This window comes from Suricata suricatta, chromosome X (assembly GCF_006229205.1).
Source record: "Suricata suricatta isolate VVHF042 chromosome X, meerkat_22Aug2017_6uvM2_HiC, whole genome shotgun sequence".
Taxonomy (NCBI): domain Eukaryota; kingdom Metazoa; phylum Chordata; class Mammalia; order Carnivora; family Herpestidae; genus Suricata; species Suricata suricatta.
The window spans coordinates 93,498,014-93,570,102 of record NC_043717.1 but is presented as its reverse complement, the minus strand read 5'-3'; the positions used below and the strand labels follow the sequence as shown (position 1 = coordinate 93,570,102).

Here is a 72,089-nt window from a genome sequence, read left to right as displayed (position 1 = left end):
CTCTTTTTAACAAAGGACACAAAGGTCCTGTGTGTCCTTTCTCTCACTCAGTGACCCCCTACACCCACACTACATTTCACTTACATCCCCTCATCTGAACCTTGAAAACATTATGTTGGATGAAATAACCTAGACACAAAAGGCCCCATATTATGTGATGCCATTTATATGAAATATCTATCATAGGCGAATTTACAGAGATGGAAAGTAGATTAGAGTTTACTAGGGCTGATGTGAGGGGGCAACATGATATTATTGTTCAATGGGTACAAAGGTTCTGTTTGGGGTCAGTTAAGGTATGCTTTTTGTTGTTTTTTTAACTTATTGGATAGAGGTTTTATGTCTACCCTTCCAAATTATAAAAAAAAAAAACAGGTGAGTGGAAATCTTCTGAATTAAAAAAAAATTACATTGCTTTTACTTTGTGTGTGGTACTTATTGCACTCTGTAAGAGCACACACGGACTTTTATCAGGGTCTGCTGGGCCTTGAGGTCCAATTCTTTCCTTTGCAATTTCTCATATATATGTGTGTGTGTGTGTGTGTGTGTGTGTGTGTGTGTGTGTGTGTGTAATTTATTGTCAATTTAGCTAACATACAGTATGTAAAGTGTGCTCTTGGTTTTGGAGGTAGATTCCTGTGATTCATCGCTTACATACAACACCCAGTGCTCATCCCAACAAGTGCCCTCCTCAATGCCCATCACCCATTTTCCCTTTCCCCCACCCCTCACATCAACCCTTAGTTTGTTCTCTGTAAGAAACATCAGTAAAGAACAAAGCTTTTGTCTATTGTCTAGGTCCTTCACCATGAACTAGATGGAACTGTTTTCTGGAAACCCACAGAGGTTTCCATCCTTGACTGCCTCACTGATATGCCAGGACTGATCTGAGTAAGCCTTGTAGTAAGTTGTGGTAAGTGAGCTGGGCTCACTTTCTAGTTTTCAAGGATGCTAAGGATCCAGAAATTCTGTCTGACTTAGGATAATGTTTTCTGGTCCCAAATTAGTAATTGGAACATGTCTTTCTACAGGGAATATTGTATCTCCATGGAGAAGACTGATATTCATTCCCTGATATGAGACTTTGAATCTTTGGAAACATTTCCTACATTGTTAAATGGGATTGAATATAGTTTTTTCAAGTCCTGTTCACATGAATTCCTATGGGGTCAAGGAAAGGCTGTTCCCTTGGTTAGTAAAAGCCCAGGGCAGAAGAAGTTAGGTTTTCCTCTGTTCTTTTCTTTTTTTAAGTTTATTTATTTATTAATTTATTTTTTGTGAGAGAGAAAGAGTGAGAGCATGCCAGTGTGAGTGGGGGAGGGGCAAAGAGTGAGGCAGAAAGAGAATCCCAAGCAGACTCCACGTTCGGTGTGCTGCCAAATGCAGGACTCAATCTCACAAACTGTGAGATCATGACCTGAGCCAAAATCAAGAGTTGGATGCTTAACTGATTGAATGGCCAGGTGCCCCTAGATTTTGTTCTTAATACCATTCAGTTGAGGATTAGAGTAAGTTCCTAAGGGTACTTCCAGTTCTGACAGCCCATGCTTTAATTAAAAGTGAGTGTATCTGCTACCTACCTTTGCTCACACATCAAAGACTTAATCCATGGCCTACAGTCTGCACATTATCTACAGCCCCTGACATTATTGATCTTCCTTCTCCTCGAAACTCTCTTATTTTGGAAACCTCATGATATTGGCCTAATTTCTTCTCTCTTCATACTTTCAAATTCTGAAATCTTATCCTTCCAAGACTTTCTGTTAATTGCTTCGATGACAAAGATGTTCAAATCCGTAGCTGTAGTCCAACTCTTTCTTTTGGGCTGTAGTTGCTTGTCGTTTACTTCCTGATACACATGTTCATCTAGGTATCCCAAAGATGCCTCAAACTGACCTCACCATTGTCCCTCTGTGCCCCACCCCAACTTCTTCTTTTTTGTGTGTGCTTTAATCGATGGGTGATTCTATTTTATTCCACCCAATTTTATTTGAAATCTCAGCATTATCTTTCGCTCACATCTTCCATTCCACAATCAATAGTAAATTTCAGGAGATTCCCTCTCTCCATTGCTCCTTGTACTTGTATCCTTCTCTGCACCTTCTCTACAACAATGCCTGCTTGATTCAGGCTCATGTTACCATTTGCTTTGTCTGTTACAATAGCCTCACTGTATTTCCTCTTCCTCTATTGCAAATTCCATATTTTTGCTGCTCTAGTCTTCAGATCCCATCCGTCCTCTGCTCAAAAGTTGCACCACTATTGCTGTAGTGGCATTCAGAATACATTACTGCTCTGCACAAAAGCCTTTACTTACTCCCCTTTGACCAGCAAATTAAATACAGACTCTTTGCTCCAACTGATCCAAATCCTTCCCCAAATGACAGCCTCACCTTCCACTGCCTCCCGACTTGGACCTTAAACAACAGTCCAACAAAACAACTCATTCTGCTCACTTCCATCTCCATGCTTTTGCCCTTACTCTCCCCTCTATCCAAAATGCCCTTCCTACAACATATCTACCCCAACAAAATCCAGCCCATGTTTCAAACCAATCTCAATCATCCACTTGTCCATTGAGGTTTTTCTTGATCCCTTAACCATATATGTCCTTTGCTTCTTTCGACTCCTCGGGTCTTTGTTTGTGTAGAAAACATTGTACTTTTAGTTGAGACCATGACTTGTTGCATGATAGCAGGCGTCCTCTTATTCATTAACAGGAAAACTGCAATATTATGCTGGGCACACAGTCATCTGAAATAAAGACTACATTTCCTAGCTTCCCTTGCAGATATATTTGGCCCATTTGGCCAATGGGATACAAGTGAAAGTGACACATGCAACTTCTGGGCGGGGTCCTTAAAGGTAAAAAGATTAAAGGGCATGCCATTCTTCTTCCCTTCTCTTTCCTACTGCTCAAAACAGGAAATTGTGGCTGGAGCTCTGTCATCTTGGACCATAAGATAACTCTGAGAATGGATGCTATGCATGGCAGAGTGACAAGTAGGAACTTGAACTCCAGCTTCTAGGGTTTGGGTTACCATCTCTATGATGATGACTTTCCATTCGGTATAACTAGCCCAGACTTCTGCCTTGCATGCCAGTCTTTTATTTCTCACTTCCTGATTTACATTTCCATCCACAACCCCTGTCTCCATGAAACATCATGCCTCAGTCCTAGACTGATGACCTTGGGATTTATTGAACAAGAAAGAGAAATTAATTTCTGTTATTTGAGGATTTTTCTATTGCTCACAACTAAACTTAAACTCAATAAATGCAGTTATTCAGCCTTTCTCTGCCTTGTCTTAAAGACAAGGTCTTCCTAAATCTCTGTTGGACTTTTAGAAATGTGTTGTTCAATGTGTGATATAAGGTGTTTTGAGCCCAAAGGGTTCTCTTTCTAACCTGGCAGAGGATAATTCTACTTGGATGCACCCCTCTAAATGGAGATTGGAACAAATGTATGCTTACTTCCGTATGCCTTCTGGTTTCAAACACAAAAGGCTATTTCTGAAGTCTGTGAAGAGCAGTGTTTTTTGATCATAACTTGGGAGGATGTTATGGTGGATCATTTCATTTCACTCGACAGTAAAGAAGGTGGACTCTGAAGCCCCACTACTTGAGTTTAAATCCGAGCTCTATAACATCCCAGCCACCTGACCTTAGGCAAGCTATTTAACTTCTCCATGCTTCAGTTTCCTCACCTCTCAAATAATGGTAATAACACTGAACACCTTATAAGATTTTTGGGAGAATTAATTGAATTAATATACACACAGTATACGCACGAACACACAGAATGGTGTCTGGAGGATGTAAGTGCTTGTTATTAACAAATATGATTATAAACTTTAGTACCTACTAGGGGTATAATGGTGAACAAAACACATACTTCCCCTGTCCTCATGGATCATACAGTCCAATATGGAGGACAGATGTTGCACCATATTTTAGTAATTTTTAATTGAGAGATGTGATTAGTGCTACAAAGGGGTCTATGAGCATTTAGGAAGGAAATCTACTGTAGTCCAGTTAATCAGGCAAGACCTCTCTGCCACAACAGTGACATTTAAGCAGTGGTATGGAGAATGGCTGAACTGGCCTGGGAAGAGGACTAAGAGAAAGAAGAGGAGTGTGGGAGAACCCACAATGCTGCGGTAGTCTCTGGTAGGTCTAGAGTGCTCAGCCTGGACAACATTCGTAGCAAGAATTGAGGCTGCCTACAGAGAAAGTGTAGGAAAGAACACTGCATGTGTTCCACAACTGAGAGAAAAGGGCCTTGAGGGCCAGGGGAAACAGTACTGGTGGCTTGCCCTTTGGAAACAAATCCTCTAATCCCTGAGGGAAATTGCAAGGCAGAGGGGCACAGGCTGAGGGCAGGGGGTGGGAGTGGGGAAGGTGGCTGCGGGGGCTCTACACTTTGTCAAGGTAGGTTAAAGCATCCAAGAAGATGTTCCACAAGGAAAATTCAAGGCAGGAAATAGTACAAAAGTGGCCAAATGGCCTTTGCAGCTGAATTTTAAAAGAAGGCCCTTGAACACTTGAGAAATCATATTTACTGTACATATGTGAAGGGTTGAGTCAAGAGACCTCAAATGCTCAAATGTATTCCTGGCATGCACAACCTTAAATTAGAGGGGCTAAATAAAGCTGTGGCCTGCCCTTTCTGAAAGTTTGCCAACCACTGATATAGATCATGTGGGACATGGGGCCTCATCAGGGCTGATCTTAGGACAGACTTTGGAACTTGCTTTCTTGCTGAAATGTCTGACATCAGCCCAAATTTTTAGTCATGTATCTTTTTCGCCAAGACATAAAGTCCTAGGGGCCTTGTTTGGGAGAGGGGGAGGGTAAGCTTAGTCCCCAGTAAAGCTATAGGCTTCCTTGTCTAAAGAAGGAATGATTGATTTCTGGCCCCAAGCAGCCTGCCCTAAGTTGTTTTTTCCCTCTGCATGGACCCATCTTCATGGTTTTTAGAGATGCCCTTTGACTTCTGAGCAACATGTGAAGTGTTCTTTTAGTTTGGCATCAGTAAACACTTCAGACCTCCCAGACTGCTCCAAGTCACGCTCCACATCACCTTGTTTGGAAACATCACCATCTGGTGGATTTCAGTGTATCTGCTCTCAAAGACCTGGCTGTGTTCTGCCAATTGAGGGCATCCATTTCTTGCTGAATATTTCAGCTGTATACTGACTTTGGGATTGTTATTGAGGAAGTCAGAGTGGAGGGGCAAATAAGGAAGACTGTACTACACTTCATGCTTCTAAGCCAAAACCTTGGCACACAGTCATTTGGATACATACTGCTTGCTTATCTTTTCTCAGCATCACAATATGCCCCCATGTCCCTTCTCTTAAAGAGTTTCATTGCACCTCCATGAACCTGGATTGCCTTTGAGGGATCACGGGAAATTTTCAAGGAGGGGAAAGGAACTAATTAATGGCTGTCTTTTTTTCCATAGCTGATTGAAATATAATTCCTGGAACCTGATAGGAGGCAAGATGACCTTCCTTCAAACACAGGCATGGCCAATCCTAGGGACCTTGGGCCAAATGACCCCCAGGGAAGCCCAGCTGAGACACATGCTGTGGCATCCATGGTGCTCTTCCTGTTTCTTAGCGAAAGCTTCAGTGAAGTCTCTTCAAGACCGTCTTTCGTTAGTATCAGGGTTAGGAGCACAACCAGGAGTATTCGGTCTTAAAGGAGAGTGTCTGCTCAAGTGAAAACTATCTGGGCTTCGTAGTTAAACCACTCAGAATCAAATCAAATCGCAGCTCTTCCACATATGGGCTGTGTGGATGAAACACAGATGCCTCTCTAAGCAAGCCGTTACCCCTGCTTCCTAGTAGCAAGTAAGTGAAGCTCTCCGAGCTTTAGTTTCCTTATCTGCTAAATGCAGTAATCATACCAGCTACTTTCTTCAGTTGCAATGAAAATTAAATGACAGAGCAAAGTTGCTGTAATTACCCCACACTTGGTAATTTTAAAATACAATATTATAATGTATTTGGGGTTTTGTTGCAGTTTTGACAATAAAAGTGTTTAAATCTTTCTCTTGCTGTCTATGACAAAAGCCTTTACTCAGAACTGATTCATACTTGGAATGACATTCTCTGGGGCGGGGGGGAAGGCATCCCTTTTGCTTCCAACAAAAAAGAGTTTCTAAAGATCTAAAAGACTGTTTAAATTATGGATCTACTTTGCTTCAATTATCTGATTTGTTTAGAGTGGTCTTTCTCAAACTTCATTGTTGTCTAGGCAGCAAGGACCCGTTTTCAACTGAGCTCTCCCTTGGAACCTCAATATATTAAATAAATAAAATTAAAGATGCAGAGGTTGGTGCAAGGGTGGGCAGCAGGGTATAGGAAAAACAGGATTCTGTTTGGTTCCCGCTGGAATATATGCTCTACAACTGCAGATACTTTGTCTGGATTTTTGAATTATGCATCTCCAATGTCTATAACAATCCCTTACATGAACAGGGCTCAACAGATAGTTTTGAAAGAATAATGGGTGGATAGCATATGAGGAGGCTGACACATAATAGGCACCTAAGAAAATCTTAGTGCCTCTTACCTAATGCCCCACAGGAAATTGAGTGACATGTTGGTAGGAGAATAAGAACTCCCAGCTTGTATAAGAAACATGTCCTCCTTTGTCACCCACCTACTTTGTCATCCCTCTTGCTATTCTTTTCCAGAACGGTTGGGTGTATATTGGGAAACTGGCTATGAAGGGAGCAAAAGACACAACATGGCATGACTTTAGTCACATCACTTCTTTCACTTCTTCTCACGAACCTATGGGCAAATGACACAGCCTGAAAAAAATCAGACGGAGCATCTGGTGAAACACAAGCGTGTGCCCCAAATGTGTGCCGCCCTCCTCAATGATAGTCCGTCAGTAAGAACTGAGGCAGCATGCTTAGCTCTGGAGCCAACAAGTTAAATTTGAGATGAGGACAAATAAAGTTAACAGGCAGCCTGATGGAAAACGAACAAATTCAAAGTTTGCAGTCAACAGACTCCAAATTTCAGGCTTACCAGTTATTACTTGGGTGATCTTTGGGTAAGACCTTCCCATCCTCATTTTTTTCATTTGCAAAACAATCTTTATTCCTTATCTGATAAAAATAGTACCTACATGATAGGTTTGTGTGGAAATTAAATGAGCTGATTAGCTGATTAGCAAAGTACCTAACTCATAATGAACACTCAAAAAAAGCTCATTTTCCCAGAAGTCTCTGAACAATCATTCAAAAATAGACTCTTTTAGGTGTGCCAGGGTGGCATCCGACTTCTGCTCAAGTCATGATTCGTCAGTTTGGCCCCTACATCAGGCTCTCTGCTGTCAGCTCAAAGCCTGCCTTGGATCATCTGTGCCCCTCTCTCTCTGCCCCTCCCCTTGCTTGTCCTTTCTCTCTCTATCTCTCAAAAAAAAAAAAGAAAAGAAATGATAAACTATTTTATACAGAAATATCAAAGCAAAGATCAAGGATGGACACTACAGAAATTCAGAGACTTAATCAGGGGAAAATGTCAGAGTTGGGTACTGAAATCATGAATGTATGACCTGAGTTAACACCCCAGTACTGGTATTTGCTGACATTTCTTTTTACTGAATCTCCATTTTCTTATCTATAAAATGGAAATAATAAGAAGAATTCCTGTTTCAGAGGCTGCTGTGAGGGTAAAATGTGATCACATATTCAAACCTTCTGAATAAGGTAAGAGCTTGATATGTGGTAGTTCTAACCATGAATATTTTGGGGATTAAAATGCCTGGAAAGGATGAATGGGCTAGAAAAAGTGACAATTTCTTAGTTCTATGCAGAGGCAGAGACTCAGTCTTGAGAGGTGGTTCCACATGGGTCCTGAGAGTCATTCATATGTAGAATTCATCCTTGAAGAGGAAAACAGAAAGGACAGTCATGGGTGCATCCATGACCTAGCAAGGGTGGTCACTTTCACTTTCTTGAGTTCTGTTGACAACAGTCTGTGAGGTAAGCAACTGGAGGGTTTGGGGCTGGTTTTGCCACCAGACACTGAGATGAATTTCACATGCACATAGCTTATTTAGCAATTATTCCTATAAGAACCGGAAAGAATGGGAAAAACAGGATACAGAAGAAGCCAAATATGGTGCAGTTTTGGAGTAAGCCCCAGCCTTAGCTTTGTCCTTCATGGGACCCCTGGCATGTAAATTACACATCAGAGCTACACTTTTATTCTTCTGCATTAGCCATTGTGTGAGAGAAACGTGATAACCACTACACTATGGAAACGTGCCAGCATTAGCCATTGCGTAAGGACTCCTCTAGGGGGATGTAAAAACTCCCGAGCTTTTCTTATTTTCTGCACTTTTATGGAAAGTAGTTCTAATCACTGAAGGACCATCCTCTTAAAAAGACTTGCAAGTGCTGGCCTTTAATGGCAAAATACATAGAAGCTAAAAAGATGGGTATACGGAAGTAATAAAAACTGAGGGGATTGGTGCATAGGATTGACATACTGACAATGTTCGCTACCAAGTGTGTGTTATTCCTATTTTATAGGTGAGGGAACAGGTTCAGAGAATGTCAAAAGCCACCCTTGTTGGGGCACCTGGGTGGCTCAGTTGGTTGAGCATCTGGCTTCGGCTCAGGTCATGATCTTGCGGTTTGTGCGTTTGGGCCCCACGTGGGGCTCTGTGCTGACAGCCAGCTCAGAGCCTGGAGCCTGTTTTCAGATTCTGTGTCTCCCTCTCTCTCTGACCCTCCCCTGCTAACGCTGTCTCTCTCTCTCTCTCTCAAAAATGAATAAAACATTAAAAAAAATTTTTTAAAGCCGCCCTTGTTGGCAAATCACACTACTGGTATTGCTAATATGTCAATGGTGATTATGTGAGGTTTATTTAATTAAATTCAGGTGACTCAAATTCCTTCTTTGTTTACGTTGTTTAACCTTGAAACAAATTAACATCTTTATATGTTCATAAAAAACGATTTCATGGGAGATATAGGAAATGAATAAATCAATACACTTAAAAAGTTCCTTTCAGGGCGCCTGGGTGGCTCAGTCGGGTAAGCCTCCGACTTCGGCTCAGGTCAGATCTCACATTCATGGGTTCGAGCCCTACGTCAGGCTCTGTGCTGACAGCTAGCTCAGAGCCTGGAGCCTGCTTCCGGTTCTGTGTCTTCTTCTCCCTGCCCCTCCCCATGTCATGCTCTATCTCTCTGTCTCAAAAATAAATAAATAAATTAAAATGTTTAAAAAAAAAAGTTCCTTTCAGCTCTGATATTCTATTAAATCCATTGTAATAACGTGGATTAACATCAAATACTATGGGCATTTTTATAAGGAAATTTGAACAAAGGAAATAAACAGCTAGGAAACAACTAATAACATGACATTAGTAAGTCCTTACCTATAAAAAATTACCCTAAATGTAAGTGGATTAAATTATCCATTAAAAAACTATAGAATGACTGAATGGATTACAAAAAAAAGGACCCAACAATATGCGTCCTACAAGAAACTCACTTCAGCTATAGGGACACACATTGGCTCAAAGTGAAGGGACAGAAAAAGATATTCCATTCAAGTGGAAATAAAAAGAGAACAGGGATGGCTATATTTATGCCAGATAAAATAGACTTCAAGCAATAATCTATGAGACAAAGAAGATCACTATATAATAGCGATATCACTATATAATTGATAAAAGAGTCAATTCATGAAGAAGACATAGCAATTATAAATATATATGCACTCAACCTCAGAGCACTTAAATATATTACGCAAATCCTAACCAATCTGAAGGAAAAAATAGATAACAATGCAATAATAATGGAGGATTTCAATACCTTACTTTTAACAATATTACCTAGGTAGAAAACCAATAAGGAAATGCTTTACTTAAACTATACCCTAGACTAAATGGACTTAAAAGACATACAGGACATTTTATCCAACAGCACAAGTACATTCTTCTCAAGTTCATGTGGAATAATCTCCAGCATAGCAAATTTACAAAGACTGAAATCATAACAAATATCTTTTCCAACCACAACGCTAGGAAACGGAAAATCAGTAACAGAAAGAAAACTGGAAAATACACAAATATGTGGAAATTAAACAACATACTCCTGAACTATCAATGGGTCAAAGAAGAAATCAAAAGAATTTTTAAAATATTTTGAAACAAACAAAAATGGAAACATTACATACCAAAATTTATGGGATGCTATAAAAACACTTCTAAGAGAGAGTTTATAGCAATAAATACCTACATTAAAAAAAGAAAGATCTCAAACAACCTAACTTTACACCTCAAAGAATTAGGAAAATAATAAACTAAGCCCAAATTTAGTAGAATGAAGAAAATGAAGACCATAGCAGAAATATGAAAGAGACCAGAAAAACAATAGAAAAACAATCAATGAAACGTAAAAGTTCTTTTAAAAAATATAAACAAAATTGACAAACATTAGATAGACTAAATAAGAGAGAAAACTCAAAAAAATAAAATCAGAAATAAAAGTGGAGACATTACACAGAAATACAAAGGATCATAGAAGACTACTGAATAATTATACAGCAACAAATAGGATAACCTTGAAAAATGGATAATTCCTAGAAACATCCAACCATCTGAGACGAAATCATGAAGAAATAGAAAATCTGAATGGACCAGTAAGAGTAATGAGATTCAATCAATAATAAAAAAAAATGGCCCAGCAAAACAAAAACCCGGGAGCAGTGGGTTTCCCAGGAAATTTTACCAAACTTAAAAAAACATGTAATCCCAATCCTAAACACTTTTTCAAAACTGAGGAGGAGAGAACAATCCCAAACTCATTTTACAAAGCTAGCATTACCTGATACCAAACTACAGGCTAATATCCCTGATGAATACAGCTGCAAAAAAGCTCAGTAAAGTATTAGCAAGAGGAATTCAACAGCACAATATAAAGATCATACACCATGCACAAATGGAATTTATCTCTGGAATCCAAGGATGATTCGACCTATACAATCAATAATAGAAGGGAATACAATAGATGGAAAAATAATAATTATCTGATCATCTCAATAGATGCAGAAAAAGCATTTGACAAAATAGATCATCCTTTCATGATAAAAACTCTCAATACACTATGTATAGAAGGACCATAACAACATATTAAAGGCCATGTGTGACAAGCCCACAGCTAGCATCATGCTCAACAGTGAATTTTTGAAAGCTTTTCCTTTAAGATCAGGAGGAACAAGACAAGGGGCCCACTCTCAACTCTCCTAGTCAGCACAGTACTGGAAGTCCCAGCCAGAACAATCATGTAAGAAAAAGGAATAAAGTTGGGGCGCCTGGGTGGCTCAGTCAGCTAAGTGTCCAACTTCGGTTCAGGTCATGATCTCACGGTCCATGAGTTCAAGCCCTGCCTCAGGTTCTGTGCTGGCAGCCCAGAGTCTGGAACCTGTTTCAGATTCTGTGTGTGTCTCTCTCTCTCGACCCCTCCCCTGCTCATGCTCTGTCTCTCTCTGTCGCAAAAATAAATAAACCAAAAGAGAAAAAAGAAAAAGGAATAAAGCATCCAAATCACAATGGAAAAAGTAAAATTGTCACTATTTGCAGATGATATGATCTTATATAAAGAAATCCTAGACTCCACCAAAAATCTGTTAAAACTAATCAACAAATTCGGTGAAGTTGTAGCATAAAAAATCAACATACAGAAAACAGAGTTACCTGGGTGACTCAGTCAGTTAAGCAGCCAACTTCAGCTCAGGTCATGATCTCACAGTTTGTGAGTTCAGGCCCTGCGTTGGGCTCTGTGCTGACAGCTCAGAGCCTGGAGCCTGCTTCAGATTCTGTGTCTCGCTCTCTCTCTGCCTCTCCAGTGCTCATGCTCTGTTTCTCTCACTCTTTCAAAAAATAAACATTAAAAAAATTTTAAAAAGAACATTTAATTGGAAAAGATAGCCTCTTCAATGGTGTTGGGAAAATTGCATAATCACATGCACAAGAATGAAATAAACAGACCTTTATCTCACACTGCTTATGAAAATTAACTTTAAATGGATTCAGGAATTAAAGATAAAACTGGAACCATAAAACTCCTAGAAGAAAGCATAGGGTGAAGACTATTTGACAATGGTCTTAGCAATGATATTTTTGCATAGGACACCAAAAGCACAAACAACAAATGCAAAACTAAATAAGTGAGACTACATCAAGCTAAAAAGTTTCTACATAGCAAAAGAAGCAATTTACAAAACAAAGAAGCAACCTATGGAATGGAAGAAAATATTTCTAAATCACATATCCAATAAGGGGTTAATATACAAACCATATAAGGAATTCATACAACTCAATAGCAAAACCTCTCATACGTACACACACACACACACACACACACACACACACACACACACACCAAAATAATTCAATTTAAAAAATGGACAGGGGAATTGAGCAGACATATGTCCAAAGAAGAAATATGAGTGGTCAACAGGTACATGAAAATATGTTTAATATCATTCATCATCAGGGAAATGCACATCAAAACCACAATGAGAAATTATCTGACACTTTTTAGAACAGCTATTACCAAAAAGACAAGAGATGGCAAGTGTTGGCAAAAATGTGGAGAAAAGAGAATGCTGGTGCCCTGCTGGTGGCAATGTAAATTGGTGCAGCCACCATGGAAAATAGTATGGTATCTCCTCAAAAACAGAACTACTGTATTGTCCAGCAATTCTACTTCTGGGTATATATCAAAAGGAAATGAAGTTAAGATCTCAAAGAGACACTGTACCCCCACATTCATTGCAGCATTACCCACAATGGCCATGATATAATGGTGCCAGTCTACAGATGGATGGGTAAAGAAGATGTGGAATATATATACAAAGGAATATTATTTAGCCATGAGAAAGAAGGAAATCTTGTCACTTGCGACAACTTGGATAGACTTGAGGGCTTGATGCTCAGTGAGATAAGCCAAACAAGGACAAATAATGTATGATATTGCTTATATCTAGAATCTAAAAAAGCCAAACTCACAGAAACAGAATAGAATGGTAGTTGCAAGGGACTGGGAGGCAGGTGAAATGGAGAAATGTTGGTCAAAGTATACAAATTTTCAATTAGAAAATGAGTAAGTTCTAGGGGCACCTGGGTGGCCTGGTTGGTTAAATGTCTGACTTCAGCTCAAGTCATGCACTCACAGTTCATGAGTTCGAGCTCCACATCAAGACTCCGCACTGACAGTATGGAACTTGTTTGGGATTCTCTCTTTCCCTGTTTCTCTCTGCCCCTTCTCCCTCAAAATAAATAAATAAACTTAAACATAAAATAAAAATAAATTCCTCAAGAAAAAAGGAAATGAAAAAAATAAAAAGAGAAAAAAGAAAATGAGTAAGTTCTAGAAATCCAATGTACAGCATGGTCATTATAGTTAACAATACTGTATTGTATAATTGAAAGTTAATAGGAGAGTAGATCTTAAATATGCTCATTACAAAAATGAAATGGTTATTACATGAGGTAAAGGATATGTTAACTAACCCTACTGAGGTCATCATTTCACTATATATATATATATATATATATATATATATATAAAGTCATCACGTTGTACACCTTAAACTTACACAATGTTATATGTCAATTATATTTCAACAAAGCTGGGGAAAACTAAGGGACTCTTGGAAAAGAATAATGTTAACCCCAAAGAAATAAGACACAAATGATGAAATGACAGGAACTGTGGCCGTAATTCTGGTCAGAATTCTTTACTTCTATTCCTTAAGTCATGCCTCAGATCACTATTTGGATCTTAGGAAAAAACAGTTGTGTGCGTGGTGCTTTTTATTTTTGGCTTGGGTTTGTTCTATTTATTTCTAAATGATAATGGTAAAAGCTACATTGTATAGTCTTCTATTTCCATCCTAGCTCACAAACCCTGGAATCCACTCTTCAGTCTCCTTTTACTTCTACTCTGGCCTCTTGCCCAGCTCTCCCTCTCCACCTCCCTCTGTGTGGAGGAACTAAGTGAAGACAGACCAGCCAGGCTAATTTTTCCAAGGGTGAGCTCAACTTTGGATTTTTGCTTTAAAGTAGACTATGAAAATTTCCTTTAGGACAGTTTCCTGTTTTGGATCACAGTCTATTAGTAACATGTTGCCAGTAATAACCGAAGGAATAAAGTCTAGGTGGAAAAAGAGAGGAAAAGAGAGAACTCCTTTTTCTTTTACCACTTTAAGATTCAGCAAAGAGTGACTTATTCATATTTATTTCCTTAATATTCACCTATCGATAAAACATTTGCTGAGTGCCAACTGTGTGCACTTATGCACGACCTTATGGATTAGAACTGTCACCTTGCTTTATAGGTTAGGAAACTGAGGCACAGAAAGCTGATGTTATCTACCTCAGGTCACATTGCTGGTTAAGATTTAAAATAAATTCTTTGATCACCAGAACTACTGTTTTTTCCACCAGCCTTGCAGCTGCCTCCCCACTTGGAGTTGTTGTGGAGACTGTACTGTGAGCCGTCAAAATATTAGCAAAAGTATGCACTTTTGTCCATCAGATGCCAGCATTTGATTGGTCTAATTTTTCCAGTCTATTTACTTAGTGACATAGAATAAGTTCAATACAGACAAAGGATGGTGTTTTGGGCTTCTTGACCAATCAAGTTTACATGTATTTTTTTAAGGTTAAAAGAAAGAGAGAGAGAGAGAGAGAGAGAGAGAGAATCACTCACACGTGCAAGTTGAGGAGGGGCAGAGAGAGGGAGAGAGAATCCCAACAGGCTCCTCGCTGTCAGTGCAGAGCTCGACTCCCGGCTCAATCTTACGAACCAAGAGATCATGACCTGAGCCGAGATCATGAGTCAGATGCTTAACTGACTGAGCCACTCAAGAACTCCATAAATGTATCAAAAATCAGTGTTTTACTGAATGAGGAAACAATGGGATCATTCTCACTAAACTCAGGAGAAAGAAAAGGATGCCCACAGTTGCCACTAGGATTTCACCTTTCATTGGAGTTATTAGACAATCCAATTAGCTAAAAGAAAGAAATTAGCATTATATGAATTGGAAAGGAAGAGATAAACCATTTCTATTCACATGTAATATAATTGTCTCATATCCAAAAACTTAAGAATCAAATGAAAAACTACCACCAACATTTAGGAAATTTCAGTATGTTAGCAAGATAGAACATTAATATATAAGAATATCCTTCATATATGCAAACAGCTTCTAGTTAGAAGATTTAATGGAAAGAGAGATTCCCCCCCATTGAAAAAAGCAACCACACAATGTAAATACCTCAGAGTGAATGTATAAGAAATGCACAAAACCTATGTGAGGAATACTTTCAAATTCTTTGATGTGCATAACCTAAACTCATCAATCAATCTTCACCTCACTAGAAATGACCAGACATAAGCCTCTTGATGTGATGGAACATGAAGCACAAAACATCAACTATGAAGTCTCCTCACTAAAAAAGTTGAATGTGAATCTCATCAAGCGTTTATAGTTATCTTCCATTTACAAGAACTTGAGGAGCAGGATAACATATACAATGACAACACAATGAGGCAGGCAGACAAATCAGAATGTGGAACACTCTGTAGGACAATTGGCCAAGTTGCTTCAATCAAAGGCATTAAATCAAAGGCATGGGAGGAAGGGCACTGCTATAGATTAAAAGAAAATTAATAGATGTAACAACTAAATGCAATGTATGGAAGTTGTTTGGATCCTGACTCAAACCAACCAACTGTAAAAAAAAAAAAAAGATGAAACAATTGGGAGAAATTTGAATATGGACTGTGTGTAATGTGATAACAAGAACTTTTTTTAGTTGTGATAATGGTCTTGGGGTTATACAAAAATGCCCATGTATTTTTTAAATGTTTATTTATTTTTGATAAAGAGCATGAGTGGGGAAGGTGCAAAGAGAGAGAGAGGGGCACAGAGGATCTGAAAAGGGACTCGAACTCACCAACCATGAGATCAAGACCTGAGCCAAAGTTGGACGCTGGACTGACTGAGCCATCTAGGCACCCCAAAATGCTCATATCTTTAAGAGATGAATAGTAAGCATATGAGGGGAGTGAAATGACAAGATGTCTGAGATTTGCTTTAAAATAATTCCTGGGAGGTAGAGAGAAAAAAAGGGCTAAGCCTTAATACTGTTATTTGTAGTCATTTTCTAGGACTGCCATAGCAAAATACCACAAACAACAGAAATTTATTTCTTACAGTTCTTGAGGCTAGAAATCCAAGATCAAAGTATCAGGATGTTGATTTCTTCTGAGGCCTGTCTCCTTGGCTTGCAGATGGCCACCCTCTTGATATGTCCTCATGTGCTCTTTCTTTGGTGCGTGTACATCTCTGGTATCTGTGTGGACAAATTTCCTTTACTTATGAAGACATCAGTCTGATTGGATTAGGGCTTACTCTAAAGACCCCCATTTTACCTTCACTATCTCTTTAAAGGCCCTATCTCCAAATATAGTCACATTCTGAAGGACCAGGGTTTGAGGCTTTAATACATAAATTATGAGAGAGTACAATTTAGCTCATAACACTATTTAATCCGTATGATGAGTGCTTGGGAGTTTATTGTACTAAACTCTTTGGTTTTGTGTATGGTTGAAAATGTTTATAAGCACAACTTTCCAGACAAGGACATAAAAGCGTACCTGAGCAAATTGACATACATGCCTCATGAATAAGAAGAATCGCCATCCCAGAGATATCAGCTTTCCATAAGTAAATTTATAATTTTAATATACTTTTCACAAGCTTGTATAGAAAAGTAAGTAAACAAGAAAATCCAAGAAAACTCTAAATGAAAAGCAATGTGGTATGGAGCAGCCCTGCTCTAGAGGGGTGCCTGGCTGGTTCAGTCAGTAGAGTGTTTGACTCTTGATCTTGGGGTCATGAGTTTGAGCCCCACATTGGGTGTAAAGACTACTTTAAAAAAATAAATAAACTTAGAAAAAATAAAACATACTCTAGAGCCTCCAAAATTAAAACAGTGCCAAAAAATCAAAACAGTGTAGAAGTGGAGGATGAATAGAAGAGAATGAAAATTGCCAAACTGATGACAGCAATTATATATGATAAAGGCACCTTCTCAAATTAATGGGGGTAGAAAGGAACTTTCTAATCAATGACATTGGGCCAATTAGGTATCCATTTGGAAACAGATGAAATTTGATATACACTTCACATGATAAATCAAGAAAAAAATCCAAATAGATAAAGATTTAAATCTAAAAAACGATACCACAAAAGTACTAAGGAAAACCTTGAAGTGAAGAAGGCATTTCTACCTATGACTCAAATTTCACAACACAAAATCAAAAACTTCCCATGGTAAACAACACACAGACACCATAAGCAAAGTTGGAAGGCAAAGGACGAAGGGAAGGAAATATTTGTACCTCATATCACAGACAAAGCTAATGTTGAGATAGTTCCTCCAGACTGAAGAGAAAAGGACAACAGCCAATATTTTAAAGAGAGGCTGTGGAACTACATGAACAGATAGGTCACAGAAAAACAACTCTAAATGGCCCTTAAGCTTCTGAAAAGACTCTCAACTTCCCTCCTAAAATGAAAAATTAAAATTCAGATTTACAGCTGCACTGAGGGGGCACCTGGGTGGCTCAGTCAGTTGGATGACCCAGTCTTGATTTTGGCTCAGGTCATGATCCTAAGGTTGTGAGATCGAGCCCCACACAGGGCTCTGCACTGAGGATTTCTCTCTCTCTCTCTCTCTCTCTCTCTCTCTCTCTCTCTCTCTCTCTCTCTCTCCCTCCCTCCCTCCCTCTACACTTCTATCATGATCTCTCTCTCTCAAAAGTAAAAATAAATAAAACAATAAAAAACTGCACTGAGAGTCTTTTTCTCATTTATCAATTTGGAAGAAACCCCAAAGTTTGCCACCATGCCCTGTCAGTGAGCCTGGAGAAAATAGGCACTGTCCTCCATTGTTGGTGGGGCTGCATACTGTTGCAGCTGTTGTACTAGTTTGGCAGGTCTCCTGTAACAAAGTGCCAGAGACAGGGTGACTTATAAGAACAGACATTTATTTTCTCACAGTTTCTGGAGTCCTCAAGTCTGAGAGGCGCTGAGGGGGTCGATTCCTTCTGAGGCCTCTTTCCTTGGCTCGTAGGTGGCCGTCTTCTCTTCCCTGTGCCTTTACATGGTCTTTCCCCTGAGCGCATCTGTGCCTTCATCTTTACTTATAAGGACACTAGTCATACTGGATTAGGGCCCACCCTAATGGTCTCATTTCAATTTAATTATCTCTTTATAGACCCTGTCTCCAAATACAGCCACATTTCAGGAAACTGGGGGCTAGGACTTAAACACATGAATTTTGGGGGACCCAACTCAACCGATGACAACCTTCATGGAGGAAAATTTCGAAATAGCTATCAAAATTACAAATACGAAATCCTTGACAGACATTCCTACTTCTGGAAACCTATCCCACAGCCAGACCTGCACACACATATGAAGATATTCAGCACAGCCTTGTTTACAATAGCAAAAGGTTGGAAACAACCCATGTCCACCAATAGGAACCATTTCAGTAAGCTCTGTTTTACCTACACCATGCAGAATCACGTGGCTGTCAAAAGAAACGAGAAAGCCCTCCAGGCACAGCGAAAGAGAGACCACAATGATATGTAAAGTAAGAAAAGGAAGGCATGAACCGGTGTAATGGCATGCTACTTACATATGAGAAATATGCTCAAACTTGCTTGTACAGTATTTGCTTAAAGACAACTGAAAGCTAAGTAACAACAGCAAAACCCTCATACAATTGGTTACTGATAGAAGTGCACAATCGGCAGCCCGTATTCACTGGGCACTGTTCTGCTCGGAATAGAGGGGGCAGAAGTGGGAGTGAACCTTTCTGTATATTCCTTTTAACACGGTTTTCATTTCTAAGTCATGTAAATTCAAGCAATTAAAATCATTATATATAAAGCTTCCTCTTTCGGCCATGAAATTTCTAGTACAATCTGAGACCAACTCTAATCCCTTTACTTTGGAGAGAGGGCTGCTCTCCGGTTTATCGAAGCTTCACCTAGGGTTTTCCCATTGTGCTTTTGTGAAATAAAGAAAATCCCCAGGGCTTGCAAGTGATTTCTCTCTTTCTATTTTCCTTTGAAGAAAGGAACTAGTTTAAGAGGGCTAGAGAGAGTCCAGTTGGATTTGACGTTGACCAAATAGACTGCCCAGATGCTATTGATCACCAGCGCTGCGCAGCACAAACGCCCTTGGGTGTGCATCACTTGGAGCAAACTGAAGTGTACCCTGCTGGGGGGGGGGCGCCTGGGTGGGGTGCACTCCCCCCACCCCCACACTCCCACCCCCACCCCCACCCCCCGCCCCCGAGCGCACTGCATGCAGCTGGAGGAAGCCCCTCTTCCTGTCTACAGCTCCCACAGCACTCCGAGCCTGCTCGCAGCCCAGCGGCCTCTCCAAGAATGCTCCATCTAAAAGTGCAGTTTTTGGATGATTCCCAGAAGATTTTTGTGGTTGATGTAAGTGGAAATCACATTGCTATTATTCCTTTATTATTCATTCAATAGTGGTCATTTGTGGACAGCCCATTAGCCGGCGATGTTATGTCTTCTTTAGAACCGAATGAAGGACTGTGGTTTTTAGCTTTGGAAAAAGAAGTCTGTGCTTGATATCACAGTGTAGCTCGTGTTTTCCCATTAACCTTTCTTCTAGAACAGGTTTCTCTTTTCTCAAGGGACAACAAAAGTGAGTTTTGAAGAGACGCTAAATATTTGTAAAAAGACAAAGCAGCAAGAACTGATTTGTCCTGCCCAGAAAGGTATTAGTGCTCATTGAAATAATCTGTGAGTCTCACCCCAGGAACATTTGGGGGGAGAAAACTGTGGTTCTGAGGGGAAAGGAGAAGGAAACCTACGAGGTTGGGGAAGCGGGTAGAATTATGCAGCAGTAATGAGAACTTCAGGAAGTAATGACAAGTGTGAAGAGAAAAATAGGATAAGAGACTATTTAGTTTGATTTGGTACTTATAGTTCAGGGTTCTTAATATAATTCCTAGCTACAAGATGATTGCGTACAATTATACCTCATCTCTTCAAGGAAGAACAAATGTATTAAGCACATCATTTGGGGTTCATCTTCCAGAATCTTAAGATATGTACATTTTGATGTAAGGATTTATGTAGGAGCATTTTGAAATGTTCTATGATTTTTTTGAACAAAAGATGCTATTTGCTCTGATATTTATATTAGCCACTAACAAGGAACAAGTCGCTCATTTTCTTTGAGATCCGTACAAAATGCTGATTGTTTTTTTTTAATACATAAACTAACAACTGCTGTTGGGTGTGTGGGTAACCCGTTTTTCAAATGAGTATTTCATTTTTATTTGAATATGTGCTTTGTGGGTGATGACTTCATGGCTTCAGCCGCTGTTTTTCTGTCTCTTCCTTTCACTTTTATTTGCGAACGGCATTTCTAGGTCCACGGACCTGAATGACTTGTTTTTTTCAGCAAATAGCTTCCATTAGAGGTATGAAGCATTTCCTATTCTTTCTTGGAACTCTATTTGAAGGGTGGAAAATGTCTTTTGGGTAGTTTATCCATTCGCAGGCTGGTGGTGTGCGCTCACAGTGCTCCAGTGCCCGAATTAGTGGGCTGGGTATTCAAAAGACACTGCTTTAGGCTACATTTTTAATAGATATTCCAAGCAACTCAAAGAGAAATCTTTGACAAAGAGTGACGGAAGAGCTTTCTGAATGTGTAGCTTAAATTCAGATCCAATTCAATGGGGGTTTGAGGGGACAGAGTACTGTAGCTTTATAACATTCACCTTCCGAGGAGCCGACTCCAGCAACTTGGAGCCAGCATGGTTTTGCTTTAGATCAGTTTGTCTCTTTCCAGCTGCAACACATTGTGTTTCTTGGGAAGATAATGGGAGAGATTCGATACCCAGCAATTCGGGTGTCACAGCATCTGATCCCTTTTGCCCTGGGAAAGCTGCTCTGTAAGTAGCAATCGTGGTGTCACTGAGGGTGGTGAGAGCCCTGACTGCAGTCCCATAAGCAGCCATGTCCTGAGGGGAGTGGAAGCTTAAGTTAGCATCCATTCATCCAACAGGATCTTTTCTCCTTAACCTCAGTACACTGACGAGGAGGAGGGGTGATGATGATGATGATGACCGTGATAGTAGTGAGTCATCAATGGATAAACACTTTAAAATTTATAAAGCAATCTCACATCTATTCATTCATTTGATCCTGCATTCCACTTTGTGAGTGAAGGTGGGGAAAGGTCAGTCTTTCCCCGTTTGGCAAATTAAGAGGTAAGGGGGTTCAGGAAGCTTGAGTGACTGACTTATGCAAGATTACAGAGCAGATAGATGCAGAGCTGGGACTTCCAATCCAGAAGACTCTCCACTACTCCATCGAATTCAGAAGACTCATCTACCAGTAGCCTTCTAACCCTGTCATACGGCTCCCTCACATTAATTATTTTCTGTTGCCACCAAAGGCCATAGAATTTGGTATACAGTGAGCCTTTCATGACTATTGTAAGCAATTAGCAGATCCTTCCTTCCTTACCCATCGATGAGGAGCTCTGTGAGAAAGTGGTTTCTTAAATGTTTTTTTTTTTACTGTTTTTATTTGAGAGAGAGAGAGAGAGAGAGAGAGATAGCATGAACAAGGGAGGGTCAGAGAGAGAGGGAGAGGGAGATGCAGAATCTGAAGACAGGCCCCAGGCTCTGAGCTAGCTTTCAGCCCGATGCGGGGCTCGAACCCAGAAACCATGAGATCATGACCTGAGCCGAAGTCGGATGATTAACCAACTAGCCACCCAGGCGCCCCAGAGAAAGTGGTTTCTAGAGGTCAAGGAGACGATGGTATGAATTTTTTTCATTGATTCAAAAGCTTTAAAAGTTCCCTCAGGGGGCCCTTGACTGACTCAGTCGGTGGAGCATGTGACTCTTGATCTTGGGGTTGTGAGCTTGAGCCCCATGTTCTGTGTAGAGATTACTTAAAATATTTAGGGGCACCTGGGTGGCTCAGTTGGTTAAGCGTCCAACATTGGCTCAGGTCATGATCGTGCAGTTCATGGGTTCGAGCCCAGTGTCAGGTTCTGTGCTGACAGATCAGAGCCTGGAGCCTGCTTCTGGATTCTGTGTCTCCTCTCTCTGCTCCTTCCCTGCTCATGCACTGTCTCTCTCTGTCTCTCAAAACAAAATAAATGTTTAAAATAAATAAATACGTACATAAATAAAAATAAAATATTTAAAATAGGTCCCTCAGCCCTGTTAATTCCATAAAATGCACCCCAGCACCATATTCTCTGGGACTTTGGTTGGAGATAGGAAAAAAAGCAACCTAAACATACCCTCTTCCATTAGTACTAATTTCCTAAGCAGGATGAAGAAATCCTTGGAACCATAGCAGAGAGAACCATTAGCAGCTAAATAGAGTCACACAGAGGGGCTTCTGATACCAAAAATTGACTGAAGTCTCAAGAGGCTTGGATCAGTCCCAGGGAGAATTGTTCTTTAAGATAAAATTTCAGAAAATAATTGGCTGCAAGGGGAAAAATAATGGAGTCTTGGGCATTGGTGTTGACTTTACAAAAAGTACAGTAGTAGACATACAAAAAGGACCCATGATCAGACAGAAGAATGTCTCCTGGGTGAGACTAATCGACATCCAGAACGCTTTGTTTTTACTCCACCCCCAGTAACATTATCTGCATGAATTTGCTGGTGTCTGAGATCTGGCTCAAGGCTCCAGACTCAGAAGCGTGATTTGTCGCACTGCACAAGCACTGATGTCAGAGACTGAGGCTTACAGTTGGGATGCCAGTGGCACCATTTACAGTGGGACTGGGGGTACTAGGGTCCTCTCAACAGTTATATCAGATACCAAGTGTCAGAAGAGTCAGATTAAAAGGAATGAGACCCATGATGCTAATATTTGATGGATGCTAATGCAGCCATTTCCACAAATGCCCTGTCACTGAGACCTTTAAGTCACCCATTCATTCATTTGAGGAATTTCATTAACAAATTATTCCTGAGTCTTCATGTGTTCCAGTCTGTGTTCTGGACACAGTAGACTCTACCATAGGAATAAGTAAAGTTCTTGAACAAGGTCGCACTCTCCCCTGAGTAGTGCTACCAATTTTGGCTTCAGGGATTCCTTTCACTGCCCTCTTGTGATTGACAAACTCCCTCGGTTATTGACCTGTCTTTGACTTGTTAATGCCTTCAGTTAGCTTGCTGGGAAAAGTGGCTGACCCCGAGACATCCTGGATCTTTGAAGTCCCTTTGTATGTCTCTACTCTGAGACACTATGCGATGATTTTATAGATGAACTATCTGAGACTATTAGCCAGCTTTTTCCTTTATGCGTATCCAAGAGTATTTGGGGGATGCAGGATAGATACGGGACTGCAGACTTACTGGAATGTGCCTCCTAAAATGTAATCAATCCAATGAAGAAAATGTGTTTTAGTGAAAACCTCATTGTACTTCACAAGCTGTCATATTTATTTAATAAAATTGGTCATTGTCAAATATCAACACCACCCCTAGGGTTGCACTGATCATGGGCTCAATCCTTAAGTACTAAAGAAGGACTTTACAGAATGATGATGGGAGTGGACTTGCAGGAGGAGAAAGGGAATAAGATAACTACTTTTTAAAATAAAGGCAGATTTTCGCATAAATTCAGTTTTGCCTCTTCAACCTGAGGACCAGGACATTAAAAAAATTTTTTAAGTTTATTTATTTATTTTGAGAAAGGGAGAGAGAAAGAGACAGAACACGTGGTGGGGGGAGAGAGGTAGAGAGAGAGAGAATCCCAAGCAGGCTATGAGCTGACACAGCACAGAGTCCCACGTGGGACTCGAACTCACCAATGATGAGATCATGACCTGAGCCAAAACCAAGAGTCTGACTCTTATCTGACTGAGCCCCCCAGGCACCCCTGGATCAAGACTTTTCTTGACAGAAAAAAGGAAGATGAAACCAAAGCGGAGGCCTTCTGAGCTCTCAGAAAGAGTAGAGAAGATCAAGTGTCTAGCTTGAGGATGAGTCCTCCCAACACCTACAGGTACAGGAGCAGTAGTGTCATTGTACGATGACCTTCTTTTAAGCCTGAACTGTTCCTCTCTGGGTTAGACGGAGACTTTCAAGACTATACTAATCTCAGCACCATATCTGACACAGTCCTGTCTGATGTCCCCACTGCATGACGCAATTCTGTCTTTATAGAAGCATGACAGAAGGGAAGAAAAGCTGCTGTTTGTGAATTTCCAAAAGCACACTTCATTTCGATGGTTTTTAGAACCCAAAGTCAAATTAAGAAGTTTGAATAATTTCTAGTTTTAAATTTTTTAATGTTTATTTATTTAAAAATTTTTTTAATGTTTTATTTATTTTTGAGACAGAGAAAGACATAGCATGAGTGGGGAGGGGCAGAGAGAGACGGAGACACAGAATCCGAAGCAGCCTCCAGGCTCTGAGCTAGCTGTCAGTACAGAGCCTGATGCGGGGCTCGAACCCACGAACATGAGATCTGACCTCAGCTGAAGCCAGATGCTTAACAGACTGAGCCACCCAGGCACCCCTGTTTATTTTTGAGAGAGAGAAAGAGAAAGAGAGAGAGAGACAGAGCACAAACAGGAGAGGGGCAGAGAGAGAGGGAGACAAAGAATTCGAAGCAGGCTCCAAGATCTGAGCTATCAGCACAGAGCCTGATGTGGGGCTTGAACTCTTGAACTGTGAAATCCTGACCTGAGTCAAAGTCGGACGCTTAACCGACTGCAGCACCCAAGCGCCCCTAGAAGTTTGAATCATTTCAAATCTTACAACTTACCTGATTGCTGAGTGACGGTGTTGGCCACTGCAGTGTGTACCCAGTGGCTTATCCAAAGAGAGAAGGTAGTGAGTCAGCCCACCTCATTCCCTTGGGAACCCATCATAAAGGCCACCAGGCCACATTTTGTGAAAGACTCAGAGGGGAGGCAGTGCCAAGATGGAGCACTATTCAAGCTAAATAAGAAAGCAAAGAACTGTCCAGGGATTTTTTTTTTTATTGGTAGTAGTATGTACCCTTGAGATCTTTGTCTAGGAGCTGGTTTTCCGATTTATAATGATGAGGGATCTTTTGTACCTTTGTCAATAATGAAATAGATACCCTACCCCTTCATAATGCAAAGTTTTTCAAACTCCAATGAGATAAAATTGATCTGGTATAGTAGAATGTACCTGGATTTAGGGTTACAAAACTGCATCACTTTAGGTGTGTAATCTTGGGCCAGTCACTTAACTCCTTAGTTCCCTGAGTTGTTGAGAAGTAATACAAATGATATAATGTGTATTGGGATCTAATAAAGCAGGGTACATTGGACCCTGCCACTTACAAGCTGTGTGGCCTTTGGCAAGTCACTTGTCCAATCTGAGACTGAGTTCTGGCAACTCAAAAAACTTGGATTTGGGGTATCAGGAAAAACTTTCCAAAGAATAAATCATTTATATTGCTGAGCAGGAGCTAAGGAGGTGAAGACCAGGAGCTAGTGTGTGTGTGTGTGGCGGGGGGTAGTCCGCAGAAAGGAAAAATTGAGGGCCAATATGGGAAAGAGAACATGGCTCTTTAATGGGAAAAATAAAAGTCAATCTGAGAGCCAAGCTGAAGCAGAGGAAGTCGGCAGCTATATCATTCAGGCCAACTAGTCTCTATATAAAGTTTGGCCTCTATCCTGAAGGTGGTGGGGAATCACTGAGGAGTTTAAGAAGCTCAAAGTGGGGGGGCGCATGGGTAGCTCATTCGGTTAAGTGGCTGACTTTCGATTTTGGCTCAATCAGTATTTCACGGTTTGTGAGTTTGAGCTCCACGTTGGCTCTGTGCTGACAGTGATGAGCCTGCTTGGGATTCTCTCTCTCTCCTTTTCTCTCTGCTCCTCCTCTACTCGTGCCTTTTCTGTCTCTCTCTCAAATTAAATAAACTTTACAAAAAGATTAATAAAAAGAATCTCGAAGTGGAGATATTTGCATCTGCTTACTCATCCATTTATGCATCCATCCACTCAGCCAATACTTCATGAAATACGTGTTCTAAGTGCTGGAGATGCCAGGCAGAATCTGGATGATAGCTTCCCGTTCAGTGGTTCCAGTGGTAGATAGTCAGCCCATGTCCTAACACACATTCCCCAATATCAATATTCCAGCCTGATATGGAATGATGGAGTCAGGAAGGATGGATACAAGAAATGTTCGTGAGGTAGAGTTTCGAGAAGCAACTGACGCTGCTCTGGACATAGGAATGGCCTTCAAATTTCTGTCTGGGTGACTGCTTGGATGGTGGCCCCCATTCACCAAGACAGAGAACAGAATAAAAGGAGCACGTTTAGGGTGGACAATAATGAATTCTGTTTGGATTTACAGAATGGGGCTGTGGAAAGAGTTCTAGTCTTAGCTCTAGCAGTCTTGAGCCGTGGAACGTCAGGTCAGTCACTTCACCTCTCTGAGCCTGTGCCCTTATCATTAAAATTGGGATAATCATAGTACCTACCTCATGAAGTCGTTATGAAGATAAATGAATTACCCGATTCCTGATTCAATTACCCAAGCGAGAGGGGCTTGTTAAGTCCCGTCTCCCTTGCTTGCAGAACTCATTACTTCTATACTTGGTAAGCCAACACAGAATGGTCTTTCACCCTCAACTTGGAGTTTCTTTGGATTAAGTCTTGACTTTGCTGCCCACTGCCAGGCAATAAGAGCTGTTTGCCTAGGTCTGTGCTTCCTCCTCTGGAGCTTCCCAGGGTGAGTTCATCCTGGCTTTCTAGAGGTTTGCCCTTTGTTTAGACCATAGCCCCAGGGGATTCGCTCTTTCCCCCTGGAGCCATTAATCCTGGGAGGGTCCATAATAACTGTCTAGAGTTACCTAAAATACCGTTGGGCTTCCTTTAAGGAAGCAGATGGAAATAGCCAAACCCTTTGTGTTTACCTACATTTTAAATTAGTCTGTGATAACTACTCATAGTTATGCGAACACAGTTAATGGTAATGGTAACAGTACTGCCGACTAATAATCACAGATCATAATTATGGACAGCCTATGTTACAGGTGTATTTTGCTTGGACTACTTCATGTCACATTCACACAAATCAAAGAAATATCACTGTCTAAGGTAGTTACACAATCTCTCTGTGCTGTGGGCTTTCTCATCTGTAAAATGGGGATAATATTAGTACTCCTCCATAGGATTGCTACGAAGGTTAAATGAATGTGTAAATAATAAGTAATAGGCAAATATGAATATGTAAAACACTTAGAACAGAGCCAGTATTTGCCACACCAATGCCTTATGGAATCTGGCTTCAAATTAGGTGGTGAACACATGTACTGATATTTGTGTCCAAGCAGCAATGAGGCCTGGAATGAGGATGAGGCCTGGTATAGTACTTTTCTATTTTACAAGCATGTAAACTGAGTTGCAGAGAGGTCCACTTACCCAAGGTCAGATTGCTACTTAAGTTAATGAGCTGGGGTTCGAGCCTTAGTCTGTATAGCTTTATTTTTTTTTTAATTTTTTTACGGGGGAGGGGCAGAGAAAGAAGGAGACAGAATCTGAAGCAGGCTCCAGCTCAGGGCCTGATGCGGGGCTCGAACCCACGAACTGTGAGATCATGACCTGAGCCAAAGTTGGACGCTTAACTGACTGAGCCACCCAGGTGCCCCTACTCTGTGTAACTTTAAAATTTTGACTGGTAACTGGTTACATAGTAGGTTCATGGCTCAAGTGGGGGTCACTGTGCAGGTTGCAAAGCTTCCTAGTTTTCCAAGAACTCATGATATACCCTCCCTCTATTTCCAAGCAGCCTGCCCCACACTGGATGCTCCAGTAGTGTTGGGTGACGCACTGCCCCTATCACCTCACCGCCCCCCTGCCTGTACAAAGAAGTCCAAGAGAAGGAGCTTCAAAACCAAGTCAGAAAAATCATCCTGGAATCCTAGGGTCCCAGTCCACCGAGGTTGGCTGGTTCTTTGCCAGGGTAAGGGGGGGATTGATCTGTCATTGCAGGGGGCCCCAGCTGCCTGATGAATGCCTTTGTTTAAACTACTGAGTTTGCTTTGCCCCTCATAGCCTAAGGTTTGTTGATTCAGAAAATAAATTGAACTGAAAAAGAAAGGAAGTGCTTGTGCTTTGTCTGGCCCAGGGCCAGGCTGAGCAGCAGGCCAAATGTACTAGTCCCGCCCCTTTAGGGGCCCCACACCTTCTGCTGTCACCCGGCTGCCAGGCCGTCCTCTGGATGCTTGATCTCAGAGGAGAGGCCTGGACTCAAGCCTTCCCACCCCCCACCCCCCACTCCTCCCATTGCCTCTTCTCTACCCACCCCTGCAGCTGCAAGGAGGAGGGAACCTGTACTCCAGAGCATTGTGGGTGCTGGGGGCGGGAACCAGGAACCATCTTTGGAGCTGGGTGGGTGGTGGTTGGGTGTTTGTTCAAGTCTGCACTCGTGGGAATCTCTGCAGAGTTTCAGTGAGTTGGGGCTTTGCCACCCCTTCACCTTTCATCACGGCGCGCGGCCAGGCCGTCAGCCCAGGCCAGGGGAGGACTAGCCGAGGCTTCCCAGCCAGAGCTAGAGCCCTCTGTGGGGCTTCTCCCTGTGAAACTGGCCAAAGAGCAAGATTCCTCTGAATTCTATAGGATTTTCTCTTTCTTTCAAATGCCCTTTGCCCCGTATTTGCATCATTGTCCTGTCACAAATACAAACATATAACACAAATAAGAGCTTGGTCCTCACTTGTGCTTTAAGGTCACACAGTTGTCAACTGCAGCTTGGAGACTGAGAAATTCTCAAACTGACTGAGCTGAATGTTGTCTGGGGATCAAAAGGGAATGGCCCGAGGGGCAGAACCACCTGGGAGGTGGCCTAGGTGAGCCGGCAATTTCCTAAAAGGACTTGGAACCTGCCATCCCCGGCAGCTGAGAGCAAGACCAGCCTTTGTGATCCTAGGTGCCACTAAGCAGTTTTGTGCCAGACTGTCAGAACTGCAAGAATGTTTGGTTAAAAACAGTTCTTCTGCTGAGAGATCCACACTCAGTAGATCATTTGCATCTCAGGAGGTCACCGGGAATTGACCAATGAAGTGCAGGGGCGAAGCACCACAGGGAAGATGTGCAGTTGCCTGCAAGGCTCAGGAAGAATGGAAGGTGACTGGCGTTCAGGAGGGCACTTCCCTGGGGGCCGTGGAACGCTCTGATATATAACTTGTCTGTTCGAAACACAGCTGCTCTGCAAAAGCTGCAATTATTTACCCCCACAGATTCGTATTCCAGCCCCCTTTTCATTATTCTCTCTCTTCATTACCCACTTGCTCCTTCTCTGCTGTGTCCAAGGTGTGGGGCCAGAGAGGGGAGGTCTGTCTGGGTGAGCTGACCCCAGGCCCTGGAAGCATTTAGGCATGGCGCCTCACCACTAATCACTGGGCTTAGCTGTCTTAAACAAAAGGTCCTTTGTCCTCCATTCGTTCTGTGTTGACGAAATTCACCTTTCAACAGACTCAAACAAAGACAGAGGTTCTCCAGAACTTCACATTCAGACCATTTTAAGTGATTGCAAAGGATTTGTCACAAAGTTACCATCAATTGCCTTTAGTGCCCTGAGATGCCATTTCCAGGAATTTCCACTTCCGTTATTTCATCCAATTGTTAGCTAACATGGTTTGGTAAACAGGTGTGGTTATACTACTTCATTCATTCATCAGTCACTTGACAAGTTCTGAGGAGTACGCACGGCTTCCATGCACTGTGTTGGCTCCTGAGGATGCATAGAAAAATAAGAAATTGTGCCTGACCTCAAAGGCCTCGTAGTGTAGTACAAGAACCAGAAGCGCAAACAGGTCCACACACTACAGTGTGATGTATACAAATGACGGCGGCAAGGGTAGTTTTTTCATGGCACAAGAGAAGAGGGCAACTCACCCAAACTGAAGTGTACCGGTTGAGGGGATGGTCAGAACGGTTTCTTCGAGGGAGTGATGTCTAACTGAAGCCCTCATGATCAATATTAATTAGGGAGATACAAGGAGGGACTTGGACTACAGGTAAAGGGACAAACAGAGTGAAAGGCCTGAGGAGTAGTTCAATCTGACTGGATCTTGCAGTTGGGGGCAGAGGGTTCCATGGGAGCCGTGAGAGACAGAGATGAGATAGGAGAGACAAGCATGGGCCAAGTCATAAAAAGGGATGTTTCATATGAAGAAACTAAAGTTCAGCAAGGTTAAAAACGAGCCCAAGGTCATACAACTGCAAGTTAGTACTTGAGCCCGGAATTGAAAGAGTGTGTAGACTCCAGAGCTGCGCCCCGCCCCCACTTCTCCTCATAGCCTGCTGCCTCCAGACTTCCGGTACCCAGCAGGATGTAAAGTGTTTTCTCTGCTTTACCCAGCAATGACAATGACGGTCATGAAGCTTTTACACAATGCATATTTATCTTTATATTTCAGTATTTAATTAAAATTTTACGTAAAAATTAAATTTTTCAGTATGTCATTAAAATTCTCAGACAAAAAGAAGACAAACAACCAAAACCGCAACCTAAATAAGCTACAGAATTTACCTTCTGGAGAAGAGTATCCTAGGGTAATAATTAAGATTGTGGGCCAAGATGGATATACATCTTTGTGTGCTAAGAAGATGTTTATCTTGGTGTTGTTTGCAATAACTAAAAGGAGAAAACAATTTATGTGTCCAGCATGTGGGTGGTTTCCTATACAGCAACTAGTGATGATTTTTTTTTAAATTTTATTTTTAAATAATCTCTACACCCTGAATTTACAACCCCAACAGTCATCTACTCCATGGAGTAAGCCAACCAAGTACCCCTACTAATGATATATATATTTTTTACATTTTTTAATGTTTATTTTATTTTTGAGAGAGAGAGCGAGAGCACCTCAGCAGGGTAGTAACAGAGAGAGGGTGACAGAGAATCTGCTGATAGCAGAGGGCCCGATGCAGGGCTTGAACTCATGATCTGAGCTGAAATCAAGAGTTGATGCTTAACCGACTGAGCCACCCAGGCACCCCTAATGATGATATTTATAATATAATGCTAAGTTTTTTAAAAGTTGGTCACCAGAAAGTGTTACCATATCACATGCCTTGAGAATTATCTGTAAAGTTTTACCCTAAGGTCCTAATACTGTCTGTCTTTTGAGGGATGAGCTTATAAGCAATTTATCTCTTTCTCTTTCTTTTCTGTTTCTTTTTTACCCTGATATTTTAATGGCCATTTTTTGCTTTCTGAATGAGAGGGAAAAAACCACTAAAAAACAATGAAAGAAACTTCATTTGAAAAAAATGGTTGCTATATACTCAAATTAGGAGACTCCTCTCAAAATGGCAGGACCTCATGTTCTAATCTGCTCACAGCCATGTCATCTCATATGTGGAGGTTCCAGGCCCCTGCCTCAAAAATATCAACTCCATTGCCACTAGCCCACAATTACTGCTCAATTCCTTCCCAATCTAAAACGTAATGATAATAGCTAGGATATATCACAAGAATGTTTATTTATTATGTACTAGGCACTAGCATAGGTATTTTACATGTATTAGCTCACCAAAATCCTCAGTGAAATAGGTGCTATTAATATATGCATTTGACAGATGAGTAATCTGGGCAGAAAAGTATAGTAAGTGGTAGAAAGAGGATCCGAATGGAGCCCTCCAGGTTAAGAACTCACAGTTGATCACTGTATCCAATCTTTATGGCTTGTCTTTCAAGAGCCACTGGGTTGGAGTTATCTTGTTATTCACATCGTAAGCAGTTAGCTCTTGTGTGTGTTTGAAGTAATGATGCAGAAAACCAGTCAACAGTTTCACAGGAAATCTGACTTGGGGTAAGCAGGACCTCAAATAGCCATCAGCGGGCTTTCATGGAACCAGATGGACAATGGAAATGGTTTAAATAGATGGACAAAGTTAGAAACATAAGGTATAGGGTGGCTGAGAATTGCATGAGGTCAAATAGCATAGGTCATTCTTTGGGACTCAGTGGTATGTGGGGGGGGGTGGTTATACATTCGAAAGGACATGATGAGTTCTCCTCATTTGGTGGCGGTGGTTATACATCCAAAAAGACACAGTGAGTTCTCCTAATTTGGTGAAGTCAGGAACTGCCTGTAGTGTAGACAGCACTTACCCTGAAACATAGTAGGTGCTCAATAACTATCTGTTGAAACACTAAAAGAATGAATTATCTCCTGTTGTCAGCTGCCAGGCATCTAATCCCTGATCTAATGAGCTTGCTGATAAAATGTCACTTAGCTAATAAGGCATTCTAGGAAATCAAGTCTTAGGGTGATGGTGGCACGAATATTTCATGTATTACAGTAACAACATTTTCCTGGACCAAACCTGCACCCATGTAAAACTGTGCGGTCACCAGTAAACCCTCACTGACTGTTAGAGATGAGAGATATTGTGATGCAGGCTCCCCCAAAGTTCAACAAAGGAGAGGTCATCTTTCTTCCTAGTAGCCTAAAAAGCTCCCCATGTCAAGTTGGTTTGGAGATGCCACCATGAACATGTTTGCTCATTTCTGCATTTGTAGGAACATGGACTAGAACCTTGTAAGTTGGGACAAGCAAATGTCAAATTCAACATTCGGAAGAGAGGAATATGTTTGGTTTTGATTTATAAATGGCAATGAGTCAGCTTAACCAGTTCTGCACGAATAATTCCACCTAAGAAATTAAAGGAGCAACATATTGTAAAAGCTTGCTTTGGGAGTGTGCAACTAATTTTATGACCCAAAGGTTAGTATACCTTGGGACCCCAGTTTCCCACTAAAGATTGTTAATAAGTAATAATTCTTGCCACTACTCCCTTCCCGGATTCCCCCACTTGAACGTTTTGCAGGTTAAACCATACTTTGTCCATCTTTCTTGTATGCTAGAGTTTTCAAGATACAGTAATTAAAAATATATGAATACAAATTTTTCTGAGGTTGCTGTACTTATCCCTGAGTACAGTAAGAGAATCCCAGACAACTGTTTTGAGTTATGTTACACATCCTAACAATAGATCTGCCATGTTGAAATAACCTAGAGGAGGGAGGATGGCAGAGGTCTGTGAACCTGGCATCAGCCCCAGACTAAGCCAGATTAAGAAAAATGGGCAACCTCTAGGGTTTGGGTTGTACAGCCCAGGTCACCGCACGGCCCGCATGCATGAGTCAGCACTCAAGACTTGGATGGATATATGCAGGGTAGACTAGGAGGAAAGGGGTAGATTGGCACATTCAGGCCCAAGAGTTCAGTTTTGGTGCTAAGCCACAGGTTCAGCAAATCTCTACTGTGTGCAGGACACAGGTGAAAATCAGTCAAGAGGAGAGCGGAGCTTATGGAATCTAGCCGGCTTCCATTGTGGGACCCATCACCAAGCAGCAGAAGCCCAAGTAACAGACTAGGTGAATACAGGTCAGGAACTCAGACAGATGTCTACATGGGGAAAGAGGAATGAAATACCAGGTCTTAAGTGACTTCTTCAAGGGTGGAGCTTGGCAAGAAGCCAAGTTAGGACTGAGTCAAGTATCCCTTACAGGCTTCTTGCTGCAGGGTAGATCTGGCCCATCAGCGTAGTCCACAGGTGTTGACAAGCAAGGACACCTGGCTAACATGGGGATGTTGACAGGGTGCACAATGAAATGCTTGGTGACAGGGCAATTAGCCTGAGTGATAGTGCACATGACCTTGCATCTTGCTAATCAGTTAGAAGCCTTTAGAAATTCAAGATTCTTTTTCATTTTTGAATCCAGCTTTAACACATGATGGGACAAATTCATTACAGAAAGATTAGAAAGTTCTGGCAACAAAAAAATGCAAATAAAATCCCATCACCTAGATTTCAACATTTTGGTGCGTATTTGATATTACTTTCTTATGGATGCCCAAACTGACACATGCCTCCCCCATTGCATTTAATTTGGAATAGTTTCCTAAATAAGATTTTTAAAGATTTTCTGTACAGTCAACACAGCTTCTCCACAGTAGCCCTAATACGGTGCATTTCATGGCCTCTTATTAAGTAGATGTTTTAAAATGGCTTCTTTATAGAGTTTCTGTGAAATTCACAACCTGTCAGAACATAGTGGCTTCCAACCGGCTCAGAGCCTTGCTAGGCAACATGCTGAGCACTCCTTCTAAATGCAGTAAAACTGATTCCAAAAGGAAGAGACAGGAATGGAGAGACATTGGAGTTGTAAGCAGGAGAGAAGTATGAGTCAACAGTACAGTCAAAAGGTGAGAAAAAGTAAGGTTAGGAAAAAAACAGCGTGACCATGAAACGAGAAAGTGAATCAAAGGAATGAGTTATAGGTGTTTATCTCTTTCTTGTCCTTCATACACTTAGACATCAGTTTTTTCTTTACATTTAAGGGCAGCGTGGTGTAATGAAATGAGCTCATTTCCAGCTCTGTTTTTAACCTATGGAAAGCCCTTGGTCAAGTCTCTTCCTTGTTCTGGATCCAAATCTCCTCACTTATAAAATGAAGGGGTCAGACTACATGACATCTAATGGTCTTTCTTGTGTCCTGAGTGTCTTGTATTGCTAGATATATACAGACGATTTCATTGACTTCAAGATTAAAAGAAAATTCCTGCTACGGTTTGGAATCTGGTTGTGCACCATGCCCACCACATGGATTTAGTGCTAAAGCATTACATGGAAACAAACAATTATAATTGTTTTAATTACCCAGAGTACCTAGCAATTTCGACAAGACTTGAGAGCGCTGTCTTAAGAATGCTATTATTACATTGTCACTTTTCAACAGCCTTTCCAATATAGGCATGGTAATTTTGGCGTCCCAGGAGTGGGGGCAAGATTGCTATTAGGGAGGTACTCTTGGTTTTTTTTTCTTTTTTTCCTTTAGTGTGAAGGGTAACTCTGAGCAATGAAACACAATCCAGCAAAGAGTATGAATCAGATGCAACCAGTCTAGGTCATTGCCAGGCCTACATAAGGCCTCAGGCAATGACACCATAATTCCCTTGTACCTTCAAAAAGGTGTCTGCCAGAAAGTACCATCTATCAGGTACTAAACTAGCTCTCTGATTCCAGAGCTCTTTTCTGGACATTAGTTTTGCCAGTGTCAATATGGCTGCGGGTAAAGAGGGTGAAGTCGGGCAGCTTCTCTGTTTGATTCTCCCAGACCCCTCCCCACCCCAGGATAGCCACATAGACTAGAAGTCCTCCTGAGCAGTTAATCCTAAGCAACTTCAAGCCTTCCATCTATCACACACGCAGTACTTTGAACTACTTTGTATTTTCAGAAATAAAATAAAAAGCACTTGTAACTTGGTGTGAATTTCACACATGCGCAGGCAAATACTAACGAAGGTTGTTCCATCTGCTTACCCCCACTAGGAAATCTTAAGTACCCAGTTAAAACTGTGCTTCCCTCCCGGGTTTATTGCTGAGCCCATGGACTCCTTGGAAAGGGCCTCGGTTGACTTCCTACTTATTCTTTGTTCTCTGATGTGTCTAACTGCACCTTGCTCTATACCAGATGTTAAAAGACCAGACGGCCTGCAGAGAGGGCTCCATTTTAGAAAGAACTGCTTCTTCCAGGTACTTAGCCTCTTACCACTCTTAGTGGTTCTTTTTTACCGGGAGTTCAACCCCCCAGAAGGGTCACAGCTTGGCCAATAATTTCTTCTGCCCTGTCCTGAAGGAGCTCCATTTCCTAGTTTCCTGAGTGGTACCCGGTGCAAACTTGGAAATCATGCTCAACTTCTTTCTTACAAAACTGGTTGCATCTGACTGTAATGGTAAATGTGTGAGACATGGGTCTTATTTATTTATTTATTTTTGCAATGTCATGATATTTGCATTTTTCAAACGTTTATTTATTTTTGAGAGAGACAGAGCATAAATGGGAGAGGGGCAGAGAGACAGGGAAACACAGAATCTGAAGCAGTTTCCAGGCTTCGAGCTATTAGCACAGAGCCCGATGCGGGCCTCAAGCTCACGAACCACGAGACCATGACCTGAGCTGATCAGATGCTCAACCAACTGAGCCACCCAGGCACCCCAAGATATTTTTAAGGAAAAGTAAAACAACTTTTTAAAAGGAGCAGTCCTAGGGTTTAGTGTCTACAATGTTCTGAGATTTTTGGATGTAGCCTGTGGAAGACTGGGAAGGAAAAAGACATACCACTGGAGGGGTCCAAACTCTCTGTCAATGAGGTATATGCCTGTTGCTGTTTATAAACAGAGAGCTAGACTGAAGTGAAGGATTGTAGACCAAGATGCAGAACAAGATTTTCCCAGATGGCTGAAGTTAAATCAGCATCACTGAAAACATTCTAATCCTGGAACTGTATCAAATGGTACCAAAATACAGAAATATCTCTGGACTCTATTCTACTCAGTACAAATCAGATACTCTCACTAGAAGTGCTCTGCAAGGTTCTGGGTTCCGAAATGACATTCAGAGTTCAGTATGTAGTGAGGAAAAGGAAAGATGGAAATCAGCCATCTGGTTGGCCAGAAGGGTCTGGTCCACAACTGTCTACATAAAGATGCTGATGGGCAATGTGCTTATACTATCCTGGACAGAACCAGTTCTCAGCCAGTTCCCGAGAGGGTGACTGGGGTAAGTTGTGAATGGGATAGTACACAGTAAAGCTCTCAGATGCACCCTAAAAACCCGAAAGAAAATTCCAAGTGAGTGACTTTAGAAGGAACCAGTGAACACATCAGAGATGAGTGTCAAAAATATATTTTGTAAGTGTACGTCAGCAGAAAGCTTTTGATAATGACAAGATGTGATTTTTCTTCCAGACTGGTACAAAGGGTAGGGAGTGTCAAAGGAGGGGCTCAGGTATGTGCAGACATTGGTGAGGAATGTTCCAAGCATCCCCAGTCTCAGATAGGTGGGTATGGGAAGAATTCAGTAGCAAAGAGTGGTGGGAGGTGAGGGGGGCAAGCTGCCAGGAGAGCTCTTCCTTTACATGTGGTCGGTGGGTCAAGTGGCAAAGGAACAAATGTTAGGGATGAGAAGGGCGATGCAGGAGGGTTTATAAAAGGCAGCAGAATGTAGCCTGAGCTCAACCATGGTGTAAGCAAACCCCGACCCTAAAAGAAGGGAAATGGGGGGCCAGGCAAAGGGAACATCAGGACCTCCAGGCCCATCATGCTCCCTCACCTCCCCATGCCCTGTGGCACTGGCCATGGAGAGATGTCTCCCACCTCACCTCCTTGTCTGCGCCAGTCCACGTTGCCGTCCATGGTCTCTCACTGCAAGGACCCCACTGCTCCATCTGTTCCTCCCTCCCTTCTCCCTCAAAGCGCAGAGGTGGACCAACAGCCAGACCAGTCTCATCTAGGAGCCCATGAGAAGTAAATACAGATTCTTAGGCCCCACCTTACACCTATTAAATCTGAATCTGTATATTTGTTTTAAAGTATATTTATTTTGAGAGAGAGGGAGAGAGGGAAAGAAAAAGTGTAAGTGGGGGAGGGGCAGAGAGGAGAGACAAAATCCCAAGCAGTTTCCGTGCTGTTAGCAGGGAGCTTGACATGGGGCTCAAACCTACGAACTACAAGATCATGACCAGAGCTGGAATCAAGAGTCGAATGCTCAAAAAAGGATGGGGGTGAGGGGCGTGTCTGGGTGGCTCAGTCTGTTAAGCGGCAGACCTTTGGTTTCAGCTGAGATCATGATCTCATGGTTCATGTCAGTGGGATTCTCTCTCTCTCTCTCAATGCCCCTCCCCCCTCACTCTCCCTGTCGAAATAAATTTAAAAGCTTTAAAAAAATTAAAGAAAAAAGAGTGGGACACTCAATCAACTCAGCCACTCAGGTGCTCCCCTCCCATCTTTTCTTTAAAGTGTATTTATTTATTTTGAAAGACAGAGAGAATGTGTACGTGAAGAAGGGGCAGAGAGAAGGACAGACTGTATTTAATAAGATCTCCAGTTGATTCTTATGAACTTTACAGTTTGGGAGCCTCTGCCCTAACTGCTGCCAGGATGGCATTCCTGAAACCCAGGTCTGACCATGTCAACGTCCACTTAACACCAGCGGTCCCCACCTCAAACCCTGCCTGCCGGTGTGTCACCAGGCTTTCTCAGCTCCTCTGCCTCTGACATCCTTCTCCTACCCTTCTCTTCACCTGGCTAACCCCAACTCTTGTTTCGTCTCTTGAAATAGGTGGCCCCTCAGTAGGAATCCATTGCCTTATGCCTTTTCCCATCTTCTGAGTTTGGTGCCCGTTGGATATGATCTCCTGGGACCCCCGCTTCCACGCTTCCACGAGGGTACTCAGCCCCCACTACTGCAGTTACCTGCTGACGTGCCTGCCTTGCCTGCCAGCCTGTTGTATATTCCTTTGTGATAATGTCTGTGTCCATTTCACCCCAGTATCCCCAGAGCCCAGGAAAGAAACTGGCACAGAATAGGTGCTTGGTAATATGTGTTGCACCTAAGAGATGAGGGAAAGGTCACAAAAGAGTAAAGGCAACATAGAAGGACAAAGGCAAGGGCATGAAAAGTGAGCCCAGAGTTTGGGTGGGGGCGGGGGGATTACAATAGAAAAACAAAAAGAATTGGGTAAAGAGAACACAAAATGGAGAAAAACATGCTAAAGGGGAGGCGGGGGAATAGCTGTTAAAGGCTTTATTAAGGAGAAAGCGAAAATTGATGAAGTTCTTTTCCTGTTTTTTCATGTGGTTGGGTCTCACCTATGGAAATGTGGAATCAGACTGTTAACAAGCCTGAAAGGCAATTGATTCACTTGCCAGGGAAGGAATGATCAACGGACGCTGGTTTCTATTAGGGCAATTGTCAATATTCCTGATCTTGAATATTCAAATAAAAGCTCCCCTTATCAGTACAGACCCCTTGGGTGATCCGTATGCCCAGAGCTAGATGTCCAGACATTAAGGTTTGTTCAAGACAGTCTCGTGACAATATAATAATTTCGAGCACCACTGGAGTGCCTGGTGGCTCAGTCGGTTGATGGACTGAGTGTCAGACTCGATTTCGGCTCAGGTCACGATCTCTTGGGTTTCTCTCTCTGACCCCTCCCCGCCATGTGCATGCTATCTTTCTCTCTCTCAAAATAAATAAAAATGAACATTAAAAAAATAATTACTAATACCCCTGTCAACCTTCAAAAGTGTGCCAGTTTGGATGATAAATTAAATGGTCATCCTACAGTCAGCACTTCCTGAGCTCTTCCTCTGGAGATGCTACGTAAAGTATTCAACGTCAATATCCTCATTTGATACTCTCTATGAATTTTTAAAAATTGAGATGTCATTTACATACCAAAAGATTCATCTTTTTAAACTGTACAGTTCAGTGGTTTTTAGTATACTCTTTGTGTTGTGCAAACATTACAACCATCGAATTCCAGAATATCTCCATCCTTTCAAAAAGAAACTCCATACTAATTGACAGTCATTCCCCATTCTACCCAGTCCCCAATCTCTATGAATTTGTCTGTTCTGGACACTCATAAAAGTGGAATCATATATGACCTTTGGTGTTTGGCTTCTGACAATCCTGTTTCAGAATTAAGGAAACTGAAACTCGGAGAGATTAAATAGCCTGCTCAAGATCACCCCTCTAGCAGATAGAGAGCAGAACTAGACCCAGGTGTGTCTGGCTCCGGGACCCACATTCTTATCCACCATGATGTGCTGCCTCCTAATATTTATTGTAGGTACTCAGCACATTCTTGGAACTCTTTTTTGGCCTTCTGTAACTGGGCACATTCTTTCCAAAATGCCTCACAAATCTTCATTATTTCAGAGTGAATTTAATGTTTGGAAAGAGCCAAAGTCATAAAGACCAGATATGGTAACTAAAGTGGGCCATCAAGCCGGGTCAATGCTATGGACTGAATCACGTCCCCCCGGAGTTGAGCCTCTGATCCCCAGTGTAACTAATGTAATTGTATTTGGAGATACGGCTTTTAGAAAGTAATGAAGGTTAAATCAGATCATAAGAATGGAGTCTTGATCCAATAGGTTTGGTGCCCTTATAAGAAGAAGAGAGGGGCCCCTGGCTGGCTCAGCTGGTTTTGCTATGTTGAGCTTAGGGTCATGAGTTCAAGCCCCAGGTGGGGCGTGAATATTAGTTAAAAATAAAATCTTGGGGTGCCTGAGTGGCTCAGCCAGTTAAATGCCCGACTTTGGCTCAGGTCATGATCTCACAGTTTGTGGGTCGAACCCTGCATCAGGCTCTATGCTGACGGCTCAGAGCCTGAAGCCTGCTTCGGATTCTGTGTCTCCCTCTCTCTCTGCCCCTCCCTAGCTCATGCTCTGTCTCTGTCAAAAATAAATAAACATTAAAAATGTTTTTTTAAAATAAAATCTTAAAAAAAGAAGAAGAGGGGCACTTTGGTGGCTCAGTCAGTTAAGCATCTGGCTTCTTCAGCTCAGGTCGTGATCTCACAGTTCGTGGGTTCGAGCCCTGCATTGGGCTCTGTGCTGACAGAGCTTGGAGTCTGTCTTCAGATTCTGTGTGTGTGTGTCTCTCTCTCTGACCCTCCCCTGCTTGTGCTGTCTCTCGCTTTCTTAAAAATAAGTAAAATACTAATTTTTTTTTAAAAAAAGAAGAAAACAGTGTCGTCTCTCTGTTATGTGAGAGCACAGTGAGAAGGTAACCATTTGCAAGCCAGGAAGATAGGTCTCACAGAATCTGGTCTTGCTGGTGGTACCTGGATTTCAAATTTTCAGTCTTCAGAATTAAGTGAGAAATAACTTTTTGTTGTTTCAGTCACCCAGTCTACGGCATTTTGTTATGGCAGCCAAAGCTAATGCAGTCATATCTGGTGATAAAAAGAGAGACATAACCATAAAGTCAAAAGAATGAGTGATTATCATCTATGACTTCAAGAACCATTTTCTGAGGGGAACATGAGAAATATTTTGAATGTGGAAATCAACACTGGAAACAGGAAAAATATCTATAAGGCTTTTTTTGTGTTGCACTATGCTTTCTGATTTTATAGTGTGTCATGCATTTCTCTGAAAAATATAACAACTATAAGGAAAAACTAAAAATAACTGACTATGCTACCATTAATAATATGGTGGATTTCATTTCAGTTTGTACTTTTCTGACACCTTAATTCTATAGTCTATATTTTATAAAGTACACAAAAGTATATAAATACATTAGAATCTCCTTATCTGTGTAGTCAAAGGGGTTGTTGGTCAGTTAATTGATAAAATTTGTTAAAGCAGAAAATCATGAGTACACACACAGACACCTTAAACTTCTAATTTTTAAAAATTGTTTAATGTTTATTTATTTTTGAGGCACCGAGAGAGAGAGTGAGCACACGAGCAGAAGACAGCCAGAAAGGGGGAAAAAGAGAATCCCAGGCAGGCTCCTTGCTGTCAGCTCAAAGGCTGATGCGGGGCTCAAACCCAAGAACCGTGAGACTATGACCTGAGCTGAGATCAAGAGTCAGATGCTTAACTGATTGAGCCACCCATTCATTCTAAGCTTCTAACTCTTTTTAAGATTTTATTTTGTAAAATAATTTCTGTACCCAACATGGGGCTAGAACTCACAACTCTGAGATCAAGAGTTGTATGCTCCACCCACTGAGCCAGCTAGGTGCCCCTGAAACTTCTAATTTTGACATAAAACATATACCTTGTTATTCATATGCCAATCTTTTGCTGTAGGGTCAGAGGTTTTTTGAGTAAAGACTTCTAATTCCCTTTGTCTTTCTTCCATAAACCACACTCAAAATTCATCATCTATGATTTTCAGCATTTACTTATTTAATGTGGAAAAAGAATGTAGATGCTTGCAAAGCAATTTGGGTACAGAATCGTTCTGAACTTTTCTTCTGCAATACTTTACTGCTGTCATATCCAAAACTAATTTGACACACATTTTTGGGGACTCCCCCCCTTACTGAGTTTTTGCAAAGTGATGAACTTAGTTTTCACAGAAACGATTCTTGCTTTTAGTGTTACACCATGTAATTTGTGTAATTATAATAGCAAGTAGAATCACCAAAAATATGTTCAAGGAAATAATTATTATTGCACATGGAACTCAATTGATGGGTGTAGAAGTACACAACCATTAGAATCTACTAGTAATGAACTTTCATCATGACATAGGTATCAGCCAATGTGTTAAAGAGGGAATGTAAAGCATTCTCTGTGCGTCATTGAGTGGAATTTCATTAAGAGAACTTTTACTGTCCTTGCTCATTAAAAAAAAAAAAATCCAGGGGCGCCTGGATGGCTCACTTGGATAAATGCCTGACTTCAGCTCAGGTCATCATCTCACGGTTCGTGAGTTTGAGCCTCAAATGGGTTCCACTCTGTCAGTGCAGAGACAGAATTAATTAATTAATTTGAAAACCCAGATATTTACAAAGTAGAAAATTTAAAATTCCTCTTTATCTATCCTCTCTCCAGGGATAATGCTGTTAACATTTGCTGTGTGTCTGCAAATTCTCATATGCATTTATGTATATATATGTGCATTGCTTAAATCATATGATGTGCCAGGCACTGGACTGAGGCTTTGGTATGAATTACCTCATTTAATTCTCACAACTCCATGAGATAAATCTACTATTTTTAAGTTTATTTATTTATTTTGAGAGAGAGAGGGAGAGAAAGAGAGAGAGAGAGCATGCACACGCATGTGTGCACATGAGCAGGGAAGGGGCAGAGAGAGGGAGAGAGAGAGAATCCCAAACAGGCTCCATTCGGTCAGTATAGAGCCTGATGCAGGCCTTAATTCCACAAACCATGAGATCATGACCTGAGGCTAAATCAAGTCTGCCACTCAACCGACTGACCCAGCCAGGCCCCCCAAGCTAATAGTACAATTAGCTCCATTTCACAGATGAGTAAACTGAGGCTCTGAAAGATTCAGTAACTTGCCGTAGGTCACACAGTGACTAATTTGTTCCTTCTCCTGAAAGCACTGTCTTACTAATGTGCAGAAATCAAGTTAATTGTTTGGACCCATTCATCTATTTATTGAGCAAACAGGTATTGAATGTCCGCTCTGTCAGGCACTGTACATACTGCCGGGTATTCAAACACATGGTTTCTGTCTTTAGGTGCCTGGAAAAGGCAAGTTAATCTGTGAGCTAAAATATTTTCCCCAATTCATTCAGTTAATAAGCGGGTAGAGCAGGATTACAATTCAGGTTTGATTTGGCAAATTGTATGAGAGCTCTGGGGGCCTAGAAGCTTTGGTAGATTGTTTGGTAAGGTGATCACCTCGAGTATTTGTTGTTTCTACGAGAAGAACAGTTTGGAGCCCCCCAGAAGTCAGTGCCCAATAATTAAAACACAGTTTGTAAATTGGAGGTAATAAGTAGAAGTTCTAAAAATGTTTAAAATCATCTATCTATCTATCTATCTAATCCTTGAACGACCCAAGAGTTAAGGGATACTGACCCCATACAGAGTCAAAAATCCACATATAGTTTTTTACTCCTCCAAAACTTAACTACTAACAGTCTACTTACTGTTGACTGGAAGGAAGCCTGACCAATAACACAATCAATTAATACATAGTTTGTATGTTCTGTGTATTCTATGTTGTATTCTTACAGTAAAGTAAGCTAGAGAAAAGAAAATGTTATTTGAAAAATCATAAGAAAGAGAAAACACATTTGTAGTGCTACACTGCAGTACTGTACTACATCTAACAAAACAAACCCATATACAAGTGTACCTATGCACTTCAGACTTGTGTTGCTCGAGGGTCAACTGTACACACACACACACACACACACACACACGCACATATATGTTTTTAAGTATTTATTATTGAGAGAGAGAGTTCATGCATATGCATGCATCTTAGAAGGCGCACAGAGAGAGGGAGAAGAGAGAGAATCCCAGGCGGGCTCCACGCTGTGTCCAATTCGGGACTCGATCTCACAACTGTGAGCTCATGACCTGAGCCGAAATCAAGAGTCAGATGCTTAACCTACTGAGCCACGCAGGTGCCCATATGTAAAAAAATTTGAAGACAAATGCTGTTCTACTGTAATCTAAGGGGAAGGGTGAAAAAAAACAGGATTCAGGATTGTAGTTCCAATTTTTTGAGTTGGGGCACTGGTAGTAAAGAATTTAGATCCCCTGAAGAACTTGATCAGAACATTGAAGTGTCAGTTTAAACAAAAACATGCAATGGAAAAGAGAATCAAAAGTCCAGAAAAGAAGAAGAAAAGTCCAGAAAAGAAGAAGAAAAGTCCAGAAAAGAAAAAGAAAAGTGCAGAAAAGAGAAAATTGAAAAGTTGTATATAAAGAGATATTATGAGAGAAAGAATCATAACCTAAAAATTGAAGAATTGGATTAAAATGGTTGAAAAATATGAAAGGCTGCATGCTGAGACAGAACCAAGGCCTTACCTCTTACGCAACACGTTCCACAAGGCTGGCCAATGTTGAGGAACATTATGAAGGGAAATGCCTCTCTGGAGATGGGGGTGGAGAGCCCCAGCCACCTGAGTGCCTGACCTCCAAAGGCATAAATGCCAAAGGCTTTTCCAGCCAGTTGGCCTCATGTGCAGGGATGGAAGAATCAGTCGATTACTCTTATAAACATGGTATGGGATCTCATGGAAAGGAGCAAAAAGAAATCCTTGATTGGAATCCTTACAAGAATGGCCATATATTTATTCTTTGTGACTGCAGAAACATTTAAATACACAAACACATGGAATGTGGCAGTGTTGATGGGGAGGATTAAATACTCCAGTGGAAAAAAAGAATAAAAAGTGAGGAGGAGACAGGAAAATCTTGAGTTTCTTAAATTGTTTGCAAAGAAACCAGAGCCTATGACAGGATTTGGTCCTCATGACCGAAATGTCTCTTTGGTGTCCGAAAAAGTATCGCTGTCATATCTCTCTTTAGAAATTCTTCTTTTTTCTTTCTCATAATAAAAATCCCATGGCAGCTCCTTGTCTGGAGGGCTTTAAAAATAGGAGCGATCTCATCTGTCTGGAATGGTCTGTGTCAGCACTTGCCCTAGGCAAGGTTGCCACATAGGCAAAAACTCCCCCTTCCCTCCTCCCTTGTACACACCCCCCTCCTCCACTGCCCCCCAATGCCCTTCATGCCCTTGCACCCCCCCCACTCTGTGTGGGCTGACCCCCTTTTCCCATACCGCAGATCCAATGTGACCTCCCACATAAAATCAAACCCCTTCTCCCTCAAGCTTTCTCCAGGTGCTAGGGATGCAGTAGGTTTTACCCCTTGCGGTCTATTTGCATTTTAAAATAGGACCCTGGCTGACCCACATGAATTTCGAGCTGGTGGAGCTTTGGTCAGTGTAACTAAGTGGAGAGAAGTCCAGGGGAGAGGGGAGGATTTCGGGTGGCTGGGGGGAGGGGGTGGGGTAGGCCGCCTTCCTGGAAGCTATTAAACCCCAGATGTGGGCCCCTGCTCTGCGTGGCACTGCCTTGGGGGAGAGGGTAGGGGGTGGGAGGAGGGTTGCTGCACTCTCTGACCTCTTAAGGTTGCCGTGAATTCTATGGGTCGGCGATTTCCAACTACATTTTCCCCCACTCAGCTTCCTTTGCAGCGGCATAGGCACCGCGTGACTTGGCTTTAACTAGGGGTTTTCAGCAGCATTTCTTTGTGCCTATCATCCAGGGCCCAATTTTCCCATCACGGCCCTCCCTGCGACAGCCACCCTCGGGCTCAGCAATGGTGGCGGCTGGAGATCAGCCCTAGCCACCGTCCGCTCCAGGAGACTTTTAGAGACATCTTCAAAGCGCCTGTTCTCAGAGAAGCCCAAGAAAGGGGTTGTTTTGTGCTCACCGAGTAACGTGGGCTTTGTGAAGAAAAAAAATGCATGTGGCCCTATGTGAACAAATTAGGCTGTACCCACATTTGGTGGGAAAAGCAGCAACGTGAAGTCTACTCAAGGAGCTCATATGAGTAATTTGGCCAATTTCGTGTCGGAGCAACATTCAAGAGCCCCTACTAGGCGCCAGACTCTGAGTTAGCCGTGGTGAGTAACAAGAAAAATAAAGCAAGGTCCCTGCTATGAAGGTAGTCAGTCTAATGGGAAAGACAGACATCCGGGGTTCAAAATGCCATGTTGGAGGTAAGCGAGGGAGTTTGGGAGCACGGAGGTTGCCCTTGGCTCAACCTGTCGCTGATAGGTATCCGGGAAAGCTCTCCAGAGAAGATGGCATCTGAGCTGAGTAGGCGTGAGCCAAACCAAAGAAGGGTGGGAAGGGCGGTCTGTGGAGAAGGAATGACAGGAGCAGAAGCAGGAGCCATGAAACTACTTGACGTGTGTGGGGAACTGTGAGCAGGCAAAGGGGAGGGGGAAGAGGAGAGGCCAGAAGGGCAGGCAGGGCCACGTGAGCGTGAGCAAACGTGGGCCCAGGCTCCTGAGCAAAGACTAGAGACTTTATCCTGAGGGGAGCCACAGAAGGATTTTAAGCAGGTCAGATTTGCATCTTGATTAAACTGTCAATTTGGGGAGAATCATTCAAATTGCCTGTGGGATGAATTGATTAAAGAATTCCATTGAAAGGGTAGATTTGCAGATCTCGCCATAGTTAAGTGCAAGGCTCTCTTTTCCCAAGAGGATTCGTCCTTAGTCTGAGGCTTTTTAAGCAGGGGGGAGGCCCGAAAACAATCTACAGGTAGAGGCATGTATTTATCTGTGAAACGTCGTCCTTTGAGAGGATGCAAGATCTCTAAACCGTGCTTATAGGAAAGTGCTTGAAGAGGTGGGGTGCCCCCGCCCTGTCTCCCACACCCAAGTGACACTATCAGGTCAGGAACGCAAACCGTACTATGATCTCTGTGTTTTGTTTAGCAAAAGTCATCCGGGAAGTCGCTGTTTAACCTGAGTTGCAGCCACCTAAATCTTGCTGAAAAGGAGTATTTTGGATTAGAATTCTGTAGCCATTCTGGAAATAATGTAAGTTGCTTTCATTATCGGGTTCTTTGTGTCTAGGATTGCTTCTATAATGCAGTTTGCAGCTAGGGATGGAGGACTCAAACCCGACTGAAAAATGAAAAATTATCTAAACCCTTGCAAAATGACCAGATTGTCCCTCCTCCCTCTTTGTCTATTTAAAGTCACCTCAGTTTACCGAACAAACTCTGCTACCCTACGCTCCTATTGTCACTCTGAACAGGAATCTATGCTTTATCTATTCTTACTGTCCAGAGGCTGGACATCAACCTCCAGAATGAAGACTCCTAACCTTCCCAAAGAGTACTCAGGGGACTCTCCTTTCCCCTCTCTCAGGTCCCAACATTCTGGATGTTCTTCCTACTGTGTCCTGCCTTGGCAAATTCATTATCCAGCACCTTCCCAGAAAGGCTCATTATATCTATTAGACTGGCATTTGGGGGCTACAGGATTCAAATGCAGAGCCAAATGCCTTCATTAGTCTTTGTAGCAACTAATGAGCCTTGTATGTGACACCTTTGTCATCCTGCTTAGGCAGGGGAGCAGTGATTCAAATGTCAACAACAAAGAGTTTATAGATCAACAGTGTTCACTGTCAACGGGGAAATACGAGGGGGCTGATTGAGTATGGTGGAGGTACGTCATCTCTTTGACCCTGCTGTTTCTAACTGTCCTTAGAAGGGATCTCAGTGGTCTTGGTATTTGTTTATTTCGTGTTGACTTATCTATTACCAAAAAAAAAAAAAAAAAAAAAAAGAACTGCCCTCAATGTCATGTTCTACCAACTTTTTCATTACTGTTATCACAGGTCTGGTTGGAGCTACTGAAGCCTATTACAAAGCAAGTAAAAAGTAAGTATGGAAAATCATTTAAGGGATATAATTCCCAGTGACAGCTTGAAAATATTTCAGCAACACCACACTATTTCTCGCCAAATATAAGGGAGAAAAGGGCTGCGATACATTATTTTATTATTTTAATCCTTCATATGTCCCGTGAATTTAGCGCCTGGGTGGCTCAGCCAGTTGGGTGTCCGACTTCGGTTCAGGTCATGATCTCACGGTTCGTGGGTTTGAGACCCACATTGGGCTCTGTGCTGACAGCTCAGAGCCTGGAGCCTGCTTCAGATTGTGTGTCTCCCTCTGTCTCTCTGCCCCTCCCCTGATCACACTATCTCTCTCTGTCTCTCAAAAATTAATAAAATGTTAAGAAAAATAAATGTGTGATGTTTAAAAAAATAATTTTAATTTTGCCCGAGATGAAAAAACTCATGTTCCTGGATCTTTGCTGGTAATTACAGCACTCTGTGGATTGGCTTGGACTCCAGCACTGCAAATCTTTGCGCGTCCTTCATGTTCTCGGGGAAGGAAAAATTTCCTCTGTCCTTCAAGGTCCTCCTAGCCAGATTAAGAATCAAATGGACATGAGGCAGATGAACAGGAGAAATTAAAATTTAATCTCATATGTATGGGGAATCCACACAGACATGGGAATTCCAAAGACAGGTGAAATGAAGGTATATGTGTCATCCTGAACTGAGGAGAAAGGGGCGGGGGTGTGGGACTTCAGAGGGAAGGAATGCGCTTCACAGGAGGAAGAAAAAGTAAATGTTTGGTAAACAAATGTTTGCTGGGCCACTCAGACACAATGGGACATAGAGGACTTTGATCAACCAGCCTGGCCAGGTTCCTTCCTGTCCGCCACACCTAGTTCATGTTATGATGTAGTTATCTCAGGTGATAGCTCTCTTCCTGGTACAGGCTCTTCCTTTCCAATGTAAATTTAGCCAGGCGAGGGGGTGGTAAAAAGCATTTCCTGAATTGGCTGGGTTTTAATTGCTTTTAAGTCAAAATAATCTGAATGACTAAGTGGCTCATTTTAGGGCAGCCTGACCTGGTCTGTATGATGTCAATCTGCACTGCCATTCACCTTCCGCCCCCAAAGATATTTTAATTTTATCCAACGTCACACTGTCCCGTTTGTTTCATTTAATATTTGAGTGCCTAGTATGGATGAAATTTTCTCTCTACCCGTATTTCACAACCTAGTGTGGTGCTTCTTAAATTTCTGTATGTGTTAGGATCACTTGTTCAAATGCAGATTCCTGGGCCTCGTTCCCTGGTTGGGGTGGTTCTGATGCAGGCAGATTTCAGGCAATGCTTTGAGAAATGCTTTTTTTAAAAAGTATATTTATTTTGAGAGCAAAAGCACGCGCAAGAGCCCATGCAAGCGAGCCGGAGGAGGGGCAGAGAGAGAGGGAGAGAGAGAATCCCAAGCAGGCTTCACATGGTAAACACAGAGCCTGATGCAGGGCCCACTCCCACCAACCATGAGATCATGACCTGAGCTGAAATCAAGAACTAGGTGCTTAACCGACTGAGCCACCAGGTGCCCTGAGCCGCGCGGTTTTACAGCATCCCCTTCCCTCCCCTGCTCTTCGGGTTGGTGCTTCTGCGGTTCTCTGTTCCCACCGCATTGTAACATGCGTCCCGTTATTCCAACAGCTTCCTGATTCCCGCTTTCCATCATGTACACTACTCCCCAAGGAAACTATTGAAAGAGCAAAACTGACCTCACCATGCTCCAGCTTAATATGCTTCCATGGCACCTTATTGCCCTTAGAATAAAGTCCAAACTCGTTAGCATGATCTGCAATGCACAGACTCTGCCTGCCTTTGTAGCTTTACCTCTGCCACTGACCCCTTCATGCTCCTACCTCTCCAGCCTGTGACAAAACTAACTTCAGGCGTAGGGTTCTCAGATAAAATAAGAGATGTCCACCTAACTTGGAACTTCAGGTCATCAAAGAATAATTTCTTGGTATAAGTATGTCCCGTGTAATCATGGTTTATCTAAAATTCAAATTTAACTGGGAGCTCTCTTTTCTCCCTCTTGTGCTTCCCCAGAGACAGTCTGGGCTGCTGCCCGTCCTCCCTGACTATGAATACTTCATTGTCTTTTCATTCCCGGCACCTGCCTGTGCAATGCTTGGCCCATAATAGGCACTCCACAAATATTTGCTTTTGATGCTAAAAGTTTCCCTTTTTTTTCAAATGCAAGTAAGGGAGAAGACAAGTGATGTGTTTTCTCTTTTTTAAGTTTATTTTGAGAGCGAGATCCCACGCGCATTCGTTACAGTGGGGGAGGGGCAGAGAGAACCGGACAGAGTGAATGTTCAGCACAGAGTCCGATGCCAGGCTAGAACCCATGAATCATGAGATCATGACCTGAGCCAAAGTTGGACGCTTAACTGACTGAGCCACTCAGGCACCCCTAGATGTGTTTTATTAATGTCAATTTTAAGCAACAAAGAGGCCTCCGTCCATACACGCACTTCTAGTTCCCTTTATGAGATCTTTGATTCAGATGATAAATACCTGCTTATAAATCTGGACCCTTCTCTCAGCCAGAATCCCAAAGTGGCAAGTGGTGTATATATATTTTCTAAATGGGATGCATCATAGAGGACACAGTAGGGCCCAGAAGGAGGCACATGATACGAAAAGAAACTCAAAGGGAGGGAGGTAAGAAAAGGGACAGGGGAACTTTCCCAATTGCTATCCACATAAAGACACGATCCAGAAATAGCACCATCCTAGAAATGAGAAAATTGAAATTTAAAAGAAAAGTCCGAGGGAAGCAGTGATGGGGAGAAGAGGGGAGAGGAGAGGGGGAAGTGTGTGTGTGTGTGTGTGTGTGTGTGTGTGTATGCAAATACCTGTAACTGTTGTGTTGGACATTTAAATAAAACTTATGGAGATAATTGTGTTTTAAGATCCTAAGGAGGTTGTTTTCAAATTTATGGTGAAATTTTTCCCAGTGGATCCCGGACATCTTCGAGAAGAGCTTACAAGGTACAGTACTTACCTGTGTGTCTGCTGCATGATATTACTTAAGAATCATTATTCTCCATTTATCAGGGGATGGGTTTCTAGCCTTTTTTGGCAAGCTTGACTCTCAGTCACTGTCTGGGAGATGGTGAGATGCTGAGGAGAAGGAGGACCTGGCTGGGTCCCCAAAGTGTTAGTCTTTCAAAGGGTGGGGATTTCTGGGAGAAGGAGGGGTGGCCTTCTAGCACGGCAGGCAGCCTGGGTGCCCACGTCGGGGTTCTGCCAGTAGCTGCTACAACAAGACTGCTTACCTTCATTGCATCTGTGTTCCGGTTGGAGGGCAGCTTGACAGTCCGAGTACACCAGCTAATTTCCGCGGACATCGATAACCTGGGAGTGTGGGTACGCGTCCCATAGGTAGAAAGTGATGATGACGCATGCTTGTAAAACATTGAAAAAGTGAAAAAAAAATTCTAAAAAATGATTTTAAAATTATTTATAATATATAATATAAATAATTGATAACCTTTATAATTCTTTACTACTTATAAATTATTCATAATTTTATGAAATTTAAACAATCATTTATAATTAATTATACATTATTCATAATTTGAGATAAGCAAAATCTTTTATACTTATAAAAATAAAAAAGTTAGGGGCGCCTGGGTGGCTCAGTTGGTTAATCGTCCGACTCTGGCTCAGGTCATGATCTCACGGTTTGTGGGTTCGAGCCCCACATCGGGCTCTGTGCTGACAGCTAGCTCAGAGCCTGGAATCTGCTTCAGATTCTGTATCTCCCTCTCTCTCTGACCCTCCCCTGCTCACACTGTCCTTCTCTGTCTCTCAAAAATAAATAAAAAATGTAAAAATATTTAAAAATAAAAAAGTTAAAAAGTTACAAGTATAAAACATTTGAAAAGTCTGTCTATATACTTAGATACAATGCCCTTCAAAATGACAGTGTAAACCTACCTCTTCAAAAATGCATCGTCAACATAACCTTCCCCAAGCCCTACTGTGCTTGCTAGACTCTAGAATCTCACCCCAGCATAGATACTTGAGATAATCTAGCCCAGCTCTCCTGGTTTAGACAGGAGAAACCAGGTCCTGGGAGCTTAGAGTGACTTGGCTGAGTCTTGCCCCACTTCCCAACACAGCTCACGGTCAGTTCTTCTTCTCCCCTTTTGTACAGGAGGACTTGTATGTTGCAGGCTCTGCAGACGTCACTTTTCACAAGTCTGTCACTCGCTCGCACTCTTTCTCTCTCCACATTTGTGAGTTGTAGCCCACTTTCCCAGATAACCTGATATCTTGGTATCTGTATCAGTTTGCATTTGCTAACCCATTTCAGTTGCGTCTCACACTGAGACCAATTTTAATGGAGATAAACTCCGCCACTCCCCCAAAAAAGAAAGAATGAGAAAATCAATGTGATGATAAATGATTCATCAGCTGTTCAGAGCGAGGATTTGGTATTTGTAGCGGGCAGCTGCCCTCTTAGTAGCAAGGAATGTGTCAAATGACAAGAAGTTTCCTTTCCTTCTTGCGAGGAGTAAAAAGAAATTCACTTTCCCTTCAGCAATTGAGGCTTATTAATTCTCATTTACATCTGTATTTGAGAGCAAACAATGGCAAACATTAGACTTTATTTTTTTCAGTGGGCCATTTAAGATACTTAACTATAGTTGAATTTGCAAGGATGCCTTGTTTGGGGACAATCTATGAGTTTCTGAGACTGGTATGCAAATATTAATTTTCTAATTGAATCATCTCTAACCCATTAGGGGAGCTCATAATTAGAAGTATTATAATGATGAATGCGTTTATAAATTGAATAATCACCTACTAATTTTACCTGCTTTTTCTAATCTAGATTTTTATCTATCCCCTGCAATTAATTTTGATTTACCACATTCCTTCAAGGCTTAATTTATTTAAATATACACGTCCAGATAACACTTTAATTAGAAAGTCACATCTTATATTGGGAAATGCCCACAGTATATACTCAACAAGTGTTTCAGTGTATAAAATAAAATATTGGAACCGGTTTTGGACCACGGAAGGAAGCAGTCAATGATAGAATCTTCTTTTTACACATCGTTTCAAAACTAGATTCTCCTTTGATAACAGCTTAAAAGTGTGTAACCAAATGCTATCTCTTTGGCAGAGCTCTGGATGCAACTTGCACTTTATGGGTCCCTGATAAGCATTTCGGTGGGAAAAAAGGGCAGACTGGCTTCATTCCATTCCAAACATAGGGATTTCCTACCTGCTCTGTGTAAAATGCTGGGCTGGGCTCTGATGATACAGAGAAGGTGGTCCGGGTAAAGCATGACCTCAAGTACTTGATTTCTGAAACACAATATTTTGGATAGGAGGAGGTGTAAATTCAGTGGGTGGTCTGACTTCCGGCCAGTGTCACTATCTTTGGGCAAAATGACCTTGCCCAAGTCGTGTAACCTCTGCCTTTCTATAATTATAAAATGGGGTTATTGTTCCTGCTCTACCGACCTAAGTTGTTTTAATAGTGAGTGCTTGATAGCATTTAGTAAACACAGCCTCCCCAGCGGGCTTGTTCTTACTGAATCTCCCTTTCTCTCTAGCCGGCTATGTGGCTTTGCTACGTGGCAGAAACCACGGGAAGATGATTGGCCAACTCCCTCAAGTTGGCGGGGAGATTTAGCCGGGGTGATTCCTAATGGCTGTGAGGCCTGCCAAAATGCTGGATCAGCCGAGCTGTGGTCTGGTACTGGTTTGGGGCTGAAGCAAAGCCTATGCATTACTCACCATCCCAAAAAGGCATCTCGCTGATCGGGGGGTGCCGTTTCTTTCTTGAAACATCTTGGATCTGGGAGAAGGGAAATGCTTCTTTCTTGTTCCTGTTTCCTAAGAGATTTTCCCCTCCAACTTCTTCCAGGTATCTTTTTACTCTTCAAATAAAGAAGGATTTGGCTCTAGGAAGGCTTCCGTGCAGTGACAACTGTACAGCGTTGATGGTATCTCACATCCTACAATGTAAGTAGCAACTGTTGGCTTTGGCACCTATCAGCCAGATAGGAAACTGAGCAAAGGAGCTGAGCACCCCCAGTGTGCCCAACCTGTGTTAGGACTTACAGAGGAGAGAAAGCCTGGATAAGATATATATAGAATCAGCATGGTCCAGGAGAAAGAGGCTGGTCATTGTAGTCCTTCAGCTTTGAATTCCAATCCAGTCTCTACTGTGTTCTAGCTGCTGTAATTTTGGGTGAAGTCCCATCACCTGTCTGTGCCTGAGTTTCCGAGTCTTTACAATAGTGACAAGAATACCTTCTCACAAGGTGGTTATATAGATTAAAAATAAATGTTGATTTTCTTCTATCATGGTATAACGTCCAGCTCCCCCCACCTCTCCCTACCCCCCCCCCTCGCCTGGGGTTGCTGTCCAGGAAGGGGTTTGGATTAATCTGTCCAGGCATGGATTTTGCCAGGCAGGCTCCACTCTCTCTGCTTGCCTGAGGATACATTACTGGTATGTGCTTTCTGCAGCGCATTGTCATGTTTGATGGGATTTTTGTGTCGCTCTTTATCATGAGTCTGGAGAACAAAGCACAGAGTACAGCAGGTGGAAAGAGGCTAAAAGGGAAAAAGGCCCCAGGCATCTATTAGAGCTCCCATTTGCTATCAGCCAAGTAGTTGGATTAGGCTGAATAATGAAGGCAGGAAAAAGGAGACAGGGAACAGTGGGAGCCTACTTGGGAGGGGGGAAAGCTGGATATTGTATTTCTTCTTATACGGCCGGTGGTGGACTTTCTTTCTCTTCTAGAAAGGCCTTCTAAGAATAGACTATTCTTTACCACTTTTGCAGGATCATAACATTGTATGTTGTCTTGTTTCTTGACTTCATTTTTCACCTCTGTCCCTGACCTTCCTGACAGTCCAGTGCTGGTAGATTTCTGATTTCACTGGGAACTCCAGAATGAAGTGCTTGGATAAGGGCAGTGTCTGAATCAGTGTTTACCAAGAGACTGCTGACTGGGACAGGTGACCACAGCCCCCAGGGTATCAAGAATGCAGTGGGCAGTAAGAGCAGTAGTAATCAGGAAGGGCTTCTGGAGGAGGTGGCTTTTGCCCTGGTCTTTAAAGGGACACATAAGAATCAGATGGGTAGTGATAGGCAGAGAAGACAGCATAAAAGAGAAAATTGTGGCGGGACAAGAAGTCATATATACAGAGATGTAGCTCAAGTACAACTCACGCATAGGATCTGTTTAGGAGGGGTGGCTGAAAACTGCACGTCATATTGATGGGCTTTGAATGCTTGGCTTGGTGGGCACAGAGTAAGGTGGATAGACGAAACAACGTTGGAAGACGTCTCCTTTTTCATTATCAGCCTATAAATGACTGGGGCTCCCCAACAGCCTCTCATGACTGTTGGGGAGCCCAATTGCATCCTGAATAGTTTAGCATTATGGATTTGGGCATTCTCTAGTGGCCATTTCAAGCATAGCACAGAGGACTTCAGCTTTTCCAGGGGATATTTTGTCAATATAAGTTCTTTCCATAGAGAAAAAGCTAAATTTTCAGTGAGTCAGCTCCACACAATCCATAGGTCAGACTATTTCACTGGATGCTAATGCCGTGTGCAGAACATCACCAGACTGCTTATTCATTTGCTCATTTATTCATTCACTCCATATTTATGTTCTAGGCATTCAAGAATCTCCACAGTCTGACCTTCTCATCTGCTTAAGTCTCTCCTCCACATCCCTTTTGTGAATGCTCTTAGTCACTCTTCTTTGGCATTCAGTCCACAACAACTTACTGAGTACCTACCACATGCCAGGTACTGTTATAGGGAAACGTTGCAATGGAGGACAATCAGACAATAACCAAAATAAGGAAATATATAATGTATGTTAAAAGGGGATAAGTGCATTGGAGAAAATAAAGTATGGAAGGCAGTTGGAGAAATCTGTGTGTAGGTAGTGAATTTTTCAGTAAGGTAGTCAGGTTAGGCTTCACTGTGAACGTGACAGTTGAATAAAGACTTGGAGGAGGTAAGAGAGCAAGCCTTGCAGAAATCTGGTGGAAAGTTGTTCCAGGCAGAGAGAACATGCTGTGCAAAGAGCCTGAGGTGGGAGTGTGCCAGAGGTGTTGAAGAAATATTAAGCACACTTTGTGGCTGGATGGAGTTGAAAGAGAGGGGGAGAGTAATCGTGGAGGGCCTTAAAAGCATATTAAAGACCTAGAACATTACTCTAAATGAGATGACAAGCCATTGAAACATTTTAAGCATAGGAGTAAAATGATCTGAATTAGCTTTTAACAGGACCATGTAGGCTTCTGGGGTGAAAAGGGACCTTGGCGGAAGTAGGGAGACCGGAGGAGAGGCTATTGCAGTACAGAGAGATGGTGGTACTTTGGGCCAGCGTGGTAACAGCGGAGGTGCACATCACATTTGCTGCCTTCCTTTCCTGATGATATTTATTCATTTGTATGTTGTAGGTCTCTTCCTAGATTGTCATAGTCTTGCATGGAGTGAAAAGCCAGTACAGTCTTTATGTTCTTGTGTTTTCCTAGGGCCAATATAGAGTCTTGTGCTTAATAAACAGAAAGATTGGTATTGGGGTGTGTGTGTGTGTGTGTGTGTGTGTAATTTATTTTTTAAAACAGCTCTATTGAGGTATAACTTGCTTATCATAAAATGCACCCTTTTTCAGACTGCAACTCAATAGTTTTTAGTAAATTTACAAAGTTGTGCAACCAGTACTGCAATCCAGTTTTAGAACATTCCCATCACACCAAGAGACGTCCCGTGCCCATTTGTAATCCGTCCCTGTCCCCACACTCAGCTCCAGCAACCTCTAATTTACTTTCTGTTTCTATAGATTTGCCCTTTCTAGACATTTCAGTCAGAATGATAAAATACATGGTCTTTTACATCTGCCTTTGTTTCACTCAGCATAATATTTTTGAAATTTGTGCAAGTTCTAGCATGAATTGCAGCAGCTGGGTAGTATTCCATTTTGCGGACATACCACACTTGTTTAAATTTGTGAGAGAGTGAGAGTGCAAGTGGGGGAGGGGCAGAGAGAGAGAGGGAGGCAGAGAATCTTAAGCAGGCTCCACACTCATCACGGAGCCCACTCAGGGCGCCATCTCACGACCCTGGGATCATGACCTGGACTGAAATCAAGCGTCAGACACTTAACCAGCTGAGCCTCCCAGGCGTCCCTACATTTTGTTTATGTACTTGATTGTGCGTATTTGTGTGGTTTTCAGTTTAGCTTGTATGAATAATGTTATGAAATTCATGTACAATTTTTGTTTGGATGTTCTCATATCTCTTGAATAGATTTCTAGGAGGGTAATTACCTCATTTTAAGGTAAATTTATGTTTACGATTTTAAGAAACTGCTTACCTGTTTTCCAAATTGTAACAATAAAACCAGAAATGTGTTGCATTTCCAATTTCTCCACATCTTCACCAATAGTTGGTATTGTCTACTTTTTTTTTTTTGGCTGTGGCTATTCTAATAGGTATGCAGAGCTATCTCGTTGCATTTATAATTATTAGCATTTTCCTAGTGACTAATGATGTGGAGCACCTTCTCATTTGCTTAATAACAATTTCTGTTTTTGTTGGTAAAATACCTTTCAATAATTTGGCCCATTTTAAAATGGATTATTATCTTCTAAGTGGGGCTCAAACTCAGACTCCAGGACCAAGAGTCACATATTGATCGACTCAGCCAGCCAGGTGCCCCAGATTTTTGTATATTCTGATTAAAAATCATTTATGAGATATATAATTTGAAAAATTTCCCCACAACTTGGTGCATTGACTTTTTGTTTCTTAATCCTGGCTTTTGGAGTGTAACAGTTTTTAATTTTGGCATAATTCCCTTTCTCAATATGTTTTAGTGGATCATGCTTCTGATGTTGTATCTAAGAACTCTTTGCCTAACCTAAGGTCACAAAGATTTCCTCCTATATTTCCTTCTAGAACTTTTACAAGTTTGCCTCTTAGATTTAGTTATATGACCCATTTTGAGGGTTTTTTTTTTTTGGTATGCTTGTATGGTGTGTGTTGTGAAGTAGGGATCTGACTTCATTTTTGTTTTCTTTTGCATACGGATGTACATTTTCCCCATTTGTTGAAAAACTATGATTGCCCCATTGAATTGTCTTGGTATCCTTTTAAAAAACCAATTGACCATTAATGTAAAGATTTACTTCTAGATTCTTAACTATGTTCCATGGATCTATATGTCCTTATGCCATTATTATGCTATCTTATTCATTTGTATTAGTATTTATTTGTATTAGTTTTGAAAAAGGGAAATGTATATGCTCCAATTTTGTTCTTTTTAAAATTGTTTTGGTTATTTTGAATCCTATTCATTTCCATGTAAATTTTAAGATCATCTATCAATTTCTACAAAAAAATGTGGTGGGAATTGCACTGAATTTATAGATTAATTTTGGCAGAATTACCATCTTAACAACATTGAGTCTTATAATGCATGAACACGAAATGTCTCTCCATTTATACAGATATGTTAAAAATTTCTCTTAGCAATGCTTTATAATCTTCAGTATGCAAGACTTCCACATCTTTAGATAAAATTTATTCCTAAGCATTTTGTTTTTTAGATGCTATAAATGGAATTTTCTTAGTTTCATTTCTGGACTGTTCGTTACTAGTATATGCAAATACAAGTGTTTTCTGTATATTGATCTATTTTGCTACCTTGATGAACTCCTATATTACTTCTAGAGTTTTTTGTGGATTCCCTAGGATTTTCTACTCACTCAACCACATTGCCTACAAGTAAAGGCAATTTTTAAAAAAATGTTTATTTATTTACTTTAAGGAGGGGGGAGAGTGTGCACTAGTGGAGGAGGGGCAGAGAGAGAGGGAGAGAGAGGGGGTAGAGAGAATCCCAAGCAAGCTCCGCCCTGTCATCACAGAGTCCAATGCAGGGCTCAAACTCATGACCCAGAGATCATGACCTGAGCCAAAGTCAAGAGCGGGACACTTAACTGACTGAACCACTCAGGCGCCCCAGTAAAGGTAATTTTATCTCTTCTTTTTCAGTACAGATTGTTTATATTTTTTCTTGTTGTTTCATTGCACTGACTAGAACCACCAGTACAATGTTGGATAGAAGTGGCACAAACAGATGTCCTTGTCTTGTTTCTGGTCATAGGGGAGAAACTTTAGTGTGTTCCTTTAGTATGAACCTTTAGTATTTAGTATGATGATGATGTTAGCTATAGGTTTTTCATAGATAACCTTTATCAGGTTGAAGAAATTGGCTCCTATTCCATTTTGTTGAATTTTTTTAAATCATGAAAGTGTGTTGGATTTTCCCCAGAGATTTTCTGTATCTTCTGAAATGATAATGTATTTTTTTTTGTCCTTTATTCTACTGACATAGTATATTACATTAACTAATCTTCTCATGTTGAACTAACCTTGCAATTCTGGGCTACATCCTACTGGGTCGTGATATATAATCCTTTTTACATGTTGCTGGATTTAGTTTACTAGTATTTTGTTGAGGATCTTTGCCTCTGTATTCATGAAGTATCTTGGTCTGTAGTTTTCTTGTGATGGCTTTGTCCAGTTTTGGTATCAGAGTAATACTGGCCTCATAGAATGAATTTGCAAGTATTATATCTTGTATTTTCTGAAAGAGTTTGTGAAAAATTAGTCTTTATATCTTCTTTGAATATTTGATAGAATGAATCAGTGAAATCACATGGGCCTGATTGTCTTTTAATGAGATTTGTACAGTTGTCAATTTTGGCAAAAAATAAATAAAAGAACCATTTATTTGATCTTTCTTTTTTCTTAAGAAAGCTTGCTATATGAGGATTTTCATTATAATGTGACTTAAAAAAACATACATATATACCTCGATGAGCATGTCACCTGTCTAAAATGTAATAGAAAATCAAGAGACAGGCACCGGGGCGGCTCAATCGGTTAAACACCCGGCTCCTGATTTCGGCTCAGGTCATGATCTCATGGGTGTGAGCCTTGCGTCTGGCCCCCTGACAGTGCAGAGCCTGCCTGGGATTCTCTCTCCCTCTGTCTCTGTCCCTCCCTCCTCAAGATAAATAAATAAACTTTAAAAATGAAAAAAACAGAAGAAAATCAAGAGAAAAGAGAAAATAAGTTTCTAGCACTCAAAATCGGTGTCCCATGGCCATGTATTTTGGTCAATAGTAGCGCACCAAAGGATTCCATGGAGAATCTATTTACTCTTACAATTCTTAAATGCTAACAGGTTTGGATGTCTAGGTTCCCAATTAGAAGTCATAATTAGAACCAAGTGGAGACCTTTATAGGGGAAGTCAGTGACCAGGAAGTGATTCATATCAATCTGGCAGAGAGGGAGAAGTGTAAAAATGATAAAGAAGACACAGCAATTCAAATTTCAAAGCGTTTCGAAGCCATTAACTGTAGGAGCAGATAATCCTGTCCACCTCAATGACCTTTGTAGGCATTGTGGTATGACAGATGTTTAAAACAATAAACTAGAGACACCTAGAAAAGAGTAGCTTATGATCAGGGATAAACTGCCAATGATTTTGAAAAGCCAGAATCATTTCCAGAGTGATTCATTTCTTGAGGATTCCAGATAGCTGGGTTTTATTAGCTTCCCAATATACAAAGAGATGAATGGCTGGCTTGCATTGTAGTTGGCACTTATATGCTCCTTTTTTGATAATGTACGATCCGGGTAGCGTGAGGTTAGGGGCCTGTATTAGTCTAGGTGGTTTAAATGACAGGAATGTATTTTCTCATACTTCTGGAGACTAGGAATCCAAGGCTGAAGTGTTGGCAGTTTTGGTTTCTTCTGAGTCCTATCTGCTTGGCTTGCAGATTTTTGCCCTCTGGATGTATTCTCACCTGGTCTTTCCTCTGTGCACGTGCATTCCTGGTGTCTCTATACGTGTTCAAATTTCGTCTTCTTATAAGGACACTAATCAGATTGGATTAGGGCCCACCCTACCGACGCATTTTAATTTAATCCCTTCTTTATAGGCCCTGTCTCTAAATACAGTCACTTTTGGAGGTATTCGTGTTTAGGACTTCCACATATGAATTTGAGGGGGCTTGTGGGGGACACAATTCAACCTGTAACAGGAACTGATTAGAGGAACAGATCATAAATAGAATGTGGAAGAAGGAACTAATGAAATACTCATCTGTGATCCTGGAGCCTTTGAGACCTACAGTGTGTCTGTGATTTACTCTACTGAGACTTCATAGCAAGCCACTGCTTCTGATTGGAAAAAGATCCCGTTAGTTCCACCTGTAACCTAAAACATAAATATACATAAGCCGTGGGGTGGGAGGCCTGGGGCTAGATTGGCTGCAAAAAAAGGGGCTGTTTGGGGGAGGGCAGAGAGGCTGCTGGGTGCTTCCCTGCTTGACTCCTCAATGCTAATGTGAAAAATATCACTTTTCTGTCGTGCAGCAGAACTGGGAGACTTTCATGAAGAAACAGATAAGAAACATCTGGCACAAACCCGGTACTTACCGAACCAAGACTGTTTAGAGAGCAAGATCACGCACTTTCATCAGAAGCACGTGTAAGTACTTCATCGGACACCTGCTTCCACTAGTGGGCATGCCAATGCTGGGGACAGGCTCTTAAAAGCAAGTCCTGGGGTGCCTGGGTGGCTCAGTCAGTTAAGTATCTGACTTTGGCTCAGGCCATGATCTCACGGTTCATGGGTTCCAGCCCTGCGTCAGGTTCTGTGCTGACAGCTCAGAGCCTGGAGCCTGCTTCAGATTTTGTGTCTCCCTTCTCCCTGCCCTTCCCCTGTTTGTGCTCTGTTGATCTCTCTCTTAAAAATAAACATGAAAATAATTTTTTTTAAAGCAAGTCCTTAAGTCAGAGAAGCTTTGAGCTTGAGAAAGCACTGAGCGCCTCTTGGAGCCCTTAGCGTGGAGGTGTCATTCCTGCTGCATTTATTAGGCTCATAAATTCTTTCCCTTTGCAGCGGCAGGAGCCCAGCTGAATCTGACATTCTGCTCCTGGATATAGCAAGGAAGCTGGATATGTATGGCATCAGGCCTCACCCTGCCAGTGATGGTGAAGGGATGCAGATCCACCTGGCCGTCGCTCACATGGGAGTGCTGGTGTTACAGGTAACAACTCTTTCCTTTAAAGTCCTGAGCCTTTGGGGGTTACACTTGTGCAAACGTGGGTGTCCATTCCTGAGGTGACCTTACCCCTCAGTATTACTAAGAAAGGGAGGGGACACTTGCAAGTGCCTTGATGTGCTTTGCCTCCATTTATGGTCTGTAAGTGCTTTGACTCAGAGGAGCTCACACATTATGGATTTTGGCATCTTAAAGGCTTAGGCTGTGATGCAAAGTGCACTCACCTTGTCCAAATCCACCAGAAACAACGCAAAGGGTCCAAAATTTGTTGTTCTCATTCAGTTATTGGTTTCACTGGAGATGCCCAGGGCTGGCTGGTGGGGAATTAAAGCCCACTGTGCCAGCAATTGCTTCTGTTTACTGGTTCATTCTTTCCCCAGGACTTTGTTTTTCAGATAAGAAACCAACTCAGGCCTCTCTGGTCCTCTATCATCATGAATCCTCACTCCAAGGAACCTGGCCAATCTATTAGGTCTCCTCATATGTGTGAACATTCAATGAATTTAGATACAAGTTAAGGTTCAAGAGCACTTGCCTAACCTTCAAAATGATAGGCAGAAAGGTGCCTGGGTAGCTCAGTCGGTTAAGCATCCAACTCTTGATTTCATCTCATGGTTTATGAGTTTGAGCCCCGTGTCTGGCTCTGAGCTGACAGCACGGAGCCTGCTTGGATTTTCTCTCTCCCCCTCTCTCTGCCCCTGCCCTGCTCCTGCTCGCTCGCTCTCTCTCTCTCTCTCTCTCTCTCTTAAAAATAAATAAACATAAAAAATGATAGGCAGAGAGTTGGGCAGGTTTGGGAATAAACCACTTGTGAGAGAGGAAGGGATGAGTTCAGGCCCACTGGCTCCCAGGACCAAATTAGACTACTGAAGTAATTCACAAGGAGTCAGGTACAGATTCAGCTGAAAGAATCTTGGCTTTCTCATTTTTCTGGTTGTAAACTTTGTGGCACAAGAGTCACACTTGTGGGCAAAAGACCCAGTGGGTCACAGGCATATCTGTTTGTACACGTGCACACTGCCTTCACCCAGGAGGCAGTTTTTATCCACTCCACTCTAAGCCCTGATGCTTGCCATTTCCTCCTGCATGGGAGAAAATGGGGGAGGGCAGAGGAGCAAATCCATGATGTTAGTTGTGATCTCTTCCAGTGTGAATACTTCTGTGGGCAATGTGGAATCATGTAGCTCCAGTCTATTTTGTCCTACCCCAACTCCAGTCAAAGAATACTTAGGAACTCAGTACTTTCTATGTGTTCTTCGTTCATTATATTATTATTTTCTCTTTTAAATAAAACTAGCTTTACTGAGATATAATTTGCATACCATAAAATTCATCTGTTTTAATTGTTCAATTCAATGGGTTTGAGTATTTTTAGAGGTGGGCAGCAATCTATTCATTCAACCTTCTGTCAGTATAGTTATCATACATCCACCCTGTGCCAGACACACTAGAGGTACAGAGGCAAGCAGGAATGATCCTGACTTCATGGACCTTGCATTCTAATAGGGGTGAGATAGACAATTAAACAAGTAATTTTATTTTTTATTATTTTTTTAAGTTTATTTATTTATTTTGAGAGAGCGAAACAGAGATAGAGAGCATGAGCAGGGGAGGAGCAGAGAGAGAGGGAGAGAGAATCCCAAGAGTGGGGATTGACCTCATGAATCGATAGATCATGACCTAAGCCAAAATGAAGAGTCAGACTCTTAACTGGCTGAGCCACCCAAACGCCTCTAAAAAATAGTTTTAAACACACAGTGTATTTGTGCTTGAAGAAGTGTGGGATGCTGTGGTAACACATGTGAAAGGACTTTAACATTTAAGCTAAGACCTGAGGAAGTTGTTCAGATCAAAGTGATAGGATTGGTAGGTGAGGGATGGGGATCCAGACAAAGGGCAAACAGACAAAGGCCCTAAGAAGGATAAAGGATGGCATAATCAAGAAACTAACATTAAGCATGACCCATGGCTCCTATAATTAAGATACTCACATTTTATTTAGAGAGACCAGAGAAATAGTGATCAATAGCAGCCAGTAAGTAATCGAAACCTAATTTATCATATTTATTAGAAGTTGTGCAAGTATATACTACAAACTAATAAATGTGGTTATCTATAGAGAATGGGTAGATAGGTACAGAGGGACAAAGATACGAGTGATGGTGGTAGGAGTGAGGTTTCTCAATGTCTATATTTTTGTATACCTTTGATTTTTGGAGCATGTGAACAAACAAATATCAGCTAACCAACAGATCAACCAACCAACCAATCGAGCAACTAACCAACTAAAAGAACTAAATGGTTTGGGATGTCCAGTTGAGCCATGGAAGTTAAGAGGAGTTAGAAATGGGTGTAGGCTGCCGTAGTTACACAGAATGCTTTCGAGGGGGTGCTACCAGACTGGCAAGAAAGCTTGGGTATGGGGAAGGCAATTCTAGGTAAGAATGAGGAGCTCAGAGTTGGATGGAAGACTGTTTTCTAGGATCAGCGGGATAGAATGCTGAATATTAAATATAGTCAGGGCAAGGGAAACCCAGCCAAAAGTGTTTAGATTTGAGGATGCATGCAGTAAGGAGCTATTGAAGGTGTTTGAATAAATGAGGTGGCAGTGAATATGGAAACAGGAAGGGGGTGAGATTAGAGAAGCTATTGTAGTAATCCTTTTCTACTGTAATCTCCCTATCCTGGTTGGAAACCTTTCCCAGGTATACCCCTTCTTGCTGGCATTTCGAAGCAGTCTTAGTCCCACCTGGAATGCCTTCTGTGGCTAGAGGATCTGCCTAGTACAACAGGATCAGTCTGTGCAAGATAGATCAAGGATGGTCCCATGCACACAAGTGCATTTTCTAGCAGGTTCTCACTGTCTTCCAAACCAGCTTTTGTTGACATTCACCTTCATGTCTGCCATGTGTTTCATTATAGGGAAATACAAAGATCAATACTTTCAACTGGGCTAAAATCCGCAAGTTGAGTTTTAAGAGAAAGCATTTTCTCATCAAACTTCATGCCAACATCTTGGTAAGTAGCTTTCTAATAAATTCTACTTTCTGTTCACTTGGGATTTCTTGGTCGTTTCAGCAAATGGTTTGAATGTGGGCGGTGAAAGCTGGCCGGCCCTGAGGGGCGATATACTCCCTCTTTTGCCTCCACACAAATAAACCAGAGCATTAGTCATATTTCTGCTCAAGGCAAAACACCAAGAAATCCTATTGGCAGCTCAGAATGAATAAACTAATAGGAAAATGGGGTGGCTGGAATGAAAGACAAGTCTCCTTAAAAAAACCATTTTTCTCAGGGATTTGAGAAGTCAAATGGAAGTGAACAGATCTAAGACTATGGACATATTTATTTGATGTTATCTTTCCCATTATATAAAGTATTTTCATCCCCCTTCATTAAAAATAACTGAACACGTAGTACATGCCAAATAATTGAACACCTACTATTTGCCAAAGCAGGGTGTAGGGAGCTGTGGGTGTAGATTAAGCAAAAGAAGGAATTGCTGGTCAAGGCTGCATTGTATAGGGTGAGAAAGATGCTACAAAGGATGTTCTTTTGTGACTACAAAGGGAATGAAAAATGTGTATCAACTCATATTTTGACCTACAGAAGATTCAGTAGTGTGGGCTTCATCCTCTGGATCTTAGCCTTACATAAAAGTATTTGTCTGAGCAGTTTAGGAGACTGTATCCAGTGTGAACCTTGTGGAGGGTCCCAGGGCTGCATGTAGGAACCTGGGAAGAAACAAAGGAGGTGGGGGGAGGATGGTCAGCAGAAAATAGGGCTGCATGCATGTGTGGGCAAGTGGGGGTATGTAGTGGGCTGGGGGATGGAGAAAATTTGAACTAGGTCTGGAAGGCTAAGCTTCCCTAAGTAAGATTAGAATATGCTAAATGAGCAATAAAGAGCATTGTAGAATAAGGCAGCATAGACAGGACAAAGTGTTTCTAGCTGGTATGTTAAAAAAGATTCCTATACATGTAATCATCCTATAAAGCCTACCATCTGTAAGGAAATCCCTGCTTCCCTCCCACCCCGTTTCCTGTTGGTCATTTATAACTTTTTGTCACCTTGGAAGGATGTTCTTTGATGTTCATTTTAACCTAATTTACAACTTCATAAAAATGTTCCGGGCAGAGAAGAGGGGGTAAAAAAGCATTTGAGGTGAGGTGGCTGCAAAGCGAGATTGGCTTCTCAGAGAAGGCTCTGTTTTTGAGCAGTGGCCCTGTCCATTCCTCAGAAGGTGGCCAATCATTTGGTTTTAGTAGGTGTGAAGCCTATAGGGAGCCAAGTGGAAAATCAGGAGCTGCATGGGCCCCTGGTCCAATAGTTTGGACAGCATTGGGATTCAAAGTTCTTTGATATTCTTGAAGGATGTTTCGCTTGATGGAAATTGGTTTACACAGGTGTTGTGCAAGGACACCTTGGAGTTCACCATGGCCAGCCGAGATGCCTGCAAGGCTTTCTGGAAGACTTGTGTGGAGTACCACGCTTTCTTCAGACTTTCTGAAGAGCCCAAATCAAAGCCCAAAACACTACTGTGCAGCAAGGGCTCCAGTTTCCGCTATAGGTAATTAAATATTATTGCACAAAGGCAAACTGTACACACACCTACTTTTCAGTAACATGGAAGGCAGTAGGAGGAGCTGAATTCTGGAAGCAATACAGAATCCATTTAAGTCACTTAAAGGGTGTTACCCTATACAGCTCATTCTCTGTGTGACATATTAGGTCAATATTTCCTAACTGGTAAGGAGGAGGAGGAAAGCTTCCTAGAAAGGGGTTAGATTAGAATATTGACAAGCATGGGGGGTGAGGGACAGATACTGTTTAAGAAGACATATTTAATGAACGTATTGTTTTTCTTATATGCAACATCTATGCAAGCCATGGAAAGGGAAGCTTAACAACATCTGTTTGGTGGTGGTTAGGTGAGAGATAGCATGAGAACACACTGGAGGACCTAAGGGAGGCAAAAGATTGAGCAGTATGGCAGTAGAGGCTTCTTATAGCAGGTCACACTTTGGAGGAATGGAAGCAAGGTCAAAATAAGACCTTATTTTTACTTGAACATACCAGCCTAGTAATTTTTTGGAAAAAGCTTTCAGAACTCTTACTAATGTTAAAAAAAAATCCGAATTGAATCTTTCCCATGGGAGATTTTCAAATAGTGGAAGCCTGCCTCAGTAAGAACTGAGATTTTAAAACATACATATTTTTGATGGAGTCTTTCCAGAATGTATTTTACAAATCCCTACCTTCTTAAACAGATGACACTGAGCCTATTTTGCCTGCCCTTCTCTTAATGACCAGAATTATTACAAATATCACTTACTAACCTGTGCAGGCAGCTGTAGTGCAGTGATGGCCTCAGGGCTGGGGACAAATGTCAGTCCCTGCACCCCAGTGATAAATGGCTCAGAGTTTTTGGCTTTTATTATTTTTGTGATTTCTGTTTTGGCTTTTGTGTTTCTCCCAGCTGGCTTTCTTTGCTGGTGTGTGTCTGGCTGGAGCAAACCTCTTCTACTGTTTTAGTTTGCTATTTTTCTTCTATCATGAATTGGGAAACCAGATCAATAGCCTTATTAGAAATCGTGTATAGGAGTGCCTGGGTGGCTCAGTCGGTTGAGTATGCGACTCTTGGTTTTGGCTCAGGTCATGATCTCATGGTTTCCTGAATTTGAGCCCTGCGTTAAGCTCTACACTGATAGTGTGGACCCTGCTTGGGATTCTCTGCCCCTCCCTGTCATTCTTTATAAACAAATAAATAACCTTAAAGAAACATTAAGAAAAAAGGAAATTGTATCTAAATTTGGAGGTAGGGAAAAAGGCCTTCATAGGAAAGTATATTAGTTTTCAAGGCCAGAATTTTTAACTGTTATGTAGTCCTGTTCAGAAGCTTTAAAAAACGTCCTGGGCTCTGAGTAGTTGAGGTTGATATATGCCTGATATTTGGATAAGTGAGTATTATTCTTAATTACTGTGACAGAGATTCGTGGCATATGTCACTCATGCAGACTCTTGACTTCAGCAGTAAGTGAAGCTTTCAAGTTTTAGTAGCCCGCTGGCTTATGGCTAGTGTTAATAAAATGTCTATCTAGGAGCACCTGGGTAGCTCAGTCAGTTAAGCATCTGACTTCGGCTCAGGTCATGATATCACAGTTCATGGGTTCGAGTCCCTCAGACTCTGTGCTGTCAGAAGAGAGTCCACATCAGATCCTCTGTTCCCCTCTCTCTCTGCCCCTCCCCCACTCACACTCACTGTCTCTTAAAAATAAACACTAAATTTAAAAAATGTCTATTTCATTGTTAAAATAGTGGAAGAACCCAACGGCAGCTTTTGGAATATGGAAAGAAAGGGCGGTTGAGGAGCTTGCCATTTGAGAGGTACATGGTTTTCTCTCTCATGTTGATTTTAAGTTGAATGTAGAGAATTAGATGTGTTCTGTATGTGCATAAAGACCATTTCAACTCCTTCTCTGTTTGGGGATTTCAGGAAACATTACCCATCTCAGTACCATGAACGGCAGTGCAGGTCCTCACCAGACCTCCTCTCTGATGTATCAAAACAAGTAAGGTTTCTGAAAATTCCTTCTTCTTTAGATAAATGTAATGCATCTACATTTCAAATGCTTTTAAGAATCGATTCTGCCAGAATCTCCCAGTGTGTGAAAGGGGACTGAATAGGCTAGCCTCCTAGGGAGGTCTGTCAGTTCAGTCTTTCCAGCCGATAGAAGACCACTTAATAAATGACCACTGGTGTGTACCTTACAGACCGGAAGGATGTGGCCTATCTTTAAATTGCAACTTGTATTGCTAACATCTTGGAAAATGCAGATCCAAATGAATTTCTATGGCATTGCATGTTTAAAACTAAAAGCTCTTCTTTTTTACCTAATGAAAATCTTAAGCCTTAGAGGAAGCTATAAGGTCTTGGGTTAATGTTTTAATGTACTCTTGCTGTCACTTAATTTAAGAACAAAGTGCTCTTCTCCTGGAATAGTGAGATGATGGCTTCATTCGAGTTTCATAGCATTAACCATGTTAATTATTTTTCTTTGGCTCTCCCTAAAAAAATAATTATAGGTCTCACAAACTCTCATATGTTCATTCAGGTCATAGGCAGTTTTTATCTCAAAAGCATCACAGAGGTATAATGCCGGTACCATCTAATATATGACCCTCTCATGTCATTCATAGCCCTCCTTCCCACCATTTAACAGAACATAGGGAGGAGGCTGGAGTTAGGGAGGTTAGGAGACTTGCCTAAGGTCACATGGCTAGTCAAAGGCAGAACCGGAACCAGAAAGCAGAACCCCTGCCTAAAGTTCTGTGCTGGCTAGAGAACATGGAGGACTGCAGAGGCTGGGCTTGGGGTGGAAGTGAGAAAGGAGAGGGTCGTGTATACTTTTTAGCGCATAGATTGGGTTATGGCACAAGTTATTGCCCTGTCTGTATATATTTATCAACCTGGGACTAGAACATGGATTGAGATGACCATGTGAGAAATACCTTTGTGAAATTCGAGGCTAGTTTGGATCCCTGCCCCCACCCCCAGCAAACGACTCTTTTCTTCTTTCACCATGTCCTCCCTCTCAAGGTGGAAGATTTGAGACTAGGCTACGGCGGTGGGTACTACCGAAACGCGAATGGGGTGCGCGCATCGGAGCCAGTGCTGGACAGTAGGAGGAGGAGCTCAGCGGCGGAAGTGACGTTTGCAGCCGTGCCAGAGCGGTCCAGACCAGAGGTGGACCCCCCATTCTTACATCAGTCCCAGAGCAGTTCCTCTTTCCCTTTTATTTACACAGACCCCGTCTTTAATACTGACCCTGATCCTAGAGACTACTTCGAGGAAAGGAGTCCTCTGAGCTCCTTCCAGCCAAGCTGTAAGTTTGCTGACAATCACATGAGCCCACCTTCTGGTCTCACAAGCGAAGTGAGCCCAGCGAGGCGGCTGACTTACACGGATGTGCCCTATATTCCTTGTACTGGTCAGCAGGTCGACGTTATGCCTCCCCAAGTCTTCTTTTACGTGGACAGACCACCCCAGGTGCCCACACGGTCTCCAGTCTTGGCAGAGGAAAGGGAAAGGCCAGACAGCTGTGCAGGGCCCACTGCAACGCAGCCAGCCAAAAGAAGCCCAAGGAATGTCAGAATGAGGAGCTTTCAGCAAGACTTTGAAGAGCTCAAAGAAGCTATGGCCAGGACCAGTGGTCGGAGCAACATCAACGTAGATCTGGAGGCGGAAGACCCAAATTTAGAAGATGCGTTTGCATGTAATATTCAAGAGCAGTCCCCTAAACGATCCCAGAGCCAATCAGACATGAAAATGATCCGTTTTCCTTTTGGATCTGAATTTAGACCTTTAGGGCCTTGTCCCACTCTGAGTCGTAAAGCTGATCTTTTTCCACATATGTTTGCAGAGCAGGAGCTTCCCACGGTTTTAATGGATCAGGGAGCAGCAGAAAGATACGTAGCTAGTGAATCCAGTGATTCGGAATCAGAAATTCTTAAATCGGACTACTACTCTTTGTATGGCAAAGGGATAAGGTCACCCATGGCCAGAATCCGCTTATCTTCTGGTAGTCTACAGCTAGATGAAGAAGACGAAGACGTTTCTTTCAGTACACCAACTGCTGAAGACAGGACTTTGCTAAAACCATGTAATTACTTTTTAGCTTAAAAGTGTGAATGCCAGGAACATTCCTGGGCCAGTTCCATGTTGCCAATTTAGGTTAAAAAGAAATAAGGAACCTTCTGCACAAACCATTTTCTTAGTTGCTATTCATTGGCGATAAGGGAATCTCCTGAGCTTGGGCACCTAGCTTATTATGAAAGAAACAGCTGCTGCTTCATTCCTCAAGCTCCCCTCTTCAATTTCCTCTGAAGTGACTCTCGAACATAACCTTCTCATCACCAGCACTGTGGTGTGGTGAGGTGGCCATTTTTCATCTCCATGATACATTTCCCCATAGAGACACTGTCCGTGAAGTTCACACTCTTCCACACTGAAGAATGGGGACAGTATGGGTTGGCATATAGAATTGGCTTCTGATGTCCTTTAGTGATTTAGTAGATTATGACTATGTTGGTCATTTTGTTCTTAGACCATACTGTGACTAAAGGATCAATTAAAAATGTTTCTGTGATGTGTTAAAGATTTTGATTTTTATAACATATTAGAGGGAACATGGCCCTCCAGTATCTCAGGAACAGATGGTGGGCTACATCCTCGCAGCAGAATACAAGTTTATGACGCATCTAGGACTTGGAAGAATTCTCAACCTCGGAAATTCATGATTTAATTTCTAAAGCCATATATATGCCTGATGAAGATACAATGTTTGACTTATTTCTCTATTCTTAACTATTACATGTAGTGAAAGATAAAAGTCAACATGTTGGTTTATCTACTTTCTCCTGCAGGACTTAGGTTTTTTTGCATGTATGTAGGCAAGGAAATGAGATGAACAGAATTTTAATAAAGAGTGATGAACATCCATTTATTTAAAAAAAATAAGTTGCAAGTATGATCTTCATTTCGTTTTTTTTATTATTCTTTTTAAAAATGTGTCAACACAGAGAGAGAGAGAGAGAGAGAGAGAGAGAGAGCGAGCAAGCAAGCAAACTGGGAAGGTGCAGAGAGGGAGAAAGAGAATCCCAAGCAGGCTCTGCACTGTTAGTACAGAGCCTGATGTGGGGCTTGATCTCACAGACTGTGAGATCATGACCTGAACTGCAATCAAGAGCTGGAAACTAAACTGACTGAGCCAACCAGGCACCCTGGGTCTTCATTTTGTTGTAAGCAATTTCAGAGGAAGGGACACTTAGAGAACAAGAAAAAGGAAGGAGGCAGGTGAAAATGTATAGTCAGGAATGACGTGGTTGAATTGCCATTACTGAAAAGAAAATGGATTGTGCTAAAACCAGACCGAGCTCATGAAGCAAGATTCTATTCTTGACCCATTCAGAATTTCCCTACTATTCCCCCTGGAGGGTACAGCATTATTTTCTGAGGACTTCATTTATTGATTTTAATCTTAAGTACAACATATTTACAAGACAATGTAGGGTACTAA

The 72,089-nt window shown here is 41.8% G+C and overlaps 1 protein-coding gene across 1 annotated transcript; it reads left to right on the top strand.

Annotated features, from left to right (window-relative positions):
* The first annotated feature begins 36,579 nt into the window (after positions 1-36,579).
* FRMD7 (FERM domain containing 7) lies at positions 36,580-70,962 on the top strand. Its single transcript, XM_029929705.1, has 12 exons — positions 36,580-36,711; positions 46,906-47,010; positions 47,816-47,858; positions 50,828-50,861; positions 53,761-53,858; positions 61,319-61,433; positions 61,848-61,995; positions 64,933-65,028; positions 66,417-66,580; positions 68,329-68,397; positions 68,507-68,582; positions 69,611-70,962. The coding sequence occupies exons 1-12, from the start codon at positions 36,580-36,582 to the stop codon at positions 70,691-70,693; spliced, it is 2,163 nt and encodes a 720-aa protein (XP_029785565.1). The 3' UTR covers positions 70,694-70,962.
* The last annotated feature ends 1,127 nt before the right edge of the window (positions 70,963-72,089 follow it).

Bases quoted from the DNA above. Each gene is read 5' to 3' on its own strand.
- FRMD7 (XM_029929705.1), top strand. From the start codon at position 36,580: ATGGAAATCAGCCATCTGGTTGGCCAGAAGGGTCTGGTCCACAACTGT. The intron at 61,434-61,847 runs GTAAGTACTTCA...TTCCCTTTGCAG, and splicing joins CACTTTCATCAGAAGCACGT to CGGCAGGAGCCCAGCTGAAT. The intron at 68,583-69,610 runs GTAAGGTTTCTG...CTCCCTCTCAAG, and splicing joins TCTCTGATGTATCAAAACAA to GTGGAAGATTTGAGACTAGG.